Consider the following 72089-nt stretch of genomic DNA (forward strand, 5'->3'; position numbering starts at 1 on the left):
CCACCCTTAAGGGTTAATAAACCTTGTCTTTGTACTTTGCAGTTTCCGTGCCAACTTCCTTATAGATTCCATTGCAGGAGAGCGAACCCTTGTGTCCTGCGGGCCTAGCTGGGGCCTGTATTCATCAATTGGCGCCCGTCACGTGGGGCTCATCGGCGACTCGGATGCTCGAAGGATTGGTCACGACGAAGGTGAGGAATTTGGCCGGGGATGTGATCACTGCCAGAGGCATTTTAGTCCTGGCATCCCGAGGTTTTTCTTCCTTCCCTTCCGAGCTGAGCATCTGGGTGGCGCCGGTCCTCGACTGAGACCTCTTCTGTCGGTCCTGCCGTGACAGCCGTTTGGGCGAATTTTGGAGCTTGGCAGTTGGAATCTGGACTCTTGATTGGTAAGAACCGTTGTACGGTACTTGCTCCGAGTTTTTGAAGCCTGGTTTGGCTATTTGAGTTTGATTTGTGATGACCGGTCATATCTTGTATTGATTATTGTGAGAATATATGCGTTGCAACACATATAGGCAGGTAATGTGGAGATATTTCTCCGGAACTGTGTAACTTTGAACGGCACAACGTTTAAGTGCCATTTTTTGATAATACTGCATATTCTGCATTATTTTTGAGCATGCCTGCTTTTAGCGCACTCCGTAAGTGGTGCTGCTGCTTTGGAAACCGGTTAAACCTCGAGGAATCTGCTCCAGCTCCCCCAGAGGGGACTCCTAATAGGGATATGTATGTGAAGCATGGTCTTTCTTCCATAATGTACAGCACAGTATGGAGGAAATATACCAGAAAGGATCCTGCGTTACGGTGGCCGTTGTATGGGTCGTTTGATATGCGTAAGATTGAGTATGTGGAACAGTGTATGTGTAAATGGCGTGCTCGTCAAGACATGTTTGAATGTGTGCGATTATGGGTGAAGGAAGTGCGTGAGCGAGAGAAACGTGAGAAAGCGCTGTTTGATAAAGAGCAACGGAAGAATGATCATGCGAGAGCACAGGAAGCAAAGCGTCGGGAGGAAAAAGAACAGACGGAGAGGCAAGAGAAAGAGCGTAGGTTGCAAGTCTCGGGTCAATATGCTGTTCGTCAGTCACTTTATCCTGTCCTTGATAATCATGACGATGATTTTTATTTATTAGATCGTTCTCCGCCTCCTTATGTCGGCGCGTCTGCCCCGAGGCCACAAGATTCTGGATCGGGCTCGGGTAAGGTAGACACGCGGTCCATGTTATCGGCTGAGCGAATGGGTGAGCTTCGGCAAGTTTCCTATCGTGCACTTAAGGGCAAGTTATCCCTTGCTGAGTTGTTGGATTCTTGGGAGTTGTGGCAGGATAGAGAAAGGTTGTATTTTTTAGGACACTTTTCTGATGAAGTGATTGCTGCTTTTCGGAAATATTCCAGTGTCTTTGAACCTGACGATGTGGTATTAGATGCTAAAGCATTGCGTAATGGTGCTTTCTCTCCCTCTAAGGCGCCTGATGCGGTTCGGCGACTGTTTGCGTTGCGGGATGCGGCGAAAGACCTTAAAGAGAAAGCACGCCAACAACTCGAGGAGGTGAAGCGGTCGGCTTCGCGTACCGGAGATGGCCATTCATCCACCTCTCAATCAGATAAGAGCGATCTAGTGCATGCTAAACCAATGCGAGAGGCGGCGCCTTTGTATGTTCCTCCTAAAGGAACGGGGACTAGCTCGGATATTACCTCCGCCGATGCTAAGGGATATTTTGTGTATAATTGGGTTTATCCTCCCTGGCACAGGGCTGACGTCATGGCGTTAAAGAATGCGTTGCCTGATCCCCGCAAGAATCCAGCGGCCTTTTACGAAGAAGTCGAGGGGGCCTTGAATTCTTGTACTATGACCTTAGCAGATATAGATTTGTTTTTTGGGCTTATTCTACCACCAGATATGTGGCGATCTGTGCGGAAGGTGGACGATGTTGCCGCTTTTAAGGCTCGATGGTCTGAGCTTGAGGATGAGGATAGGGAGAGGAAGCCCGCGCAGAAACCACCTCAGATTATCTTAGATCTCCCTGCTGCTATTCTGGCTAAGTTGAAGACAATCATCCCCCCTAAAAAGATTGACTGGAATATGCTAGCCTCGTGCAAGCAGAAAGTCGATGAATCAGTTGCAGATTTCTTTACGCGCTTTGAGGAGACGTTTCATGATTTTAGTGGTCAGTCACTTACGGATGATACGGGTCGACACCTCTTTGCTGATAAATATGTGGCAAATTTATTACCGGCGATCGCAGCCCGCCTAAAAGCGAGTGAAAGTTCTTGGTCTACTGCGACCCCGACAGCCCTCCTGACTATAGCTCAGTACTATGAGCGCCAGGAGCAAGAAGCGAAGGGGCAGGAGGAGAAGAAATCGAAGGATTTAAAAACGAAGGTGATGTTAGCACAAGTATATGGTCCGCCCCGACGGGGTGTAAATAGAGGTAGGGGAGGATTTTATGGTCCTCCCTCGGGCCGATCTGATTTGAACAGGAATCAATGTGCGTATTGTAAGCAATCGGGACACTGGGCCAGAGATTGCCCAGCGTTGCATGCTTCGCGTCAGGGACACAATCAGGGCGGCCCGAGAGGTAGAGGGGGTTTCTCGAATTTTAGAGGGAATTCTAATGATCACGCTCGTTTTGACCCTGCCGGGCAGCAACGAGATAGGCCTAATGTTTTCGATCGACAAAACCAGTATCAAGTGTCGGGGATTGACCGTTCTGGGTACCATGATTCTCAGCATGCATAGGAATGCGTTGGATGGGGGTTAGAATCAGTTGAGGTGCCGGTTGATCAGAAGGGTCCTTACGTATCAGCTGAGGTTTTGGGTTCTACTGATCAGTTCCTAGTGGATACAGGAGCGACTCGTAGTGCGCTGTCTAAACAATTGGTTCCGAGGGCTCCCCCATCTGGCTTAATGGTTACATCGGTAGGGTTTGATGGTACACTCTCCCGAAGCCCTCTTTCGCGGCCCCTCACATTTCAGGTTGATTCTTTTTCTGCACCCTGTCCGTTTCTGCTTGCCCCGAACACGCCAGACAATATTATGTGCCTTGATATGTTGAAGCACTTCAGAGCTACGATCCGCTGCTCCCCTGCTGGAGTGCGGGTGATATTAAACGACAATTACCCCCTGTCTGGACGGATGTGTGTGGTTGCAGAAGATGCTGTGTTAGCTACCCTCCCTTGCGCTTTGTGGGCCACCTCGGATACTGATGTGGGACAGATGGTGATTCCGCCTGTGCACATTAGTGTCCAGGAGGGGGCGGTGTTACCACGCCTTCCACAGTATCGTATTTCGCAGGAGGGGGAAGAGGCTCTTATACAGATTGTGCAGGATTTGATTAAGGTGGGAGTAGTGGAAGAAGTTCCCTATAACGTCTGTAATAGCCCGATTCTACCCATTTTGAAAAAGGATACGGATGCCAAAGTCTATCGGTTTATCATTGATTTGAGAGAAGTAAACAAGGTCGTGATACCTCAGTACCCAGTGGTTTCTGATATCACGACGTTGCTTACTTTGGTCCCGCCTACGGCGACCACGTTTTCAGTTATTGATTTGAAAAATGCCTTCTTTTCAATTCCCATTCATCCCGATAGTCGATACCTCTTTGGTTTCACTCTAAATAATAGGTCTTACCGATTTTGTAGAATCCCTCAGGGCTACACAGAAAGCCCTAGCATTTACAGTCAAGCTTTGAAAAGACAATTGGACTCCTTTGTTCTGCCTGAGGGTGTCGCCCTCATTCAATATGTCGATGACATCTTGTTGGCGGCCGACACTCCGGAGTTGTGTGAAACGAGTACGTTGTCTTTGCTTTCCTTTTTGGCATCTCACAATCACAAAGTATCTCGGAAAAGTTGCAATTCTGTAGACCAAAGGTGACTTATCTGGGTCACCTTTTGTCTAAGGAGGGGCGTGCACTCACACCAGATCGTGTCCAAGTAATTCTGGACACGCCGACGCCGTCCACGCAGAAGGACGTGCGTGCATTTTTGGGTCTCGTGTCGTTTTGTAGGCAATGGATACTAGGGTTTTCACACATAGCTAAGCCATTGTTAGCCCTTTTGACAAAAGACACACCTATCCCGCTTCCTTGGACGAATGAGTGTGACACTGCCTTTCAGAAATTGCGACAGGCCCTCTGTTCAGCACCAGTGTTAGGGACTCCTGATTATACCAAACCTTTTTCGCTGTATGTGCATGAGAAAGATGGATGTGCATTATCAGTTTTAGTGCAGATGCACGGCGACAAGCAGCGCCCTTGTGCATATTTTTCGGCTGTACTTGATCCTGTTGCCCGAGCATTGCCTGGTTGTTTTCGCTCGGTTGCGGCAACAGCTGTGTCAATACGCCAAAGCGAGGGAATTGTGTTATCTCATAAGCTGTTGGTATTAGTCCCCCATGCTGTTGATGCCCTGCTTAATCAGACAAAGACGCAGCATTTGACCAGTGCCCGTTTAACGGGATATGAGCTGACGCTTTTGGCTCCTCATATTACGTTAAAGAGGTGCGTGACGTTAAATCCGGCCACATTGTTGCCATACCCCGAGACTCAGTCTGAGGCACGGAAAGCACATGATTGTATCCTTGTGACTGAGGAACAAACAAAGGGTCGTATTGATCTCCAGGATACGCCCTTTTCAGATGTAGATGGAGAACTGTGGGTGGACGGGTCATGCCTGAAGCTACCAGATGGTACGACTTCAGCAGCGTATGCAATTACCATATTGCAAACAATAGTGGAGACAGCACGCATACCACAGAAATCAGCTCAAGCAGCGGAACTGATAGCATTAACACGAGCATGTGAGCTCAGTACAGGATTGTGTGTGAATGTTTATACAGATAGCCGCTATGCCTTCGGAGTAGCGCACGATTTCGGCCTGCTCTGGAAGGAGAGAGGGTTTTTAACGTCACATGGAGTACAAATAATGCATGGGGAGTTAGTTCATAATCTTTTAACTGCATTGACATATCCGAAGAAAATTGCCATCATTAAATGTAGCGCCCATAGGAAGGTAGTCGATAAAGTTGGAGAAGGGAATGCGTTAGCAGACCGGGTGGCACGGGAGACTGCGATGCAGCCCGGTGCTACTGCCATGTATGTAGTGAAGTCGCAAGTAGAAAGATGGCACGATGCGAAGGAAGAAGTGCGAGAAATACAGAGGACCGCTTCTGATAAAGAACGGGAGCAATGGTCCAGTGAGGGAGAATTGGATGATGAGGGTTGCTGGAGAAATAAGCAGATGGATAGATGGAAATTACCCACAGCTTTTGTACAACCTATGGTTCAGATGGCACATGGGCTAGCACATGTTGGAGCTTCCGCAATTGTAAAATTGCTTACCCAAGTCTGGGAGCATCCAGAGATTGCTAGCACGGCAAAGAGGGTGGTGCAGACCTGTATGATCTGCCTGAGGTACAACCCAGGAAAGGGTACTCGAACCCCAGCAGGAGGATTTGTAACACCTACTGCACCCTTTGAGGTTCTGCAGATGGATTACATCCAGCTTGAGCGCTGTAACAATTTGAAGTATGTTCTAGTAGTGGTTTGTGCCTTTAGCAAATGGGTTGAGGCATACCCTACGAAAGACAATACTGCAATGACTACCGCCAAGATGCTGTTGAAGGAGTTCTTCCCTCGATATGGCGTTTGTAGACTTCTGTGGAGTGATAACGGACCCCATTTTATAGCGGATGTTATAAAGTATGTTTTGAAGGGTCTGGGCATCACCCAGAAGTTCCATGCAGTATTCCACCCTCAATCTGCAGGACTAGTCGAGAAGTATAATGGTACACTGAAGCTCAAGATCGCTAAAATCCAAGCTTCGACGTCTTTGACTTGGCCAGATGCTTTACCGCTGGCGTTGTTGTCAATTAGGTCGGTACCGCACTCTCGAATCGGTCTTACACCGTACGAGATTGTCTTTGGACGTCCAATGAATATTTGGGGTCCACCAAAACCTAAGACTGTGTATGATGTACCTTGTGTAATGATGAATGATTATCTGGCACAGTTAACGGATAACTTGGTTTCTATTCATCAACAGGTCCGGGAGGCGCTCCCTGATCGGTCCACCGGTGAAGGACATGGTCTCCGGCCTGGCGACCATGTCATGATAAAAATCTTTGACAGGACGAACAGCCTGGAGCCGAGATGGGTTGGTCCTGAGCAAGTCCTACTGGCAACGAGGACGGCTGTGCGAGTTTCCAACAGAAAGAATTGGATTCATTCCCTGCACTGCCGCAAAGTACCGCCCGGATTGGTGGAGCCTGCTGTATTGACCGATCAACGAGAGATTCTGACCACAGAAAAAGGCCGTGCTGTGGAATCGAACGACGCTGAGGAGCTCTTTCCGGATCACGCGACTCCTGGAGGAAAGCGATATCATCTGAGGCCAAGAAAGTGAATTCTTCAGTATCGGGACATGTTGTCAGAACGGCCCTTGGGTTAGTGAAACGGAGAGCCAATGAGGCAAGGGGGGGGGATCAGCCCTGCATTAGTGTAGTGACACCCGTCTTGGCCCGTTGGTGAAGAAATCGACCGCTGCCCAAGGGGAAGAGTTCTGACAAGCCTTTAGTTTCAGGAAGATATTGATTCTTTATTCTGACATGGAGAAAAAGAAAATTCTTTGTGCAACAGGCTTTATGCTCACAGTAGCTATTGTTGGGATAACCACATGGTTTGTGGAGGATGTGACTCCTGCTCGAGAGTTACTTGTGTTGACCACTCCAGTGCCTGAGGAGCACTACTTCTATACCCTTCCGTATCAAGAATTGAAGCATCGTCAGTCTTATTTGAATAACACTTTCATCTAGATGTTGCATCATACCCACGTTGCCACGAATGCTACGAACTGTTGGATATGTGGTATGATGCCAGCTCATCAGAAGAAAGGAGGAACGCCATTCATACCTCTTCCTTTCTCTCATAATGGCTCTTGTAGAGCATGGTACACTTTGCTTTTTGCCACTCGGAAACCCACAGTGGGACGATTACTCTTCAGACTCAATAAAGAATGTCATCAGGATAAAGATGGATATCCGCAAGCGAATGGGACAATTTGGGAATGGGAAGAGTATCGACCAGACAATGAATCGATTCCTTATGTTTTCACGAACACCAGAGACACTGTGGGAAAAGACACATTTGTGATTCAAGTGGCACAAGCTCAAGCGGACCTGTGTGTCCAAAGTGTGGGTTATATTCCTGTTGGTGTTAGCGATTGTATTACCATATTAAACATCGACGGGTTGAATAACAGTACCTTCTTAGCATCCCATAATACATACTTCGTATGCGGAAATAAAGGTTATTACCGTTTGCCAGCCGGTTGGTCCGGAGTATGTTATGTAGCATTTCTATTGCCTCCTGTATTTTTGGCACCTGCATCCTATCATAAGGATTTGAAGTTGTTAAATAATGTGACTGTAAATAGGTATAAACGTACTCTATCAATTGATGACGTGGATCAGACTGACACCAGTCTGCAGCAGTACATTGATTTTAATTTAGGATTGTTTTTCTTCGTTGGAGCTGCCCTAAATAGTAGGAAAGTTCGAAGATTAACAAGAGTGGTAGAGGCTGTGACAAACCAAACCGCTGCTGCTCTTGGGAATCTTACGGAAGAATTGCAGATTACCAGAATTGTTGCATTGCAGAATCGTATGGTGTTAGATGTTATGTTAGCTGATCGAGGTGGAGCTTGTAAAATTATCGGAAGTAGTTGCTGTGTGGTTATCCCTGACCACACACCGTCAGTCTATAATGCAATCAACAGGTTGCATAAAATTGCAGCTGAAATCCATACAGAAAACGGCACTTGGTCCTTTTCTGGATGGTTTTGGGCATTGATCACTGCTTGGGGTTGGAAGGTTTTAACTGGTCTCTGTATAATTATAGCAGTTCTGTTTTCTTGCTGCATCTGTGTCCAATGTGGTCCCTTGCTCTGTTCCTTATGTGTATCATTCTGTATCCCCGATAAGAAAGCTATTTCCAATGTCACTTATCAGAAACGTTTAGCCAAAGAAGTGGAAGAAATGATGACAATTGACATATACGATGATTATCCTAACAAACCGGATGTCTTCAGTAAATGCTGAAAGGGTCGTCTGTTGTAAATTGAAACTACGATGTGATTAAGCATTTACTAAAGACATGAATTCTCCTCGCATAGAACATGTCTCTTTCCGTGATGTTGACTAAAGTCTGGACTCCATTTTGTATTGTCATGTCTCCACGTGCTCAACACGAGAAGAGTCCTATCTTCGTGTTAGTTGCTCTTGTAATCTGCCTAGTAACAGTCTATAAATAGTTCCTTTGTCCGCCTGGCGCATGCCCAGGCTTGACCACATCTGTCATCAGTTAGCCCTTGCTTGACCATGTTTTCGCGGGCTCAAGGAGTATGTCAGCTCCGCCCACATATTGATCTTGTATCGAAAATGTCCATAAAAGGTAACATTCCTTGCCTCATGCTGTATCCACCCACTTATGAGCACCTCTGTTGTGTATAAAAGGGGACTGTATACGCAAGTTCTTTGTGCTACTCTATGCAATACTGAAGGGTATTGTATGGATTGTAGGACCACCCTTAAGGGTTAATAAACCTTGTCTTTGTACTTTGCAGTTTCCGTGCCAACTTCCTTATAGATTCCATTGCAGGAGAGCGAACCCTTGTGTCCTGCGGGCCTAGCTGGGGCCTGTATTCATCACAGTTATTGTAAATATGCCCCATAATACGAGGCATCGTTCAAAGCGAATCTTGTCTGGGTTTTTATAAGCCACTTCAGGGTGGCAAGAGGGGAACTGGAGAGAGTATACTGAACGAGATAAAGCAAAATGTTTTCAGGAGACTAGTATGCAGACAGCTGGAGCCCAAAATCAGAAAGGCTCCTTTAGTTTCGGCTCTGTTGGAAATAATGTATGAAGCATGTGGACTTGAAAGTTTGCATTCTAGGAGAAGATGTAATGAAAAAGACCACCATGTTGCTCACGTTGCTACCTCTTGAATTAATCAACTGAAGATTTTCGGGTTGTTTCTGGACCTTTTAGCTCGTCGAGTAATAAACTATGTGCATACATTTGCGGGTATAATTTATTTTGCCAAGTTATACAGGCATGTAAATATTAAATAGCTATGAGGAAAGTGTTGAACGCTGGTGGCATTTCGGTGTCAAGCATTTCGGGATTTGATGGAAAAAGTCCTTGCAATTTGTGTTTAGAATAGCCTTGCAAGGAGGACACAATACATAGTAATGGTGTGCATGAGAGCCCCATGTGGATCTGTAACCATCAGAGTCAAATGCCGCCATTCACATTTTCATGTAATAGCCTATGGTGTAATCCTGACATGAAAACTGACAAAATGATGCCTCGGCATAATTCAAATTAGGAAGGCGGGCTTGCAATGTGGTTCACTGAGTGGGCACTCCCACACTGTTCAATTATCTGGATCAGCCTTGAGAATGAAACAGAATTGATGACGTTTTTTCCAACACAAAACAAGCTAACGGGTGTGCATCTTGAAATCTGGCAAACCCTTGCAGGTGGGGTGCCACTCTGCCCTGGGCAGAATTAGAGGCTCTACCTGCTACTGGTCTGCAGGGACTGTGCCTTTTACGAGCGATTGCGGGAGCTTTTCAGCCCGAAGGAGCCCCAGACTCCACCCTGGTCTGATGCCATCCGGCCCTGGGTTGGAAGTCACCAACTGTCTCCAGGAGACTGGCTCATGCTCGTTCTGCCCATGAAGGGATAGGGTCACAATCCCTTGTGGGTCTGAAGGAAGACCTGTGAGGGATTGTGTCCTCATGCCTGCACCCGGTGGCTCAGGATGAGAGGGGAAAGCCCCCTTGCAGCATTGCACATGGTGGAGGAAGCCTCCCACTGGCCCACACCTCCATTTTCCCACCAGCCTGGTGTCAGAGGGACTAGAGGGGAGGCACAGCTACCCATGGATAGAGACAGAAGCGTGGCTCAGAGGATGACTTTTAATAGATCACAGATCACAAAGAGGTAGCTGCCAGGCTATTTAGCACCAGATGCACCACAAATATGCAGTGCAGTAAGAGCAATGGAGGCGGTCTCCTTCTGTCTGCACTCCAGTCCCAGAGCAAGCAACTCTACACACTGGCTCAGAGGCTGGCTATCCCAGACCCAACCGAGGCACCATGGAACTGCAGTGTTCTTATGGTTTAAGGGGGTTTCTGACTTAGAAACGTTTAGTTATAGCCCCACAGATGGTAGCTTCACCACATCGATTCCTCAACCAAGCACATACACAAAATGTCTGTACCTTTGGTTGCTCTCATACTCTCGTACCATTCTACCCTTCGGCTTCTTAAGTGTAGACACATCTGCAATATTTTGTCTGTCTGTTCTTACTCGTAACTCACTATTTTACCTCTTGGTCTGTAATGGCCCATTAAACTACTGAATATATCTTTCGAATAATATATCATTATTGTTTATTTCAAACTTGCGTTCAAATTATATTTAACAAAACTGAATGATAATTGGGGTTACAGCGTCTCCAAGAAAACTAGTATTTAATTTTTAGGAACGAGATTTTGTATCTCAGATTGATTAGCCAACCTTCCCATTTTCGTCAACTAAAATCCAAATCAATGAGTTGGAACATAGTAGCATTTGTTATACATATATATTTTTTATCATAAACCTGGAAACCCCTGCAAAAAAGCAAGAGAGGAAGTGTCGAAAGATAGCTGTGAAAAGGTTGATTCAGATCTTCTCAAATTAAAAGAGTGAAAGGCCTACACCTTACATCACAATTACAGGGCTTGGAGGTCGGGGGATTCTTTATCGATGTTTGATGTGCTCCTTGAAATGATGAAACTTCATTGGGTTTCTATAGAGATAGTGAAATTAATGAACGTATTAAAGTTAGATGTAAAAAACCCTTTTTTAAATAAAAACCTCTGATTCACAAAATTGACTTACAAATTCAATTCACATTTGAGAATCATAACGGGCAGCGCCAGAGCAAACGGACAGTATTCCAGGTGCACCGCATGCTCCCATGAATATCTTCCTAAATGGAAAACATTTTATTCTAAAAACCAGAACATGTCCCTTTAAGGGATATAGGTTGCTTATAAAAATAAGTTCCTCTTTAGAAATCAGAATGCAGGGTTAGAGGTCTGCTGTCCCTTGTCGACCACCATCTCTCTGTTTGCAGCCAATTCCATGGGGCCTCAAGTTGTGATCTGCCTAATAACTATTCATTTGACAGGTCAAAGTGAGACCCTTACCTAATGGACATGTTGAGATGAGACATTAAATACATATGTGGCATCATTAAATGACAGGTCTGTCACTAAAAGATGGTGAACAGTTTGCACCCACTATTTACACCTTGACTGTGGGTACATTAGGCAACAATGATTTATTCTAACAATGACTGTGATGATTTTCTAATAATCTGACTGGTACAATCATATCCAAAACACCAATGGGGTCATCCAGTGACCTAGGAGACATAGAGTGAGGATTTTAAAGTCGTTTGTGTGGGGTGGGTGGGCAGAGACACTCCCTGCAACCCATCCACAAAGGAGAGAAATATTCATACGGACTTCTTGTGGGGTATAGGGTCATCTAGCTGGCAAGAGGTGAATAGCTGATGAGCGTGTCTCCAGCTGTTTATGCGCGAGACTTACACTGCACATCTCTTTTGCTTTTCCTTTTTTTTTAACTTGTTATATAGTGGGTACCCTGATCCCACCTCAGACATTCACAGCTGAGTATGATGTTGGAGAAGTGCGGGGATTCCCCTGCTGCCCCGTCAGCTCCCCACCCGGCGGACACTGTGCAGTGCTGGGAGCTGGCATTCTCTTACACTCACCCGCAGTACATGCGAGCAAGTAGAAGACTGCATGTCAGTGCACTCAGCTCTCCTCCCCAAGAGACAGGGGGCGAAACAGTGCTTGGACCTTTCCTGGTTCTGAGTCCCAGGTGTGGTGTCCTGGGATCTGCGATGGCGCACAAGCCTAGACAGGGCTTTTTCTTTTTGCATTGGGCCCTGTAGGACGGGCTCTCCAGGGGCAAACTGTGTACAGGGAGGGGAGTTCCAGGCATACCCATCTCCCCCATAAAGATTTAAAACATTGTTGTGCTGACCCCTGGGCTCTGGCCCACTGCGCAGTAATTAAAGGAATTTATGTCGGAGCCACACGTGCAATCTTGCTTGTAGACATGTGTAAATAGGCAAATCTTCAAGGGACCATAACTCCAACCTCACTGGGTCGATTTTCTCATTCTTAGTCGCTTTTTGCTCCTGGTGAATCTAGCCACCTGCAGCGTTTCCAATGGGCCTTCTGGCCTCCAAAGACACACAAGTTACAGGGAGCCAGCTTTGCTAGCTCGCTGTGCCAATCTTCTCCCCTCCTGGCTTCTGGTGCAACTCTCATGCTGGTGTGAACATCTTGCACAGCCCCTCTGCTACCATCCAACAGATCACCCTGGGCACCTGGGGGGACAGTGGATTCCAGATCTTCCTCAACTGGTCCTCACTGGACCTGGAGAGACCCATCTACTCCTGAGGGTCAGCTGCAGGCAAAGTACTTAATCCATTAGGGGTATCAGGGGGCTTCTCCTTCCAGCTGTCCTTGATGCTGCTATTGCCTTCCAGGTCTAGGGTCTTCTTAACTGTCTCTACCTGGTGCAGGTGTTTATATGCGTGGGTGGAAAGTTCTAGGTGACAGGCAGACCAGGCCAGTCTTAGAATGCCACATAATTCCTCCACACCTGTCCAGACCATCCTGCACATCATTCTGGGACAATCCAAAATGATCCTGTCAAGTTTTCTCTGTGGGCCTCTGAGGGCTTCAGCTCCTCCTCTAGCTGAACATCACTGCCAGATTCCTTCCCAACAAACCTTCAAAGTGGAGCCCCTTCTGTGTGGCTCCAAAAATCTCAGCGTCCACCTTTGTCAAGTGGGCATGAGCTTTCACAACCAAGATGCAGTATGACAAGCTAATTATCTCATGCACATTTTCCTCCCTACCCCTTCCTCTCAAGGATTGGGTGAATCACTGATAATTGTTCCCTTTGTGTAGGGAGACATTTGTTCCCTCTCCTTGTGAGCAGACTAATTAACTTGGACTAGCAGGTGGACAATAGACCTGGAATGTGATTCTGAGCTGAGCCAGAGAAATATGCCAGTGATTGATGATCCATAAGATGCACATGTATTTTATTGAGACCTGCATATTCAACATTGGCCTGCATGTTTCACACTAGTTTGACACCTTGCTGGACTCCATAGGCCTAAAGGGAGTGAGATTGCACTTTAAACCAGAATTCACCTATGTGTAAAATACAGTAAAGCGCTACAGATTTTTCATCAAAACCCACTGACCTACCTATGAAAGGCCGCTAATACTATAAGGCCTACCCTAGGTTAGCACCTACCCTGTAAGAGTCCCGTCTGCCCAGGATACCTATGCAAAATAACCAGGGTGTACACAGCAGTAGTCTCACACATGCAGCCCACACATGTGCATACCTGATCACATGTCACTAGTCCAGTGTCCCTTACCAGAAATGTGCTGTAGAGGCCTTGACTCTAAAGGTGGACACAAGTGGTACACACACTCAGTTGAATAACAGGGAAATTAACACTTGTGAGACCCAGGTTGGGAGACTCACCCACAGGATATGTCCAAAGGTCCAAAATCTAGGTGATCAAAAGTGAAAAATGTGGATGGACCAAACGGGGGAACTCATTTTGCTGTAATTCCATTGCGAACAACATTTCTGAATGGGTGTTGAGTCTATATAAAATGGTGAGTTTGAACAGAAACATTTTAGCACCCACTTGACTATATTATTTCTGTGTTATTTACATTTTACATTGGCATTTCCACACAGCTAAAACATTTTCCCTTATGCCAGAACAAAACAGAAGCAAGCATAAGGTGAGCTACATTGTGTTAATTGATGGTGTAAAAGGTGTGAAAATACCACTTTCATTGGTTTTAACACGTGTGTGTGACTTAGTCTTAATTGCTTCCCCATTCCTGCCGTCTTATGAATGTTGTAGTAATTATCTCGCTCATTTGTACTTTTGTGCATATGTAGCAAATCCTTTAAAGGGCATTCTAAAAAATAATACAAATGTAAAACATTTGAATCCATTGTACTATTAAGTATTTGACATTGTGTGCTACTTCTTATGTACACTAATGCATTAACCAGACAGACAATCTGAGCCTTAAGCCAAAAAAGCAAAACTATATTTCAGCAAATACTGATGGGTTGGATAAATATCAACATTAAGAATTTTTATGTTTAAGACAAGCAGCACATTTCCTGGTGTGGGTCACAGGTTACTTGGACTATCATACTTTGCAATGAATCGTGCAGATGTTCTGCAGATTCAGTATAAGGTAATGTGTTGCCAGAACCATTATGAATTCTAAGCACCCAGGTGTTCATCTTGTTTTCTACCAGGGATATTAAGGAAATTTGCGGATGCAAATGTCATTATCTGGAAGCTGTTTTGGCGTTAACCTCTTTCTTTTGTTGTATGGATAACGGATTCCCTGATTCCTGTCATTCATGAAATGATTGTTCCATTCAATGTTGACCTCTGAAGCATTCAATCAGAAAACATAGTATTTACAGCCATCATCACAAACTAATAATTTAATATCTTTTGGTAAGCCTACCATCCCCCCTAAAAACACCCCCCTCCATTGGCCGTTTGTACAGATCAAATGATACCTCATCACAGGGCCAGCTTTAGGGCGGGGCAACTGGTACAACCACAACTTGTGCTGATCTCAGGGGGAGAGAGGGTGGTGTGTTAAACAAACAATTATAGGCTCAAATGCACCTGCTGCAGAGTTCCTGGTGTGCCCTGCAGTTTTCAGGCAACAATAAAAATGTCAATATACCTCCGGTGATTAATGTTCCAGCCTGAGAGAGATCAGAGTTTTATCTAGTGGCAGTTTTGGCGCCTCATAAAGTAGCACAGAGGGTTAATATGACTGCTGCAAAGAACATGCAGTTCACAGAACTGTATTTTAAGAGTATAGCTCAGAGTGTTATGGCTTTTGTCACAGAGATCCTTTTGTTATTTGCAACTCATAAGTTACAATGCTAATATGGCACAGTGATCTATAAACCGTCATTAAAGAGCTGCATTATATGAGTTGAGTTATGTTTTTTTCTCAAGTCTTTCATTATCTATTCCTAGTGTTACTAAAAGGGTTCGTTTTGGGTAGAAATTCATTCAGCAATGATGGTAACTTTGTCCTTAACCCCTCTTTATCCATCTGAGCTCATTGCACAAATATGGTCCTCGACATGCCCTTATGCAGTAATGGGTACATTTGTACTTCAGGTGGCTTTTCGGGTTTCTCCTTTGCATAGCGGTCCAAACTTTTTAGGCATTCCTGCATGTAGGGGAAGTTCCACTTGGGGTCTCTTTCTCCATGCCAGATGCATTCATCAGCTATAGCCATGTGTTCTGGCTCAAATGATTCTTCCTCTGGCCAAGGTCTTCCATATTGGTCCCTTTCTTCAGTTCAGCAGGTAGTAGATGGCAGAACAGGGGCACAATGGATCTAATCTTCCTCTCTTGCTACTATCTCCGTTAGAGTTAACTCTCCCTAGCGGTGCGCTTGTGCAGAGCAGCATGCATCCTTATTGCTGCTACCTTAGTGTGTATGCTTATTTTTCCTGTGACTTAGTTGAGTTAGCACCAGGCTGCCTTGCTATCTAACTTTCTGGTCAGCCCCTTTCCTATGTTGATTGAGTGGTGAGGCTCTGATCCATGGTAAAAGCCACTCATTTAATTCTTCCCCGATCTGTGACCTGTACCTACTTGACTTCCCTTATGTGAGGAGCGCACTTCCCTGTTTTCTCGCTGTGTTTCCTGAGTGAGTGCTCTTTTTCTTTTTAGCCTTAGCTCACATCTTTCTTACTTGTCCCGTCTAGTTTGCCTCCTTCATTCTGAGCTATGGCTGCTCTTTTTGTCCAAACTTCGCCCTCAAACTCACTCTTGGTAATTTCATTGGCTACCTGGACAAATCCTGTAGCCTCATCCTTGTCATCAGTTCCCGGGGAACTGGGGCTACCTTTCTCACCACAAATCTCCCTGTTACTCGTGTATATGCAACGAACCAGTGTGAGTGCATGTTCTCCATACTGCTGAGGTTCTATATGTTGGATGTTGTAGACGAGAGGTCAAGCTTTTGGGGACTTTTGCAAGGGACTTGGGTTGCATTGGAATCATCTGGGCATTGTGGCCTGTTGTTGTCTCATGCTTGGGCCTAACTGTCTGTCTTTCTGAGGGGAGCCCACCAGCTCCTACTATTGGTGGATTGAAATAGCCTAATGCAGGTGGGAGCTGGTGTGATTACCTCCATTCCTGAATATGGTGGAGGAGGCGCTGGAGCCTGGCTTGCTATCGGTGGTGTAGGGTTATTGATCTGGGCCAATAACTCTAGTCTAGCCCTGTCTTGTATTTGGCTACAAAACATGAAACCTTAGGACAATAGCTGCATGATATCAATTATATACAATTTGCAATAAATAGGAACACCATAACATCATATGTAGATTACCAATTTAAAAAAAATGGACAGAAAAAGATTATTGCTTCGTCAAAAATCTCTTAGCCCACTCCTAGCACATGCTATCCTGTGCCCAGGGGAATCTCTGTGCAGAAAACTATACTAAGTGAGCCTGATAGTCTGCCAAAAGTGGCTATGGGACAAAGGTAAAGGTAATAGGTATGGAAAAAGGAATAACTCGAGAACCAAAGGCACCCTCTAGGCCAGACACAGATTACACCTAAACATTTTCCCTAATTGTCCGAATCACACCCTGTATCACACCCAGGGACCAAGCCTACCATCTGTGTCACGCTCTAGCAGTCCAAGCGACCAAAACCTCTCACTCCTTCCAGATACCACTGGTGTTAAAAAAACAGTAGCACTGACAAACCCTTTAAGAATATGAGATTGAGGTGCCAACTCTGCCCAAAAAGGCTAGTTTTAACACAAAAATAGCATCCTAGAGCCGAAAAAGGGCTATACAATAAATATTCACCTTTACTAGCGTGCTGACTATGAAAAAAAAGGTGACTTCCATGACATCCAGTGACAGCTGCTTCAGGATAAACATCCACCTGTGGATTCAGTGAAACTTTCAATCAATTGCAGTGTCTGCTCACCTGACTTGATGCGCAAATGTGAATCAGTTCGGGCAGGGTCTCCTTCCTTTGGCAGCAGTGGGGTTCGAGGTACCAATCAGCTCCTGTGGTGGCTTGTCGAAATATTGCTTGAACATGAAATACCTTGTAAAAAATAAGAAACAGGAGGCATTTGGCAAAACAGGAACAGTTTGTTGAATTAAACAGAGAGGCCAGGAGAAGAGTTACAGCAGCTGGGTCTGAGGACTGTCTCAATTTACAATCAATCTAAGAATTTCTGATATACAGTTCATTACATATTCACAATAAAGGTGTCTGGCACTCCTTGTATGGCAACAAATGTGATTTGCTGGCTTTGGATCCATGAGTTAATTGTAATGTAATGTAATGTAAGTGCCCATTTGTATCGCGCGGCAATCGCTCCAAGGAGCATCTAGGTGCCCAGAAAGGACCACCAGATGTTAGGTAGTCCCTATGCTTACTTGACCGAGAACCCGAATTACACTAGGCTTCTGGCAGTTATATCTTGGAGATTAAAGATCCAGGTTTTTAGATGTTTACGGAAGTCTATTTCTTTATCCAGTAATCTCAACTGGGGGGGAAGAGTATTCCATGCTTTTGCTCCCAATTGTATAATGGATAATACAGGTTGGCCTCAACCTTGTGTGGACACAATGCGGCTAATGGGTAACGGTTCTGGAGTCCAGCATGGGGGGGACATGATCACTGTGTGTGCTGGCTATATGTTACTAACTAATGTGGCATCTGACTTTATAGTGTTTTAGGAGTGCATGTACTCCTTCCGGCTATGTGTGCTTTATTGGGGCCAATCTCCCTGAACCATTGTGGTGCTGCTGCACCTATCCATGGGATTGATCTAGGATTTCCTGTTAGTACATTTGTCTGCCGGCTATGTGGCACCCCACCTGTAACCTATCAATCAGTGACCTCAGGCCTAGGTCTCAGAGGTTGCCTGACCACGTATTTGCGAGTCAGGGTTGATGTGGAGTTCACAATGGGCAAATTTGTTAATGTTTTTACATTAACAAATGCAGAAAACTGCATTCCTTATTTTTCTATCCACTTTCAACAGCTAAAAAATGAAGAAATTATCAGGTGAGCAACGTGCAACATTATTGTGGGAATTATTGTGGGAATTGTATATGGTATTTCCAATATCTATGGCTGTTCCCCATTGTTTAAGAGCCCTTCGGAGCAAAGCCAGAATTCCAATTTATTTCTGACTCCAGAAAGTTCTAGAATCTGTTGTACTGTGAATTTTGGAAGTGGAAATATTACCCCTGCCATATCTTAAACAGGGATCGAGTTATTTATAGAAGAAAAAGTGCAAGATTGGTAGAGCATTACCACCCAAGCTAATTTTCCCCTACTGTGGCTATTTCTGTTGCCTGCCTCACACAAAGCCTCACTGTCTGTCCATTTGAGAGTGTAACTAACTGATATCCACCTTCTCCTCTATTAGTAATAAATTCAAAGTGGGCTGAATCTGATGGGTTTGTGGTCAACTTATGGTTGGCTTCCTCATCACAGATGTACTTGAATTCCTCAAGCACCACATGCTGCATAAATGAAGAATGTGTGATTAGTGTAAGGTTGAGGAATATAATGTAGCGGTCAGTTTTAATATTCACGTGCCTTTGTGAATCAGCCCAGAAAGGTCTAACTCCCTGTGAAGAGAAGAGCAAAAATGATATAGTCCTTTCTGTTTGTACTAATTGTATGTGAATATTTCCAGAATATTCCCATTTTCTTCCCATTTCAGATGCTTTAGAGACATGGCTATGGCGGAGGATTGCATCCAGCATGAATAAGGATATGTAATAGTTCTGGGAAAATATAATCATATATTCCTATGTACTTCCGTGTTATTGTTGTTAATATCCACATATCACTGAGTGTACCTATGTATCTTATATCAAAAATCGATGTTGTTGCTTTTTGATCTGCAGTGACCTTACGGCTCAGTACTAACGTTTGCACTTTTCTGCAAAGCATAACCTCTTTTTCAGAGTTGGCAAATAAAAGCAGGATTTTAGGGGAATAATGAACTCAGTATTTCATTTATGAACTCTATCTTCTTCTCAAAGATGTCTCATGCTTTCTCCAGGAGAAGATCATGCTCCCTACTCGTTAGATGTGTTTTTGCTGAAAATAACACGTTTCTGTCACATGATTAGGTTCCATAGACTCGTGCTAAGAGAAAACATATATATATATCTATCAATGAAAAAAAACAAAGGTTTCGGCTAAGTTATAGTTAGGAAAACGTTAATCACTCTTTCTATACAACTTAGCCTATACAAACATTAGAAATTCTAAAGTTATTGTTATAACTTAAATTCATAATTTACCACCACATTCAAATTAACATAAGTTGCGCTCCTCCATACACAGTCTTATCGCCTCAGTCGTCACACTGCATTAACAGTAAGTCTTGTCTTCTCCATGCACTGGTTACACCCTTGCATATTATATGACTTGCAGCATGTGAAATCATATAATTCATGCTAACACTTATTACATCTGAAATAACATCATTCGATGGTAGAGTAGTGAGTAGAGTAGAGCGGTATAGAGTGTCCTACAATGGTGTAGAGTGGGGTAAGGTGCTGTACAATGGAGTCAAGTGGGAGTGGTACAGGGTAGAGTGGAGTAAAGTGTCATAGAGTGGAGTGGCATGTCATAAAGTGGAGGGGTTTGGTGCATTGTAGAGTGAGGTAAACTTTTGTAGAGTGGAGTACAGTGTTGTAGAGTCAAGTAAAGAAGAGTGCAGTAGAGTCTGGTATAGTGTGGTACAGTGGAGTGGCATATAGAGTTGTCGAGTCGAGTGTCATAGAGTGCTGTTGAGTGGAGTGGCATAGAGTAGAGCAGTGAAGTAGAGTTGAGTAATGTGTTGTAGGGTACAGTGGATTAAATTGAAGTGGCATGGTGAGAGTTGAATAGAGAGTCATAGAGTGAATTAGAGTATGGTAGAGTAGCATAGAGTGGAGGGCGTGGTTTAGATTACGGCAGACGGCTTACTCCGTCACAACATTAATGGCTATCCTGTCTGACTAAATATAAATCCCAAAGGATATTATGGGATTTATTTTCAGCCAACAGCACCATTGTGACGGAGTAACCCATCTGCAGGCATCTAAATCAGGCCCATAAAGTGGGGCAAGGTGTTGTACATTGGAGTCGAGTGGGAGTGGTACAGCATAGAGTGGAGTAAAGTGTCATAGAGTGGAATGGCTTGTCATACAGTGGAGTAGTATGGCTCATTGTAGAGTGAGGGAAACTGTTGTAGAGTGAAGTAGTGTGGAGTATAGTGTTGTAGAGTCAAGTAAGGAAGAGTACAGTAGAGTTTGGTATAGTGTGGTTCAGTGGAGCTGCATACAGTGTTGTAGAGTCGAGTGGCATAGAGTGCCATTGAGTGGAGTGGCAGAGAGTAGAGCAGTGGATTAGAGTTGACTAATGTGTTGTAGTGTATAGTGGGATAAATTGTCTTGGAGTGGCATAGAGGGAGTTGTGTAGAGAGTAATAGAGTGGAGTACAGTGTGATAGAGTGGCATAGAGTGGAGGGCGTGGCTTAGATTATGGCAGATGGGTTACTCTGTCACAACGGTTACCGATATCCCGTCCACCTAAATATAAATCCCATAGGATACTATGGAATTTATATTTCGGCCAACAGCATATCCATCACCATTGTGATGGAGTAACCCATCTGCGTTAATCTAAATCAGGCCCATGTACGCCCGACAATCATTAATAATCAGAAGTGGTAGGGCGTCCCTAAACACCAAATGGAACTTGGAACATTGGCAAAACATAAGCAGACGCAAAGGGGCTCCAGAAACTGAGGAAGCCCATATTATGCAGTAGCAACAGGAACATTCATGGCCGCACTCAATATGGAGGTTTTCGGCACTTAATGGAGCCAGGACTAACACCCCAGAACCCTAACTGGTCAAGAGAGACCCAGCTGGGAGAACGAGTGGGAACCAGAACTGGTCTGAGAAATGAGACAGGCTCCCCGTGGGAGTGTATGCCACAGCGGAAGGGAGAAAGGAACACCCTGAGAGCGGAGGGCGTTGACCCACTGGAGCAGTCTACTAGGCACACAACCCCAGGTACTGTTGGCCTGCTGCGGCTAGCGCAGGCACTAAGCACCGCACAGCCCAGGCCATGAAATGCTACTGGGTGACAACTATGAGAAGCCCAGCCGGGGAGATACACCACGACTGCCTGGGGGGATGTGGACACACAGGCACGAGGGTAGGCCTGCAGGGCAGCCCACTGGAGGGGTGGGACGAAAACCGGCCGAAGGCACATCTGGCTCCCACTGATCCGGTGGCTCTGCGCTCAAATTTGGGGGGTCTCAACCAGCATATAGAGCCCATGTTTCAGTGGAAAGAAGAGAAGGCCATACCTTATAATACACTTGCGTTCCAGAGGGAGGAAGCCCCGAGTGGGTTGGAGAAATAGCTACGGAGGAAGAAAACTGGCGGGGCTTGTGAGATAGCCTAGCAGGAAGAAACGGGTGGCAACAGCAGGCTCCTGGCCCAGGATGGAGTAAACCTATTAAACAGCCCCCTTCACCCACAGTTGATACAATCGGCCAACGGCGGAGAGAGGTGGAGGCAGTTGTGACCCACATTGTTCACCTGGAGGCTCGATCCCAGCCACCGCACTAGGGACTCACCCAAGAAGGTGCAGAAAGAAGTCCCACGATGAGAGACCTTGGGTAGAGGCTGGCAGAGCTCCCCACGAACTGCGGTTTTGGCACTGGGCCTCGACGTGCGAAGAGAGGGACAGGAGGACCCAGACCCCCTCCCAGCAGATGACAACTGAGGAGAGAAAGGAGACAGTGCCCTTAAACGGACAGAATTGCAGACCCCGCTGAAGCCCAGAGAGTGGAGGGCCAGACCTTAAGGGCTAGTCCGCTCCCCCCCTATCTTGACACTGCAGCCATACAGACAGGATAATTTCTTCTTGAGGGGGGTTAGACAGCGGAAGGCTCAAAACTAGCTCAGGGGATCAATCGACAAGCAGCCACACTGAAGAGAAGGTCCACCCACAAGGGAAGAGCCAGCCTGGCCAGCAACTGGTCTCGACCCACAACCTAGAAGAGGGCGCATGCCGCACCCATCTGTATCAAACTATGGGGAGGCTGCCTCCACACAAGACCCCGCCCCAGCAAAGGAGAACCGTCAGGAAGACATGGAAACCATGACTGCACAGTCAGTGTCTGACAAATTTGACAAGGTCCTGGCCGTCATCGAACATTCAAGAGTGACAATGGAGGAGCGATTTGGAACCCTCACAGCAGACCTCAGCATCTTGTGAGACGATCAGCAGAAACTCACTGATAAAGTCACTGACGGGAGAAAGCCATCTCGAAACTGCAGCCACTAGTCAAAGCACAACAGGAAACCCTGCAATACCTCCAGTCCCATGTCTCACAATAAGAAGAAAGAACAGATGACTTAGAGGGACGCTTCCGTAGAAGTAATAGCCAAGTATTTAACCTACCAGAGGGGGCAGAAGGAACAAACCCCATCAGTTTTGTGGATGCATGGCTCAGATCATTTACGCCTGCCTCAGAACTCATGCCCTTCTTTTCAGTGGAAAAGACACACCGGGTTCTGGTGAGCCGGCCACCCCCAGCCCCCCCAGACTGCTCCTAGCCAAGCTCCTCCACTTTTGGGATAGAGACTCAGTACTACGAGTAGCAAGAGAAAACTGACCCATAAATGTGGACGACAAACATATTGTGCTGTTCCCGGATTACTCTTGTGCGGTACAGCATCAGCACTCAACCTTCCTAGAGATAAAGCACATTCTTCGCCAAAAAGGAATACAATACTCACTATTATTCCCAGCACGCCTCAGATAATCGCGGTTATCCTTAAAACTAAGTTTCCTTGTACTTTTATCAAACAGACCGTTGCTGATTGTGAAGGTGCCTCTTTTAAAATAACTTTAAATTTTTACTACACGATGTCAGGACTATTGATTTACCGTCCTCCGGGTCCGTCCACAGAGTTCCGAGCTGCCCTGCCCGAGATTTTTAGCACTTTAGCGGTCAATGCCTCTAATTTTTCCATTATAGGCGATCTCAATTTGCATTTAGAAAATGATTCTGATCCTGCTATGCTATCTTTCTTGGCTGACCTTGTGGCATGTCAGCTCGTGCAACTGGTCCCCGGCCCTACTCATGTGGCTGGGCACCTACTCGATCCTGTCTTCACTAACATACCGTCCCTTGAGGTCCTTGTTCCGAATCCCATGGATTGGTCTGACCACTATTTAGTTACCATGGTGATTCACGACATTTTGCCAGCACACAAATTAGTCAGCACCTCGTCTTTCAAGCGCTCTTGTCACAAATTAAGCTGGGAACATCTCCAGAGTCATCTTGCGGCTACCTCCCCAGTCATTCCGGCTGACCCTAACGAGGCCTACTCTATCTTTTCCGATTGGATTATTCGGCCGTTGGATGTTTTTATTCCTGTTAGGCTGTCTAGGAATCGGCTTAACAAACCTAACCCTTTGTATAACGCAAAATTAGCTGACTTGCGCAAGCTCTGTAAGAAGTTGGAGAGAGCCTGGTGACAGGACTTTGACCCTTCTTCCAAGGCTCTCTATCGTGCTGCTATCAAGCGTTATCACAGGGCACTTCATGTAGAGTGTGCCGTATTCTATTTCGAGCAGATCAGGGGTAGTTCTAACCCGGCTAAGACTATCTTTTCTATAGTGTCGGGGCTTAAAACTCAGAAGGACGCTGTAAGTTCAGGGATTACTTCCGATTCGCAGTGCGAAGAACTGGCCAATTTCTTTATTAAGAAGGTTGAGGATATTCATAAAAGTTTTCCTATGGTCTCCACAGGCCTTCCTGAGACCTCCCGCAAACCTATTGACAGGGTCCTTGAAACTTTTCCCTCTAGTACACAAGAGTTTTTACTGACACTTTGCTCCAAGGTAAAGTCAGGCTCTCCTGCTGACCCTTTGAAGCCTGACCAATTTAAAAAAATATTATCTACCATTATCCACCCTTTGGAAACAGTGATCAACGGGTCTCTGAGCGCAGTGGTTGTGCCCGCGGCCTGGAAACAGGCCAGGGTCCTTCCGTTGCTTAAGAAACCTTCCTTAGACCCCCATAAACCAGAAAGCTTTCGTCCTATTTCCCTGCTACCTTGGGTTGCGAAAATTACTGAGGCCTATATTACCTCCCTTCTTACGGATTTCTTCACTGTACATCGGAGATTTGATCCATCTCAAAATGGCTTCCGGCCCGGTCACAGTACTGAGTCAGCAATTTTGGCCATTACTGAACATCTGTGAAGGGCCTTAGACGCGGGGCAGACGTCGGCACTGATCCATCTGGATCTCAGTGCTGCGTTTGACACTGTGTCCCACGTCATCCTGCTGAATCGCTTATCTGAGGCTGGAGTCTCTGGGTTAGCTCTTAGGTGGCTGTCCTCCTTCTTAGCCGACAGGACGTTTCAGGTAGTCGCGCCCCTTTTTGCTTCTGGCACCTTCCCTATTGGTCAGGGGGTTCCACAGGGTTTGTCCTTGAGCCCCCTGCTCTTCAATCTTTATGTTCAACCTTTGGTGGAGGTTGCCAGGAGCAGAGGGTTGACCATGGTCTCTTATGCCGACGACACCCAGTTGGTGGTGGCTCTCTCGAGTGTCCCTGAGCAGGACGCAAGGAAATTTCAGGGTGACCTCTCGGCAGTCGCCGAGTGGATGACCGCCAACTGTCTACACCTGGATTCTAACAAGTCCGAGGTGTTGCTGGTGAGAGGGAACCATGGCCGCTGGAGTAATCTGTGGTGGTCTGTGAGTCTAGGTAGGGCACCCACCCCCAAGCCTGTAGTGAAGAACTTAGGGGTTTGGATGGACAGCTCACTTAATTTTCACATCCAGACAAAAAAGGTGGCAGGCACTTGCTTTGGTCTGTTGCGCGGGCTCAAATCTATTCTGGCCTTTTTCGATGCTACAACCAGGCAGACCATTATTCAGGCCCTGATTTTATTAAGGCTTGATTATGCTTGCTCGCTATATTCAGGAGCTAATAAGTCCAAAATTAAGAGGCTATAGAGAGTCCAGAATGCGGCCGCAAGATCTCTCCTGGGCTTGCGCAGAACTTGTCCAGTGACTAGTGCCATCCGTCGCCTTCACTGGCTATCTGTAGCCAGGCGAATTAAGTTTAAGGCACTTTGTACTGCCTTTTAAATTCTGAAACTGGCATCCCCCCAAATTTTGTCTGATCTTCTTCTACCTTATGCTCCCACACGATCATTACGATCTATGGGACAATGTTTGGTAGTGTTCCCCTGGGTGAGAAAAGTCTGTGCAGGTGGGCGCTCCTTCCGGAACAGAGCTGCCATTCTGTGGCACTCTCTTCCGGTCCACATTCGAGGGCTTACCAATTATTTCCATTTTAGGAAAATGATCAAGACATTCTTATTTCCGTCCTTGTAGGCCTTTAACGTTCTTTGTGTACTGCTCTTCTGTTGCTTAGCGCCGGGACGCCTCTTAGCTGAGGCAGCTTTTGCGCTTTATAAAACATTCTAACATAACATAACATAATACACAAGGAAAAGACAACCTTCTTCGCTGACCTGAAGGAGTCATATGACTGGATGGAACTCCACCTGCAGAATATTCAGTGCCCAGCACCTTTCCGGAAAAAGCAGCCACAAGAGACCCGAAACAAAAGACGCAGTGGGGAAGAAAATTACAACAGCGATACAAATCCCAATTTTGTAACATGCAAGCGAGACACCCCAACCTTGAGCAAATTATAGCAGAGCGCCGGAAGGCCCTAAAGGCAGCCGCGGATCTGAGTCCAGCCTCAACTAACTCAGACGAAGAAAGGGGTCCACATATCTTCACGTCTGAAGAGGATCCTAGTGACTCAAGTACCTCCCGAGCAGAGTTTGTGACACCTCTGTTGGTGACTCCTCAAACAGCGGACACCCTCATATGATGGACTCTGAATGGACGCTGGTCTACACCGCAATTTCATTGATCCTCATACAGGCCACCAGAACCCCGGTAGTACACACATACATCGAAATACACAGCAGATGCACAACTTAAGCACAGCTACAATGCACATAGTTCAATAGGCTACACGCACTGCGAACATCGAGGTCACACGATCGTAGCCCGCTTTGAACCCTGGAGTTCTCACACTATGCCTCGTTTGGATGTACTGCCTGTTGCAGTAGGTCCTTAGCATTAGGATTACATCCCGATTCGGTTGCCTTTCCATCCCTTCAGTTTTTTCCCAAATTCCCCATACCACACACATACAATGGGTGGGCAGATGCACTAGCTTCCTCGCACCAGCTACAGGGCAAGGACAGGCACACGTGAAATCACATGTAGTACTTCCCCTTACACTGTGCTCAAGTCCTCAACATGGTCCGTACAGCAGACACTAATTTCCTCACGCTGAACATCCGGGGAATGCACACGGTGCGAAAGAGATGCACAGTTTATTGCTACATATAGCGGCAACAGGAACACATAGCACTGCTGCAAGAAACACACCTTACCACCGGAGAGTTAGATAATTTGCAGAAACGCTGACAGGGTACATTTTGCGCTACCACAGATTCGGCATACGCAAGCAGAACACTGATCTGGCTCAGACCCAGAGTCCACTTCCAAGAAACTCATAGGGTGATAGACACCGAGGGGTGCTCCACACTACTAGAGGGGCTGCTAGATGGACAGCAGGTACTAATAGGCAGCATTTATGCACTGAATATGGAGCAGGGAAAATTCTGGGTCTCCCTGTCTGGGGTTTTAGTCCAGTTCACAACGTCACGGTGGGTCCTGGGAAGAGATAATAACTGTGTATTCGACCTCTCCCTGGACAGATCCCACCCCCCTTCCCAGATGGAGAGATACCGGACTTGGGTGGCTCACTGGTCCCCCATAGATGCTTGGAGAAGTCTACACCCAACAACAAAGCTTTACTCTTTTCACTCTATCCCACCTAACCTACAGGTGCACTTAGACTGCTATCTTTGCTCACCGACGGTCATACCCCTGATCCAACACTTGGACTATGTAGGGCTGGTCCTTTCGGACCATGACGTGCTCGTATTGGCGATCGGATGGTCCCTGCACCTACCACCCATTCCCACATTGAGATTGCTCCTAGACTGCCTCGAGGACCTAGTTTTATGCCATGAACAAAAACACTTAAACAACTCCACTCATGCCAATACTGATACCAATTTACCATCACACATCATGATCACACATAACACTTGATGCAACCAATAAATTTTATTTTTCTTGATTGAGTCGTATCATTTTATCGAAAATTATCAATATGAATTTTTTATCTGTTAAAAACATCAATTTGTCACAAACCAATAAAACAACTCAGAGACACAAAAAAAATTATTAAATTAAAAGACATGCATTACAACAATACAAAAAATCGAACAAAACATTAGACAATACATCGATATGAATCACATAATACAGAAATCTTAATTGCGCCGGTTCTGTAATTCTAAAGACAATTTGTAATTTTTGTAACAGAAAACAAACAGCGTCCTTGTAAGCTGGTTTTACAACACGCTGCTTGTATAGTCCTTTCACAAGGGCAATTTCAAACATTGTACAATTTGGGCTCATTATAAACCATCCCAATTGTAATTTAAATTAATTCACACCATTAGCCTCAATGGTAGATACTTTCGTAGAACACTTGTTTGGTAAAACAACAGTTGACGCGTTTCAAACCCTATTATATATGTATTTCAGGGTTCTCCTCAGGACTCAGAACAAACAATGAGCTGCAAAAATAACAAGAAAATACACTCATATTAGAAAACGTCCTCATTCTTATTCAAATAACACCTATCATGCACCATCCACACCGTATACACCTCTTTTATCCAAACTAGTCTCTCCTGATTGATTGTCCTTTTCAACATAGGTTTAGCCTCAACTTCGAGATGTATTAAGACACTAAAATAGAAAAAGAAAGGCTATCTAATGACCAGTTCCTGCTCCTATTGTTAAAAACGTATACTCAAGTGAACACACAAACACTCACTTCTTCCCATCCATAGGATCCAAAAAAGGCTTCCTGGTCACATATATAAATTCACTGCAATTCAACACAAAAAGAAAAAGAAATGATCACTCAGCGGTTTGCCAACTAGCTCAGGTACAAAACTGTATCACAAATCGCAGTCGACATGAAGCGTGGTTTACACATAAACCTTGAAGTCCGATCTTCACATACCTTTTTCTAGAGAGGACACCGCACAGGGCTTTAATCTACGAACCGTGGGTTCCTTGCAGTGTGTTGTATGCGGGTATTTGGCCGGTTGTTTTCAAGTAATTACTTCTGTGTCTGCACAAATGATTCATTCCGGGTCTTGCGTCCTCCACTGCGATAGTGAAGTGTTTCTGTTTCTTAGAAAACACTTACACACTTTGATAAATATCAAACATTAAAAAAAAATGAATGAAGTACAGAAAAAGAGTGACATGGAAACCCACTCTGACACAATATGAAAGGTTACATATGTGCACCCTGGAGGTCAATTGATGCTTAGAATCCCGGCAGTTGTAGTGCATATTTGTGAGCTGTTCTTCAGTGGGCTCGAAAGCCCTCAAAATTGCTGTGAAGGTGAAAGAAAGAAAATGTAGCACTGATGCATATTTCCCCTAACTTTAGGCCTGAAGTTTAAGGCCCTCTGGGAACTATTTAGAATTGTAAGATTAAAGAATAATTGTGCTGTTTATGTGAGCCCTAGAACAGAGCATTTCTTTGAATACTCTGAAGAGCACTCCATTCCTTGGTCAAGAAGAACATGGAGCAGAAGCAAGTGGAAAGTAATGGCTCTACCAGAAGGTAGTGACTAATCTGGCTTCAAGTAGGACTATCAAAACTATAAGCACAAGGGAGTGTGAAGACTCAGCACTTGACTGTCATCAGCCTTCCTGGAGTAGCAGGGAAAGACCAAAAGGGGCAGGATCTTCTTGGGAACTTCCCTAACTCTAACAACAGAATCTGATACTCAACCCACCCAACATCAACACAATGGCATTACTCAGAGAGGAGTCATTAACTATTTGCTACTAAAAGGTCCTCATAGAACGGGTACTCATAGTACGGCCCGCGGGCCGTCAGCGGCCCGGCAAGCCTTCCTTGGCGGCCCGCGGACCTTGCAGACATAGTGCCTGTGCCCTGTGCTTGTCAGCAACACCGCCGGTTACAGCAGCGCGGAGCTGTGAGGCCGGGCGATTCTTTTAAAGGCCATTTACTTGTTAATGAGGCTTTGTTGTATTTCACATCTTCTTAGCGCCCCTGCATCTCCCCTCTGATTGAGTGGAGATTCAGGGGCGCTAAGAAGAGGTGAAATACAACAAAGTCTCATTAACAAGTGAATGGTCTTTAAAAGACCTGTGAAGTACTTGGGTGCGGCGGCCGTGTGCGTTCCCTGGAAGCCGTCTCAGCGCGGGGTGAGGTGACAGAGGACAGCAGGGTGAGGTGATGGAGGGCAGCAGGGAGTGAGAGCAGGGGGTGAGGTGACAGCGGGAGGAAGACAGAGTGCGACAGAGGGAGGAAGAGGGAGGGAGAGAGAGGGAGAGGAGGAAGACAGGGAGAGGAGGAAGACAGGGAGAGGGGGGAAGACAGGGAGAGGGGGGGAAGACAGGGAGAGAGAGGGAGACAGAGGGAGGGGGAGGGAGGGAGAGGGAGGTAGAACGGAGGGAGAACGGAGGAGGGAGGGAGGGAGACAGAGTGAGGGAGACAGAGGGAAAGAGAGAGCAATAGAGAGAGGGAGGGAGACGGAGAGAGGGAGGGAGAGAGAGGGAGGGGGACAGAAAGAAAGGGAGACAAACAGTGAGTGAGACAGAGGAAGGGAGAGAGAGGGAGGGAGACGGAGAGGAAGGGAGGGAGAGAGGGAGACAGAGAGAGGGAGGGAGGGAGAGGCAGGGAGACAGAGGGAGGAAGGGAGGACAAAGGGAGGGAGGGAGGGAGACAGAGGGAGGGAGACGGAGACAGAGGGAGGGAGACGGAGACAGAGGGAGGGACACGGAGACAGAGGGAGGGATAGGGAGGGAGGGAGACAGAGGGAGAGGGAGGGAGACAGAGGGAGAGAGGGAGAGGGAGGGAGACAGAGGGAGAGAGTGATAGATAGATAGATAGAGAGGGAGGGAGACAGAGGGAGAGAGTGATAGATAGATAGATAGAGAGGGAGGGAGACAGAGGGAGAGAGTGATAGATAGATAGATAGAGAGGGCGGGAGACAGAGGGAGAGAGTGATAGATAGATAGATAGATAGATAGATAGATAGATAGATAGATAGATAGATAGATAGATAGATAGATAGATAGATAGATAGATAGATAGATAGATAGATAGATAGATAGATAGATAGATAGATAGATAGATAGATAGATAGATAGATAGATAGATAGATAGATAGAGAGGGCGGGAGACAGAGGGAGAGAGTGATAGATAGATAGATAGATAGAGAGGGCGGGAGACAGAGTGAGAGAGTGATAGATAGATAGATAGATAGATAGAGAGGGCGGGAGACAGAGTGAGAGATAGATAGATAGATAGATAGATAGATAGATAGATAGATAGATAGATAGATAGATAGATAGATAGATAGATAGATAGATAGATAGATAGATAGATAGATAGATAGATAGATAGATAGATAGATAGATAGATAGATAGATAGATAGATAGATAGATAGATAGGGCGGGAGACAGAGTGAGAGATAGATAGATAGATAGATAGATAGATAGATAGATAGATAGATAGATAGATAGATAGATAGATAGATAGATAGATAGATAGATAGATAGATAGATAGATAGATAGATAGATAGATAGATAGATAGATAGATAGATAGATAGATAGATAGATAGATAGATAGGGCGGGAGACAGAGTGAAAGATAGATAGATAGATAGATAGATAGATAGATAGATAGATAGATAGATAGATAGATAGATAGATAGATAGATAGATAGATAGATAGATAGATAGATAGATAGATAGATAGATAGATAGATAGATAGATAGATAGATAGATAGATAGATAGATAGATAGATAGAGCGGGAGACAGAGTGAGAGATAGATAGATAGATAGATAGATAGATAGATAGATAGATAGATAGATAGATAGATAGATAGATAGATAGATAGATAGATAGATAGATAGATAGATAGATAGATAGATAGATAGATAGATAGATAGATAGATAGATAGATAGATAGATAGATAGATAGATAGATAGATAGATAGATAGATAGATAGATAGATAGATAGATAGATATGTGTGCATACCGGGTCTGGTGGCTCAGTGGATGAAGGCGTCCGCTGCAGTGGCCTGTGTTCAACCTCATGGTCATAGTTTTTTTTTGCTCTAGCCCCGCCCCCTCCCCCACTGGCCCCGCCCCCACCGGTGCGGCCCTCAGCCAGAAACCACACTGTAAATTTGGCCCCCGAGAGAAAGTTTGTGAGTACCCATGTCATAGAATTTCCAAGGCTACCAACGTCTCCATTGTCCCACTCATTAATGTCCAAGGTTTTTCCCTTCAGCGCTATGAATAAAGGCAATACATGTGCACTGTCTAGGAAAACAGTACTCCAACCTCCATTGTGTGTCATTTCAAACCAGGAGTACCCCAAAATGAAGACTACTGATCCCAGAAACCATAATCACACCACAACATAGCGTCTTACAACCAACTATGCCTCAAATACACACACTTGACATGCCCAAGGGGTAGCAGCATAAGGGTCTGGGTGCCACATAGTGAAACTTTACACGAGTGGGCGGAAAAGGCACTACACTCCACCCAAACCACGAAAAGATCTGTTCAGTGATAGAATCCACAATAACTAGCATGCTGCCACCAGCACTTTATCTCAACAATCCATGACAAAGACAGCCTAAAGAGCATTCTAGGTGCAACCCTCCACTGGTGAGACCACCTGGCTTTGCCAATGCTTGGTTTTTCCTGGTTGAAGGGGACGGGAAAAGCAACAACATGAGAGGGGGTGGGAAAGCAACAATGTGGAGAGTGGGATGGGGCAGGGATTGCAGTGGCAGTGCAAGCAACAGTGAGAAGTTTGGGGATTATGGCGCAAGCAACAACGTGTGAGAAGGGAAGTCAGGTAAAGCAACAATAACAAGGAAAAGAAGAACAGGGACACAATGATGGGGAGAGCAACAACAACGAAGCAAGCAACAAAATTGAGGCAAACTATAAAAGAGCAAGCAACAATAATGATGGGACCAGCAATGATGCAGAGCGAGTAGGGACCAGCAAACACATATACTCCTACAGAATGTTGCTACAAAAATATTTTAAAAGTATCTACGAAATTGTGTGAGCAGTTGAAGGACACTGGATGCTGACAGGAAGCAGTACTTAGTCCATGCTCCTTGGGAGGGACAAACACACACAGAGGAAGTCAAGCCGGCATGTACTTACCAAATAGAAGCAAGGAAATGAGATTGACAAACCAACCAGAGGTAAGCAATGAGTGAGCTCTAAGCCCCATGTATGCTCCCTTTATGCACTGTCTTGTAAAAGATAGTGCATGCGCAGTCTCAGACGTGATATAAAAATGAGCATGTAGGTTGGAGGCAGAGGTCTGAGAAATAAGGGAATTGAACTCTTATCTTTGAAAACGTATTTGTTACTGTCATGTATATCACTGCCGTTGTACATTACTGTTAATGTAACATTGCAGAAGATCTTGTTTTTTGAAATCTCCACTGTATCTGTTCTACAATCAAGAAAAATGCCAATAAAATGTTTTTTTGTTTTTTTAATGAGCATGTAGTGGTCCTTTGCTGTTATGGTGCGCTACTTCCCCTTAATACAGGTCATGTAAACGTTGTGTTACACCAACTTCCAACAACAGCCAAGAGGTCTCTTCACTGTCTACAATATAAAAGTCATGCCTAACATATGGAATTTCTACTCTAATTGAATTCCAGAAACATACAACTATTCATTATCAAACTTCTAGAAGTGCTATGCTAAAACATGGTGAGTGTACATTTATGTTTTCTTGTCCTTAACCTTTGGAAGACATTACAGTCATCAATATTTGCCTGCTTCGTTCTATTCAATGGATCGGGAGTGCTATTTGAATGAACAAACCCTTTCACTCTTGAGCATAGATAGTTTGCATGACGTATTCGATTTCGAGACAGCTATTAATGTTCATTTTACCTCCGTTGTTATGTGATCACGTTTGTCGGAGTCGTGCTTGGCCGGATTTAGGGCCTCATTTATGAAAAGTGACGCATCACTGCATGAAAACTGTGATGCGCCACTTTTCACTGCGCCCTCCCTGCGACTCCAGTGATGCGTCATATTTACAGTATGATGCATCATGTCGCAAGGAGTCACAGATACGTCAATATTTCTGACGTATCTGTAGGCGCAAAAGTGACGCATCGCTGGAGTGTGTCACAAAAGTGACGCAACTCCAGCAATGTGTCCTTTCACATGGGGCAAGCCCCATGTGAAAGTGCCTGCGTCAGTCTTACGCCTGCTGTGAGGCAGGCGCAAGAAATTGACGCATTTGCACACTAGAAGTGGCGCAGTGAAATCTCCTAGATTTCACTGCGTCACTTCTACAACCCTTTTTTGCGTCAAAACGCCCCCCTTGCATACATTATACCTGGCGCAGGTATAATGTGGCGCAGGGGTTTACAAAGTGACGCATCTACCTAGATACGTCACTTTGTAAATATGGCGCAACATGGCGCATGTTTTATGCCACTGGTGCGTCACAAAAAGTGACGCACCGGCGGCACAAAAGTGACGCAGGGGCTCATAAATGAGCCCCTTAGGGGCAGATTTATGTTAACTGGCGCATCCCTGCATATCAGCAGGGATGCGCCAGTTATTATGCGCCACAGCTGCGCCACCATGGATGCGCCGCATTTATAATGCGGCGCACCATGGGGCAAAAACGGCACAGATGCGTGACGCATCTGTGCCGTAAAAGTGGCGCATTGCTGGAGTTGGGTCGCAAGCGCGACGCAGCTCCAGCAATGTTCTGGGGGGCCCTATCTGTACAATGCTGCGTCAATCCTTACGCCTGCTTCAAGCAGGCGCAGGGTTTTGACGCAGCATGGGCCTAAAAGTGACTGAGTGAAATCTTGTAGATTTCACTCAGCCACTTTTAGGAGGCGTTCCTGCGCCGGAACGCCCCCACCTGCCCTGGAACGCCTACATGTGGCGCGGGGCTATATAACGTGACGCATCTCCCAGATGCGTCACGTTGTAAATACCCCGCACCATGGCGCAGGATTTGCGCCGCTGCTGCGTCACAAAAGTGACGCAACGGCGGTGCAAAAGTGGCGCAAGTGCAACATAAATCTGCCCCTCAGTGTTTATTCAAAGGTGCCCTGATTCCATTAATGCTTGAGACACGTATGAGATGAGAGCCCGGGTCACCAAACGAACAAATGCACAAACGCCTCACACGCCGAAGGCCTTTGCACTGGAAGTGATTGAGACGGCTGTGCAGCAGACTCCGAACTGTGCAAATGACACTTAACAAATGCTGTAGTCGTCAGACCAACAGCACAAAATGGACATATTTGTAAGTTAATACCCCTTAATGCCTGTTTCCTAAAATCTGCCTGGGATGGCGATCAGTATGCTAGGACCATATGTTTTTCTGATTGTGTAATTCATCATCCGGCAGCTTATTGCCTCTGCGTGGGTCCAGCCCCAGGTTCACTCTCGTTTGCAATAAATTAGTACAAAATGCATTTTAAGAACGATTTATGCCAGTGCAGGTTTCATTATTGAGAATGCCAATTTTGTATTCCATTCAGCAAAGCCTGCCTTCATCTGGACCTGGTGAAGCAAAGGTGGGATGCACAGAGGACTCGCGCCTCTGGGGTCCTGGTACAGTAGATATGAAGGAGCCCTTAATGCACAATATCTGTTTACACTCCACCCCACTGACCTGCAGCTAGATTTCGGGGCAAATGCAAGTCGGAAGACCATCGAATACATGGAAATAGTACTTGTGATTGCAAAGAGTTAATTACAGCGTTCATCAAGATAAATTTCTCCAGATGTGAGGCGTAATTAGGCTTTCCTCCAGCACTCTGGAAGTTGATGACCAAGCTAAAACAAGTAGTCATGCTGTTTGAGAGCAAAATGAACACACCTGGGCATTACACTGGCCATCATATATATTCTAATGATTTTCCCCTCCACAAATGTATCAAAGGCAGCTGAAAAGGGACAGATTGGGGCTAGAAGGGCTGCTTGATTTGTGCGCTCGAATGTTATGTTATGTTAGATGTGCTTGTATAGCGCATGGCTACCCTAACATCGGGGCGTCCCAGCGCTCTTGGACGGATGACCAGGGAAAGTGATGCAAGCCAGATGAAGAGACAGTCAGGTATAGTCAGTTTCTAAGAGCCACGGAACAGGAGCGCGGCATGCACATACACATGAACTAGATGGATGAAAACAGCCAGGTTTTAATCTGTTTTCGAAATGCCCAGTGATCTTGTGTGCTGCGCGCCGTGAGTGGAATAGAGTTCCATAGGGCAGGGGCCAGAGACCTAAAGGAGCGTCCTCCCACTCTGCTCCTGCGCACCCTAGGGGTACAGGCCAGATGCAGGTCTGTGGAGCGCAGTGCTCACGTTGGGACATCAAATGTACAGAGCCCCTGCAGTATCTGGGTGCCCTGGCCGTGTAAGATCTTGTGGGTGGTACAGAGAGTTTTAAACTGAATTCTCTGTTCGATGGGCAGCCAATGTAGACGGTGTAGGAGATAGGAGGTGTGACAGTGTTTACGGAGGGCAAAAAGAGTGCGGGCGGCCGCATTTTCTGCCCTTTGGAGTCTCTTCGTGACAGTTTTATTAACGCCCAGTAGCAGCCCATTGCCGTAGTCGAGACGTGACAGAACCACTGATTGAATAATCACTTGTTGGGTGGAAGCGTCAAAAAACCCCAGGATGGGTTTCAGACCACGTAGGTGGCCAAAGCAAGTGCCTGCCACTTTTTTGGCATGGAGCTCGAAAGAGAGGGAATTGTCCATCAGGACCCCCAGATTCTTAACTGCCCTTTTCGGTTGGGGAGGAGGGCCCAGTGCCACAGGCCTACCAGAAGCACTCCGTTTTTGAGGAATTAAGTTGAAGATAGTTGAATGATTTTTCGAGTCAGAGTATAAGAAGAGACATATCAACAAGTGTAGATCTTCCTAATAATTGACAAATTTTACAATCAAAGCAAAATGGCCCATGTTAGCACTGTTAAATGTTAATGAACTATTTCCGATCAGACGATAGGAAACACACTTGTACATACATATATATATATATATATATATATATATATATATATATATATATATATATATATATATATATATATATATATATATATATATATATATATATATATATATATATATCTCCAGCTTCTTACTTTTACCCATTTAGAAGAACCATCATGCAGGTAGGTAAATCTTCGTTTATTTTGCAAGGAAACAGCGCAGTGGAAAGGGAACAAAGTCCAAATTCATTCATTCACGTGTTTCATGCTGCATTAGCATTTCTTCAGAGGCTTAAAATTCAAACACTGCGTGAGGCACCGGCATCTTTTGTAATCCTTAACACCTGCCTCAGTGGGCGTTGGCTCTCCCAGAGCCTGCTGGTATTGGTGGTGCCGTTAATCTTGCTGCAGTGAGCTGCCTTCTCGCAGTATCAATGTGAAAAATATGAAAACCCAAGTGGGTCTGGAAAATGTCACACTCCATCTGGGCTGCCAATAACACCTTGCAACACGACCTTCCTGCCTTTAACGACGCTTGTCTGGTGACTGCAGCTCGGTCCACTTCCATGTGGCTGGGCTCCTCCACGACCGGGAACAGCCGTCAACAAATCCACCTTCTCACTTTTACCCATTTAGAAGAGCCATCATGCAGGTAGGTAAATCTTCATTTATTTTGCAAGGAAACAGCGCAGTGGAAAGGGAACAAAGTCCAAATTCATTCATGTGCCTGACGCGTTTCATGCTGCATTAGCATTTCTTCAGAGGCTTCAAATTCAAACACTGTGTGGGGCACCGGCATCTTTTGTAATCCTTAACACCTGCCTCAGTGGGCGTTGGCTCTCCCAGAGCCTGCTGGTATTGGTAGTGCCTTTAATCTTGCTGCAGTGAGCTGCCTTCTCGCAGTATCAATGTGAAAAATATTAAAACCCCCAGTGGGTCTGGAAAATGTCACACTCCATCTGGGCTGCCAATAACACCTTGCAACACGACCTTCCTGCCCTTCACGCCGCTTATCTGGTGACTGCAGCTCGGTCCACTTCCATGTGGCTGGGCTCCTCCACGACCGGGAACAGCCGTCAACAAATCCACCTTCTCACTTTTACCCATTTAGAAGAGCCATCATGCAGGTAGGTAAATCTTTGTTTATTTTGCAATGAAACAGCGCAGTGGAAAGGGAACAAAAGTCCAAATTCATTCATGTGCCTGACGCGTTTCATGCTGCATTAGCATTTCTTCAGAGGCTTCAAATTCAAACACTGTGTGAGGCACTGGCATCTCTTGTAATCCTTAACACCTGCCTCAGTGGGCGTTGGCTCTCCCAGAGCCTGCTGGTATTGGTAGTGCCGTTAATCTTGCTGCAGTGAGCTGCCTTCTCGCAGTATCAATGTGAAAAATATTAAAACCCAAGTGGGTCAGGAAAATGTCACACTCCATCTGGGCGGCCAATAACACCTTGCAACACGACCTTCCTGCCCTTAACGCCGCTTGTCTGGTGACTGCAGCTCGGTCCACTTCCATGTGGCTGGGCTCCTCCACGACCGGGAACAGCCGTCAACAAATCCACCTTCTCACTTTTGCCCATTTAGAAGAGCCATCATGCAGGTAGGTAAATCTTCGTTTATTTTGCAAGGAAACAGCGCAGTGGAAAGGGAACAAAGTCCAAATTCATTCATGTGCCTGACGCGTTTCATGCTGCATCAGCATTTCTTCAGAGGCTTCAAATTCAAACACTGTGAGAGGCACCGGCATCTTTTGTAATCCTTAACACCTGCCTCAGTGGGCGTTGGCTCTCCCAGAGCCTGCTGGTATTGGTAGTGCCGTTAATCTTGCTGCAGTGAGCTGCCTTCTCGCAGAATCAATGTGAAAAATATTAAAACCCAAGTGGGTCAGGAAAATGTCACACTCCATCTGGGCTGCCAATAACACCTTGCAACACGACCTTCCTGCCCTTAACGCCGCTTGTCGGGTGCCTGCAGCTCGGTCCACTTCCATGTGGCTGGGCTCCTCCACGACCGGGAACAGCCGTCAACAAATCCACCTTCTCACTTTTACCCATTTAGAAGAGCCATCATGCAGGTAGGTAAATCTTCGTTTATTTTGCAATGAAACAGCGCAGTGGAAAGGGAACAAAGTCCAAATTCATTCATGTGCCTGACGCGTTTCATACTGCATTAGCATTTCTTCAGAGGCTTCAAATTCAAACACTGTGTGAGGCACCGGCATGATGCATGATGGCTCTTCTAAATGGGTAAAAGTGAGAAGGTGGATTTGTTGACGGCTGTTCCCGGTCGTATATATATATTACCTACTGGCGATCGCCAGTAGGTAGTTATAGTTAGGACCTTGTTTCTATTCAAAAAGCGTTTTATCTTTTCCCAATAACTTTGGCCCCGGTTGACAAATCTTCGCGAAATTTTCAAAACGTTGGTCTTCGTCCGGTAAGCTCCTATCCCGAAAGTTTCAGGGTGATTCGCCAAGTAGGGGCCGAGAAAAAAGGGGGGTCCCAAAATCGTTTTCTTCATGTTATTTCCCATAGGAAATTTTAGACACGACTACAGCCCAAACTGCTGAACGGAATCACACCAAATTTGGCAAATATGGCAAAAAGGTAGCCCTTGGTTCAGAAAGAGACCCGAGGTAGAACTGAGGCACAAGAAATCAGTAAAAGAAATGCGCAAACACGAAAGGGGGCAGGGTAGAAACACCCTGACCCTCTAGGCCTGCTTAGGGGGTTCCACAAGGACCCCCCAAAAATATATATATATTTTTTTAATGGTAAAATCTGCGGCGGATCCCCGGAGGATCCCGGGGCTGGGGGGGTCCTTCTGGGCTCCCAATACATTACAAAATATTGCCCCCGCGACTTGGCCCACCCGGGGACTAAATAGTCACGGACTGGTGGGCTAGTTAGCCCCCAGGAACCCTCAGGATTGAAGAGGAATTAATTCTCCAACTTAAAACGTGCCACAGGGCATTTTTGCAGACATGTCACCTCAGGCCCCGCCCCCTTCCTTCACCATTGTGCAAACGTGCCCCCTGGCGAGTTGTAAGTTGGGGAATTAATTCCTCTTCAATACTGAGGGTCCCTGAGGACCAACTAGACCACCAGGTACCTCCAGTATGCGCCAGGGAGCTGCTTTCCAGAGAGTTGTTCAGAGGCCACACTCCTTTTTACACCTCTCTGCAACGCAGCTCTGTGGCGCTTACTTGAGGTACCTAGTGGGCTAGTTTGAGCCTAGGGACCCTCAGGATTCAAGGGGACTTAATCTCCCAACTTAAAACAGCCACAGGGCGCGTTTACACAGTGGCAAAGGGAGAGGACGGGGCCTGAGGTGACGTGTGCAAACACGCCCTGTGGCGTGTTTTAGGTTGGGGAAATAAATCCCCTTCAATCCTGAGAGCCCCTGGGGGCCAACTAGCCCACCAGGTGCTTCCAGTAAGTGGCATTGCACTGCGTTGCAGAGAGGTGGTCCAGGCCGTACCCCTTTTTACACCTCTCTGCAATGGCGCTTACTGGAGGTACCTAGTGGGCTATTTTGACCCTAGGGACCTTCAGGATTTAAGGGGACTTAATCTCCCAACTTAAAATGGCCACAGGGCGTGTTTACACAGTGGGGAAGGGAGAGGACGGGGCCTGAGGTGACGTGTGCAAACACGCCCTGTGATGCGTTTTAAGTTGGGGAAATAATTCCCATTCAATCCTGAGGGCCCCTGGGAGCTAACTAGCCCACCAGGTGCTTCCAATAAGCGCCACTGTGCTGCGTTACAGAGAGGTGGTCCAGGCCGTCCTGCTTTTTACACCCCTCTTCCACGCAGCTCCTTGGGGCTAACTGGAGATACCTGGTGGGCTAGTTGGACCCAAGGGACACTCAGGATTCAAGGGGACTTTATCCCCGAAATTAAAATGGCCACAGTGAGTGTTTGCACACATGTCACCTCAGGCCCCCCCTCCCTTCACCAATGTTCAAACGCGCCCTGTGGAGCGTTTTAAGAGGTAGTTTTAATCCCCCTACCCTATTATGTACTAGGGGTTTACTGAGGAGGCCATGGTAATCCCAGGGGTACCCCAACGCATAGTGTTCCCTAGTGTATGTAGGTGTTTTCACTGTTTTCTAATTGTCTTTTAGAATAGCACTGGCTCTAGGACTGGTTAGTCAGAGTCAGTTACCACCAGTACCCGTCTGAAAAAGTTGAGGGTACAGGATGATTTTGCAACACGGCCTCTTTCTGCTCCTCTTTTTGTTTTTTCTTCACGTCTTCCTTCTTCCTGCACTTTTCTTCGTCTTTGAGGACTTCTGTTGCTTCTTTTTTCATCTCTTTTGCTTCTTTCTGTGCGTTTTTTCTTCTTTCTTCACATGTCCTACCTCTGTAGGCATAGTTAGAAACTAGCATTTAAGAAACGTTTGAAATTCACTGAAGAAACCATACGTTTCAGGCACGTTATAGTTAGAACTTAGCATTTAAAAAACCTTTGAAATTCACTGAAAAAACCTTAGGTTTCAGGCATATTATAGTAAGAAATTAGCATTAAAAAAAACTTAGAAATTCACTGAAAAAAACATAGGTTTCAGGGGCGTTATAGTTACCTGGACATGGTCAGTGACATCACTCATGACATCACTGATGACATCTCAAATGACATCACTGAAGCTGAACTAACTATAACAGGGGAATTTCAATGGTTTTGTACGAGTGAAATGTCCAGCTAACTATAACGCCCCTGAAACCTATTTTTTTTCAGTGAAATATATATATATATATATATATATATATATATATATATATATTCAAATGCTTTATTCAGATAACAAAATTTCCATAAAAGAACTTTCCGCGCTGCAGCATATAAAGATACACAAGTTCATAGTAATCATAAAACCATGTATAAAATCAGTACAATAAAATATGATTCATACAGTGCACATCATGTGCCGACCATGAACAGCTGTTTTTAGGAAAGCACCCACACAAAATACCAATTCATCATCTTCCAAATTAAGGATAATCCTATAAGCCATTTGGTGTACTGTATATAGAACTTGCAAAATAATAAAAAATGTAGCGTGGTTTGCCCAGTCTGGCCGTCACACAGACATGGTGTAGAATAGTCCCCGCTCCCAATGGCCCATAGATTTAGTAAGATAACTGACCAACTGATAACTAGTGTTCTTAAAAGACAAAAAAAAGGTTACAGTTGGTTTCCTGGTCTCCCTATCAAGTCTATCCTTGCTATAATGCATATTAAGGGCCGACCGAAGATTTTTTTTACTTACCGTATCTGTCTCCTGTGGGCTTTCAAAGATGTGTTCATAATCAACCCTGCTTAAGTTCGATCTTACCTCAGCCAGCCATGGGATGCCCATTCCCTTTTCACACTTGAGGCAATCTCTTATAATGGCTCTTGTGAGTGACGCCGCTAGGTTTTTCTAAATGGCTAGCCAAAATAAAGCAGGGCGAGCCTTTATATAGTCTTCAATATAGTATAGATTTAATTCACTATGAAAAATATATTGAGATGTAGAGATAGGGGCTCCATGGAGTTTCCGACAAAACCTATCCTCCTCATATTGGCTGCTACAACTCTTTGAGAAGCCCCATACCTCAGCACCATAGGTTGCCGTTGGTGTACACTGAGATAAAAAAAAAATTTGGGAGCAACTGGGATAGCCGCCAACCTCCTGGGTTGGGGGAGAAAAGGAACTGAATTAATGGCTTTGGAAAATGTATTCCTACAGTATACCATAGGATCCGACCATAACCGTTAGCAACAAAAATCAGCCCCGGGTAGGGAAAAGTGCTCGTTCATAGCAAACTTTGATTACCCACTGAAATGATGCTTAGGGAGCGCCTCATTTGCCCACAAGCCATTATAAAATATTTTTTTTAATTTGTGCCTAAAGAGGCCACAAAACCCCGCCCTAAAAGGCGCAGGGCATTAGGTGTGCAACCATTAATACTGCATCATCAGATTACAATAGGGATGGGAGTATATGACCGTTAACTCCAGGGACGTCATTAGTGAGTGCTGTCAGGGATGTGTGTAAGCTGTTAATATATAAGATAAAAAGTAATGAGGCCAAAATACATCCCTGCCTGACCCCTCTACGAACTCTGATGTCATTAGAGACCTCCCCACCTGTGTTGATCCTGACCTGAGCATTCAAAGCCCTATGCAGATATGCTAAAAAGTGCACTAAAACTTCATCCAGCCCATATTCCAATAAAATGGTCCATAGTCATGACCGGTTAATGGGAAACAACCTTTACAACGCAGTCATTACAAAGCAACATCCTTTATATCGCATGCCATTACAACACAGCCATTACATCGCATGTCACTATAACACGTCATTACAATGCATGTCACTACAGTGCATGTCATTACAATGCATTATAAGTCAAGTAATGGGAAATAGTAATTCTTACCCCTACACTATCCAACACTTACTCTACTTTTGCACCCACTAGAGTGGGAATAGTAATTTTTACCCCAACACTATCCAACACTTACCCTACTGTGGTCCTAAAAGTAATATGCATTGTAATGGTATGCGTTGTAATGGTATGCGTTGTACTGGAATGTGTTGTAGATGTAGTTTATAAAAATGCGCTGTGATGGCATGCGTTGTAAAAACATGCGTTGTAAACGATGTTGTGATGTAAAAACTGTGTTGTAAAGACATGTGTTGTAAATGTTTGTGTTGTTACGTCATACATTCCCGGTTAACATTATCGAGGGCTGAGGTCAAGTCCATGAAGGCCAAATATATTGGTAACCGCTGCGCAATAGTACATTTCCTGATTATTAGGTTACGGTTTAAGCATTGTTCAATAGTTCCTATCTTACTCCTAAAACCAAGTTGACAGGGTTGTAGGATAGAGTTTCCTCAGTCCAGATTTCAATCTTATTGTATAGAACTCTCCCTAAACTTTTCAGGCTGGTATCAATCAGGAAAATAGGTCTGTAGCAACATGGTCGGGAGCGCTCACCTTTTTAAAAATAGGAACAATTATACTGGTTGACCAGGTTCCTGGTACCAGGGCATTGGTTAGAATATTAAAAACATTTAGCAAAAGCGGGGCCCAAACATCTGGTTTATGCTTGTTGAGGTCAATAGGTAGCCCATTGGGGCCTGGAGCTTTATTACCCAGGCTCTGGTGTATAACATCTTCAACTTCGGAAAGGTGTATTGATATCCCTGTAGAGGCTGGGAAATCACACAAATCTTTGTCATGTGTGACGGCTGTATATATCATAGAAAAGTGAGCTTCCCAAGTCTCGCTGGTTATATTACAGCTGATCTGTGTTCATGTTTGTCCCATTGCTCTCATATTCTTAAGAGCAGCCCAGAAGATTTTCCCATTCTTTAAACTAGTGGCACGAGCAAGGGCATCCTATCGTTCATGTAGTAGTTCTTCCATCCTCTGGGAGTCAGTTACTTTATGCTTCTTTCTAACTGAATTGTAAGGTGACACCTTGGTTTAGTGGATAGAGCCTTGCGTAACTGACTATTTATCACTGAAAACTCGTTGTTAAACCATCTAGGCCCATTAGGTGTAGCGACAGCGGGTTTCGATAACGCAAATTTTATAGCTTTGCAAAGTTTATTAAATGCGCTAATTACCTAGGGATCAGGTTCCTGCATTATCAGGCTGGAGTCTATCAATCTCAGATTTTCCCTGACAACACTAAGGAACAAATCAGTGCTATTAACCCCCCGCCATACCAATCTTAGTTTATCTGTTGAAAGATTAAAATTCCTAGGACCACATTCTACTTTATGCATGGGCCTCGGGGACAGTCTCAACATCGCTTTAATCAGATTATGGTCGCCGTGGTGTGTAGGAACAACCTCAGCTTTCAATAAAAAGTTCTCAAGACAGGGGGAGATAAAAATATAATCAATAGTAGTAGTAGTACTGCCCCTGACTCTAAATGTTGGTTCAAATAGATTATTATCATTAGTAAGGCCAGCAATATCCATAACGTTACTCAAACCATGGGTTCCCAAATGCTCCATCAACTCCACTCTCTTATGACAAGTTTGACCTTTGCTGCTGTTCCTGGGGGATGGCAGTATCATCGTTGGGCAGCTTAGCATTAACATCACCACCCAGACAGATGCCAGCTGTTTTATCAGAACCATTCAAATCCTTTAGGCTGGTGACAAAGTCAAACAAATAAGTAAAAGTTGCGTTAGGGGAACTATGAAAATTGTTGTTATAAAAATCAAACAAATAAAAAGATACCCCCCTTTTGAATTGTAGAGCTTGGATTTCTCTCCTTTCGGGTGTGTAGAACCTTAACACTACTCCCTGCAGCAATGATCACTCTAATTGAAAGGCCACCGGACAGACAACCGGATTTGGAAGATGTTGCTAGAACATTAAAACATTCAACCCCTTCCAGATATATGTCTTTAGTGGCCAAGGTTTCTTGGAACATGAGGATGTCCTGCTGCCCGACTAGCTCTAGCCAATCTGCCAGATCTATTTTAGAATGCAGGCCAGCAACGTTCCAACTGAGTATGTTCAGATCTTCATTCTCATGAGCCTTCGGTCGTGGCTCCTAGTGGGAGTGCTGTGGGGTGGTGGGGGGCAGTGTGGGGGTAGCAAACTCCGGCATACAGCCGACCGGAGTTAAGTACAAAAATAAATAAATAAACAAATTACATTGCGCGTGCTGCAACGCAAATAGCATCACAGCACGCGCAATGTAATTCATTTTATTTATTTATTTATGTGTGCCGGAGTTTACTACCCCCCACCCTGCCCCTCCCCGCCCCCGCTCCCACTAGGAGCCGCAACTGCGAGCCTAAGGGGCAGTTATAGCAACTTGATTGTGTATCTTGCTTACATGTGATGAGCATATAGGTGTTTGATCAACCAAAGCGGTCTGAGGGAGCAGCAGTAGTAGATCCTGAGTATCAAGGTCAGAAAGTGCTGTGAATTTATGCTGAATGGCTAGGAGGGCAGGGTTATTAAAAGGACATCTGTGGGTTGGATTGTAGAAGTAGCCCAATGGTAGAGATTAAGGGGCATATGTATCAAATACCGTTATTGCGATTCTCAAATAGCGATTTTTAGAGAATCGCTATCTGAAAATCACAAAACGGGATGTGATGAAAAATTCGCATATATTTTGCGATTCCTTGCCATTCCTTAATTGCGATTGCCAAATTGTGAATCGCAATTAAGGAATACCTTCCCATTCATTCCTATGGACTAGGAGGCCCATAGAAATGAATGGGAAGACATTCTCAATTTGCGAATCGCAATTAGAGAATTACAAGGGTGCCATGGTGTCAAAAGGACACCCTGTTGCACCCCTGAAATATGTATGTGTGCACATGTGGCACACATACATGCCCTAGGGGCATGTATGTGCGCCACATGGCACTTTGAAGAATGCAAAAAAGTGAATTTTTCAAAGAAATCGCAAAGTAACACCAACTTGAAGTTGGTGATAATTTGCGATTCCTTAAGGCCAAATCGCACTTTTTCTGTGCTTCATACATTGCATTTAAGGAATCGCAATTTGCGATTCCTTAAATGCAATCGCAAAATAGAGAATCACAAATTTTGGGATTCTCTAATTTGCGATTCCCTTTTGGGATGATACATCCCAAAAGGCCTTTTCCTGTTCGCAAACAAGCTGATTCTGAGAATCGGCCCGTTTGCAAACGGGAAAAGGGCTTGATACATATGCCCCCAAGTTTTAGATGGATTGAAGGTGGGGATTTCCTATTTTCTCAACAATGCAACAATGTCCTAACCATTGACAGTTTTCAAAAATTTATGACAATGCAATCCCCTTCTATGTTCTTAGGTGTGTCGCCTATGACCCCACCCTTCATACCATGATAATCTCTTTCACATTTGAAGCATAAAACCTCTTGTTCTTAGACAACCAGTCCACACATGCGTAGTTAATCCCAGGTTTCCCTCTGCTCCTTTTTGAGGGTAGGTACCCCTTTCCTTTCTTTTAGTACAAGCTGGCTTCCCTGCCATCCTTTTGCGTTTGGTGGCCAATGCTGATGCGGTTATCGGCGCACCCTCAATTGGCTGTGTCTCAGGCAGGTCATGCCTTGGAGCAGCAGGAGAATTCCCAATAGGGATCAACACATATTAGAGCCAACCACCAGATGCAAGTGGTCACAAGGTGTGATAGTAGGTGCAGCGTCAGCTAGTACCCCTCTAGATACAGATTACCTCACTTCCTAAAGACAGTCTACGCTCTGTCAACTTGATCTCATTGGACACGATGTTAACCACCCTCTCCAACATGCTGTCAAGAGTAACAGAGGGTCGCTTGGGTGGTGAGCCAGTACATTTCCCCACGATAGCTTACTTAGCCAAACTGAAATCAATTCAGTTGTTATGGGCAAACACTCCACTCGGACCTCAAAAGCCAGCACTGCTGTGTCACTGGAAAGAGAATAGGCCCAGCCCAGCATCTGTCGGTCGCTCTTGGCCCGGTATTGGCCTGGGCACACGCCTGGACATGCTCCCAGGCGCATCCCATGCGTGTCCCGCTCAGCGGGGGCCCAGCCGACAGAAGTAGGTACCTCCGAATGCAAGGAGCCGGCGTGCTGAGGCCGCGACGGCCTCTAGGCAGGCTGAGGATTGTGGTCCTTGTCTCCCCTCTGCAAGAACGTGCTCCCGGCAGCGGGGGCCCAGTCGACAGAAGGATGCGACTCCAGGCACAAGGAGCGGGCATGCTGAGGCCGCGACGGCCGCTAGTCAGGCTGGGGCTTGTGGTCCTGGTCTCCCCTCTGCAAGGACGGACTCCCGCGCAGTGGGGGCCTGCCGACAGATATATGCGACTCCGGGCGCAAGGTGCAGGCGTGATGAGGCCGCGACGGCCGCTAGTCAGGCTAGGGCTTGTGGTCCTGGTCTCCCCTCTGCAAGGAAGGGCTCCTGTGCAGTGGGGGCCCTGCCGACAGAAGTATGCGACTCAGGGCGTAAGGAGCGGGCGTGCTGAGGCCGCGACGGCCACTAGTCAGGCTGGGGCTTGTGGTCTTGGACTCCCCTCTGCAATAACGGGCTATATAACCAACTAGATGTAGTAAATAGACAAGTTAAAAAATTATGAATATATATATGAACACACAATTGTTTTAACACATCTATGCATCTATGCACTACATCTGTGCACAAATATGGTTGGTTATTCATTTTATCTCCGTATCATGTTAAGTTATTTAATTTCTCCTCTACAGCATACTTGTGGGATGCTGCAAAGAAGTTCTGGCCATTTAATTACATACAATTATAATTTCTTGGGGTATGGCCAGGCAGGATACCTCCCATACTAATTTTCAGATGGCTCCCAATATATCTGTCTGGGTCCCCTTGTCACCTTGCCCACCCAATAGAGGTAAACGATGAGGACAAGAGAGTAGTTGTCTGAGAAGGTTGCCAGGAAGATCGTGTACCCAACAATGTAGGCCTGAAAGGGTGGTGACAATTGAGTGGCGACTGAGGTTTTGGGGTGGAGGGCAGGGCAGGACCTGAATCAGAAATAGTATTCCTGTACCTGGCACATTGGCAACGTTACTGATTGGGGAGGGCCTACGTGACCACATCCTACAAAAGAGCTGTGGGTCACCAATGAACTTAGTACGTGACCATATCTATCCTCCACCAGCATCCATGCCATCTTAAAGGCATTGTGGGAAACATGACATGCTGACAAACTAGATGGCTTTGATCTGCAGCAGAAGTTACAGACCACACGCAACACATTTTCTCATGTGATGTACTGGCATGATGCCACACGCAGAGCTTCCACGCATATAGCATGCTGGTGACAGCTCCTAGAGAAGCTTTGCTTCTCTGATGCCCCTGGCCAGTCTAATCTTCCTCCATGCGGTACCAGCTGCACAGCCTGCTGCTGCTGGAGCTGGTGTTCTCATGAACCTCCCAATCTGCACAATTTCAGACAAGGTCCTGAATCACCTCTGTTAATCTCCTGTTTCCAGTCATGTCTTTGAGCGGTGACTGATTGAGAATTACATAGCAGAGAATGGGACACACCCAATAAACAACCATATGCTTTCCACACAGCAACTCATCAGTTTGAAAATGATGGCATTGCCCCTCCTGTGAGGTTTCTTGTTTTATAGTTCTTATGACACCTTAATGACGTGCTGTCACTCCACTAGTCAGTTCTTTGTAATATTAGGTTATGTATGTAGCCACCAAATACAATTTAGCTACTCTTGCATTCTTTCCCAGGTTCCTCATGTGAAAGAATTTGTTTTCTGGGCCTCGCAGGTTTTGTAACAGTGAGAAATATACAATGTATCCGTCTATGGAACTTGTTTAAAGTTGATTTTCCCACTGAACCATTTCACAGTGAACTTCGAATGAATGTACTTTGTATTTAAAAAGATGCATGCACAGAACAAATAATGAAACCTTTGCAGAAACACCAATGCACTACTAAGTTTGCTAAGGGAAAATTACAGCTCAAGACAGACCATGTTTAAAGCTTTAAATACATAAGCTTTAAATGAACTAACTTTAATTGGAATCAAATATAATGCATCAAATCCTTATTTCACAAACAAAAGGAAAACTAGATGTTTCATCAATGTATTATTACATGAAATTGATTAGCTTAAGCTATTGTCTACTGCCACAATTTGTCAACATCCATACATGTAATTTGTTCTCAAACACCATTTTACCAAAATCGTTTCTACATTTTTAAAATCATTAAGTTCTCTACTATCGTTTCTGTAAACTTCAACTTCCTAGCTAATTTTATCGCAAAGTTGCACCACAATCTAATTATAATGTATTAGCAATGAAAGGCAATCGAACTGTTAGGCCTCATCAGTAAATAATGTTGTTTTAATCACCACGTAAACATAAAAAAATAATTTCATGAGTAATCTTGTTAAGAAAATCTATTAATAAGCATCATAACTATTTAGCAATGTATTTTCTCCTTTTCTAACTTTTTCAAGCACACTTTTAAGGTGCTGTTACTTCACTTGTCCCTATGGTTGTATCACTTTGTCTATTTTGTGTAATACACATACATGTTTTTTTGTCTAAATCAGTTAAATGCCATGTAATGTGGTTTTTGAAATATTTGCTCTATCAGTAGCGTTGGGGGTGGACTTTCAATGCTTGTGGCGCTGGACCTCCCTCCCATCCTGGTGAATACACAGCCTGAGTAGTGAAGCACCTGTGACCCTGTGACACTAGAGGTGGCATGGTGAGGCATGCCACTGTAATGGGTTGTGAGGAAGTGATTTGCAACATTTGAACTGTGAAGTCTGGATGCTGCCACCTCAGGAAATCTTGCACATCAATCAAGTATGTGCTGTCCCACAAAAAGCCGCTATGTTCAAGTCGATACAGGTGAAACCCCAGGTTTCTCAACACAATCAACACAACAAATGATAGATGATGGCATGCTCATGAGTGTGACTGCATGCTAGACTAGGAGAAGGAACTCCTGCAAAAGGACAAGTTAGGTGCCGTCCTTAGAATGATCATAGGCCCTTTTATCAAAAATAGACACTATGCCAACCTTCCTCATCCTCCTTAGTGTGACCCTCTTAAAGATATCTCACAGGGTCGCAGACAGTGATTCAGCATTGTCATCACTTCAGCATGGGGGGGGGGAGGATCCGCAAGGAGACATCGAGAACCTAAGAGAACATGTGAGCTAAGTAGAGTATACAGCAGAAGATGCAGAAAGAACATGTGAGAGTAGCTAGACTACCTAAAAAAAGATCGAAGGCAGCACTTGAATTTGCTTTTGAGGCGCAGTTCAGCACATACCTTGTACAGGGAAAAAAACGTTTAAATATTATTTATATTTGGTACCAGTGATGCCTCTCAAGCCTTGTTGGTTGCTGCCTGTCTACTTAACTATAGAGACAGAGACTACCTAGTACAAATATTGCAGCAAAATGGCAATACGATTTGCAGACCAGTAAGGTGTTCCTCTACCTTGATTTCATCGTAGCAGTTCATCAACACCAAAACATATTCTTGAAAGTAAAATGCATTCTTCGCTATTTAAAGCTGATGTACATGCTTCTGATCCCAGTAACTTTGAAGGTGCAGGTCTTGGAGGAATCCTACTCCTTCATTAGCCCAGTTACAGTCAGAGAATGTCCTGAGACATGGGCAATAAACTATCAAGAGACAATGCTGCCTATTCAGGGGGCACAGAAGGCTGATATGAAACAAGCAGCACAGGCTGACACTGGAGCAGGTATAGGCAGAACAATTGAGTAACGATTGTGCAAATATTGGCGTGGTGGGCAAAGGTGTGAAAAGACAACAATGGTACATCTGGTGCAGAGGCATCAGATCAGGGATTTCTCCCCCAGGTGACACCGATATCTGCTGATAGCCTCATAGAAACAGAGACCTGCATGCCTAATATGACCCTAGACACTTTTGATAAAATATAGAGTTCTGCACCTGTCACGCGCCATAGAGGGCTGGGTCTGTGGACATCCCCAGAATGACATTGAGCTACTGAAACACAAAGGCTCACCGTCACAAAGACTCACAATGTACCCAAAATGCAACCAGACAGGTATAGGTGGGAGACGATGGGTAGACGAAACACTTCCCCGATGCCATTTCGTAGCTATAAGTGATTCGCTCAGGCTCAACAAAATAAGGCATATGCTTGGGGTTAGGCATGGTTAGTTCCACACTTTCTCCTTAAAAGTGTCTGAGAAACGTGATCAAACGATATAAGATATACAATTAACTATGCAGGCACAACATATACATCACATGCCTTGAGGGAACTACCATGGCAAAATTAAGGTGTGAAGATTCACAAGAGATGCAAAGGCCATTTATATCGCATGGCATTCTCTGCTAATGCAAGAAGTGCACTGCTGTGGATCAAAATGGAAAACTCCTTGACGGGGACACACCACATCACTGTTCTGAGGGCAGATACATGATATCTGAATGTATATTGGATGGCAAGCTCATTGTCCTGGCTATTTAATACAAATCTACTACCTCTCAAGCAGACTACCTAGAAACACTGATATCACTGATGACCAAACTAGTACAGGAGCCATTCACATGGAGGGAGGACTATAATTGTATAATTGTGTTCAAACATTGCAAGGGACAGCTCACAATCACCCATGTACATCGCACTGGTGGTGAAAACTGACAAAGGCTTGAAGGACTGGATGAGACACTGGAACTTGACTGATGTTTAGCTTTCTTTAAACTGAGGGAGGGTGGAATACATGTTTTAATCTTCTATACACAATCTTCACTCCAGGTTGTACACATTAATGCACTTCGAACACGTATGAGGGCTGCTAGACCATGTTGAACCATTGAGACAAATGATATCTGATCACAACCTACATGCATTTCGACATTAAAGTTTGAATCCTTGTCCCTTAAAAATGCCATCTACAGGAGCAGTGCCTGTCAATCAAGACTACACCATCAATGAGAGATTGGTGGGTAACACACTGACTGAGTGGGAAGCATTTAAAGTTTAACCGAAGTGGTATGTGCATAGAAACAGCAAATGGAGTTAAAACACCCCTTGACATATACTCCACCCAATAGGAAGGGGATATATGCCAATTGGAGAACGCAGTGGTAAAGAATATTCAGGCCAGTTTTGAACTAGCAAAGATGAGGCAATCATGTAATAACTGCATCGATTGGACTGAAATAATGTGCTACTGGCCTGTTACTGAGCGCAGCATGCTGAAAGTGACATGTGAAAGATGAAGACTTCCACAGTCCTACTAGTGACACACAGCTGAAGAAACTAATTCTGACACCAACTGGGGACTTGGAGGCATTATGGCAGCAGACAAGCTCAGCCAGAAATAAAGGGCCTAGCTGCAGGAATTGCTCCTGGTAGTGACAGGTTCCCGTCTGACTGCTTCATGATCTATGAATCATTGTTGGCCCGCAGACTGCATGCTCTGCATCATAAGGAGTAAGACATTGGTTCATCGCCACCAACAAGCAGAGGCACTATACTTCTAGTGCTACCCAAACCACATCAATATCCACTGGAGTCACTTTGTTCGACCCACTCTTGTTTTTAATTTAGACTGTAAGATACTGCGTAAGGTACTCAAGAACAGGATTTGCCCACTTCTCCCTAAAATAGCCAGGTTTTATATCTCAGAGAACTGTTGCAGCGAATATTAGAAGGCGGTTCTATAACATGTCTGATTGCAGCTAGGAGGTGTGGTTCCATGTCATTGTTTCCTTAGAGATGGAAAAAGCCTTCAACCCCTTGAGCTGGAGGTTCCTGTTTGCCACCTTGAAATAGTACCATTGATACATTTGCTGTAAAGAGATCCAGCACCCAGGGTTTAATCTTGTGGGAGTAATTTTGAAATCTTTCAATTGACTGAGGCATGCATCAGTGGTAATCTTTATCCTTTTTTGTACTGGCAGTGGAGGGAATGGCCAACATGTTCAGCAGGGAGGGCACTCAAAGAGGCATAGTGGTGGGTGAATACACACATCGACTGCTTATATGTGGTCAGCAGATCTTCTTGGGTTGTCAGAAATGCTTTCCTTACAGTAGAGTGGAAACTTAGGGCCTAGTTATGATGTAGGGTGGAAAGCCTCTGACCAGCTGTTGGAGGCTTTCCACCCGACATCGTAGGTTTCTGTCCTACCACCGTAATAGGATGATGGTGGTCGGAGTGAAAGCTGCAGGGGTTCCGATGCACTTCCGATGGGCTCAAGGAGCCTGTTGGTCTGTCAGAAGGCACCATTATCCCTTATTGAAGACGGAGCCAGGCTTGGCTCTGCCGTCTGGATTATGATGGCACTTTTCAACTGCCCTTCATGACAGTCCGCCTGCCATGAAAAGGCAGGAGGAACGTGACTTTGGGGGTCCCTAACAGGGCCCCTCTCTCCACCTGTGAGTCCGCTATGGGGCCTGGGGGGCACCTAGAGTGCCCCCTAATTCTCATGGTGCCTACCACATGGTGCAGGGATGTTTCCAAACATCCATTTTGCTATGGCAGCTTGTGCTGCAAGCCGTTTTCTGCCCACCACACTCGCTGCCATAGCAATATGGATGTTTCTGACCGCACTATGGGCGGTCGCATCCAAATTGTTGGGTTGGAACTGCCGACCTGTGGTCGGGCGGTTCCACACTGCTCTGCCCAACATTGTAATGATGCCCATAATGGTTTCAGGTACCTTGGGGTCCATGAGTAACATGCTGATGTTGACCTGATGGATGGAACACATTAAAACCCTGTCTGCTCCTCACAGCTTTTTAGCAGTACATGTCAAACTGCAGCTCACACTAATGGAGGCCCAATGTGGTGTGCCTAACCTAGAACACTATTACTTACCAGGAAAGCCTCAGTGGGTGGCAGATCTGACACACCCTGAAACCCAACTATGGACAGATTTGGGGGGGGGGGGGGGGGAGATCAATATATTCCCAAGTTCAAACACAGCACTCATCAAAATCATCAAAATGCCAAAGGTAAGTCCTGCTTACTACGACCAGTTACTTCTGTGGCAGAACATTGTGAACAACTGTCACCAGGTCACAATTTGCACCCATTATGATGTGATGTAGCATACCTGCTCTTCTAAGTTGCTTCTAACTCCTGACATGGATTGCTTGCAGTGGGAGACCTGTAGGAAAATAACACACAGCACTGCTTTTCAACTCTCCAGCAGACATACCGATTCCCTCAGGACAGTTCTTGACTTTCAAAACGTTGGTCAGGATGAAAAAGTGAAACTGAAAACAAAGGAAAGTTAAAATCACCTACTGAGGTTCCGTGCGAGACGGAATGACACTTTTCGGGTGTTGTCGAATATGGATGAGTTTGGTGTCTACGAACTGCAAATGACGAGTTTAGTGGGTGTACGCGTTTTTGCTATGCAACCACGTATGGTTCGTCTCATTTTTGGGTTTGACCATCTGAACCCTCGGGTTCCATTTTAGATGCGGCATCCATTTTGTTTCTTGCCCTCAAGTAGCCAGCGAACGGACCTTGTCCGCTCTGTGACCCTGGGATTCCCAAGCCCACACGAAGGACACGTGTCTCTTTGAGGGTGACTTTTATGATAGGGGAAATGACACGGTGAAGGCAGATGGCCCCGCTCGAGGTTCATCTTACCATGCTGGTCTATTGTTTCAGTCGTGCATGCATTGGACACGAGGTCTTTGATCCTGTAATCAAGTTTCCGTTATTACTCCCAACACTCTTTTCCAATCTGTCGTGCATCCTTGTTCTTTCTTTGCATCTGTTTCTGTCCCTTCTCTTAATGTGTTTACAGTCAGAATGGAATGTGTTTAACTGTGGGGATGATATGTTTTTACAGTTGGGAACCGGCAATGCTGCTGTAATTATGTTCCGGCCTCCTGAAACATGAACGCGACTCTTTTGAAGTTTATTGTGGGAACGGAGTTGTAACCTTTGTTTGCCATGTTGTGCAATGGTAAAAACGTGTATAAAAGGAGCGCTCCACTTTTGCAATTCGAAGCAGTCTCCGAGAACCTACACGTTGTGTACTTCTTGTGATTTCTGTATCCCTGCAGTAAATAAACGCTGATCTTTGACGTCGCTGGAAGTGTCCTGTGTCTCTGTGTTTCGTACGCCAGAACAGGTAACCCACGAAGGTTTCAGGTGTTGTCCCCTGGCACCGCTGGGTCTTAGAATAACCCAGTCCTTCAGTTGGCGCCCAACGTAGGGCGACATCAGCGGTACCGGTCCAAAGCCCGACGATCGTGAGGAACTTCGTGTGAAATCTCCGAGGGAATGTGCACCCCGCTTCATCGATCCAGTTGTCGAAATAAGTGGCCCAAAGTCTTTTCCCACGAAGATCCCCGCCTCCTGACGGCTGCGATGGACTGATGCCCTGACTGTCGACCTGTTTTGGCGCCTGGCGTAGTCCTTTGTACGGCGAGACAATAGACGGGCCTTCCTGGTGACGCCATTGCTCTTTCAGTTAAGTATTTGTGGGTCGCTCCCAGAGTTACTTTGTTGTTTGCATGGTTCCATTGCATTTGTGGTTCTTAGTTGTTGGTACTTAGTTGTTGGGTTTTATTTGACGATTGCAATTGCCAAAAACCGAGGGTCTTGCATTTTTGTGCGAGGACATCCTAACTCGATAGCCCTTGAAGTTTGTAAACTCGGTTAGTGTGCACGATGCCTGGCCGTAGTACTTTGTTTGGTTTCCTTAAATGTTGCAGGACGGATTCCCGGCTGGAGGATTCAAGCCCGATACCTCCGGTTGGAACTCCAATTTATGAGCTCTATAGTCGCCATGGCGTAGGTCCTATCGTATATAATGAATATTGGGTTTGTTACACTAAAAATGATGGCGTTCTTAGTTGGCCATCACATGGTAGTTTCGAAACTGCCGTCTTAGATAACCTTGAAGCTAAACTGTTTAAAAAAAAGGCTAGGTCAGCCATGTTTGATTCCTTCCGGTTATGGCGCAAAGAGGCCAAGCAGAAAGAAATCAAACAGATTAAGAAAAATAAGAGAGAAGGTGTTATTACGGTGATGCGAAATGCAGAACAGTACCAGCGAGACAAAGATGAGAAGGAGCAGGAAGTCAGTGCTCGACTTCATCATATGGCGGTGGACAAATGTTATCCGGTGTTACCGCCTCATTCTGATAAGACGGGAGAGGAAGTGATAGAAGATTCGCTATTGTCTTATCTATTGAAATCACCACCTCCCTATGCTCCAGATACCGTGGGTCCTATGATTCTTCCTATTCCTCAACCTGCTGTTCTGGCGGCTGCTGGTCAGCCCGTCGTTCCTCCTGCTCTCCCGAATCCTCTTGTGCCGCAAATTGTTCAGCCTCCTTTACCGGCTCTTCTTCCTACAGCTCCTTTGCCAGTCCCTCCTCAGCCTGTCGTTACCGCTACTCCTGCTACCCCGTCAACTTCTACTGTCTCTACTCCTATTGTTGTTGCTCCAGTACCTCCTGGGTCTTCTCCTTCTGTTCGTAGCCGTCTCTTTAATGCTGTCGCTACTCTTTATTCTCCGCTTTTTGGGCCAATACTCGGATCGACTCTTCCTGATATTGCTCAGAGGCGCAGTCAGATTCCTGATGGTAGGGAACGTGAGTCGTTGGTAGAAATGGCGCGCAAATGGATTCGCCATCCTGTGAAGTACACTTCGCGTATAGTGTTTGAAACATTTTCCCAGTTTAATGCGCCCACACAACGATTCGTGTTTGAGGAAATGTGTAAATCTTTGAAGGAAGAGTGGGATCATGATGCGGTTGATAATGTACCGTCTGAGGTTTCTGAGCTCCAGAATCAATTTACGACTGGTGTGATTGTAGGTGATAATGTTCGATGTGCTCTAGAACGCCTGTTATCTTTTCGATGTACAGTGCAACCTCGAGCATTGTTTAAGGACGAGACTGAAGAGTGGATGGCAAAACCTGGTCAGTACCCTATGCGGGAAGTTCCCCCAGTATGGATGCCAGGTGATCCTAATGCTAATCCTGCTGTCCCAGGACGTTTTCAGAGAGTTTGGATACACCTCCCTTGGAATCGATCGGAAGTTTTGCAGGTGAAGCAAACTTTGCCCGATCCCCGTAAAAATCCTGCAGGTTATTATAAGGAGTTGTCCCAACTAGTGGATGCTACTGTTATGAATCTTGCCGATATTGACATGCTGTTTGGTAATGTAGTGCCTCAGCCGATTTGGGCGAAAATCCGTCATGAGAATCACGCGGCTGAGTTAGGCGGTGACTGGGCTGCCCTTGCGGCGGCAGACGCCCAGCAAGTTGGTGGGGCTAAACCCGAACAGCTTATTGTGGATTTGCCCCAGAGGATAATTACCCTTATGAAAACACTTATGCCAGCAATACACGTTAATTGGGACAAGTTGTCCGCGTGCAAACAAAAGAGGGATGAGAGTGTCTCCGATTTCTTTACGAGATTTGAGGAAGCGTTTGTTGATCATAGTGGTCAGGGCATGAGCTCGGAGGGTGGTCAGCGGTTGTTCGTTGATAAATTCGTATCGAACTTGTTGCCTGAACTCAGCAACAAGCTGTAGAATTCTGAGAGTTCGTGGGCTGTTTCTACCACTGCTCAGATATTGGCCACGGCCCAATACTACGAAAACAGAGAGAAGGAAGAAAGCGAACGCGCGGATAAGAAAACGAAGGATCTTAAAACTAAGGTCTTATTGCAGCAAGCGTATCCTCCGCGCTCGAATTACAATGACTCGCAACAGCCGAATCGCCCACAATCGCAGTTTTCTAGATCACAGGTGCGTACTGACTCTTCCGCACCTCGCTTTGTGTTGGGGTATAATCAATGTGCATATTGTCGAGGAGAGGGCCATTTGAAGTTTAATTGTCCAGTTCTACGTGACAGGAACAATGGTGTGTCGGCTCGAGGAGGTCGTAGTGGTCCTCAACAAGCTTCACGTGGTAGAGGTCATGGCGTTACTCAGAATCAGGCCGAGCGTCTTGCCACGTCGTCAGACTCGCAGAATTGTTTCGACCGACGCGATCTCTCGTCTGGTAGATCTGCACAGTATCATGTGGATGACTATTATGTCGAGCATGATGTTGATGCGGACGGTATCTACTAGGACAGCCGTAGACAGAGGAAGGGAGAAGTATCAGTTCCGGTTGATCAGAGAGGGCCTTATGTCGCAGTTGCCACATTGGGCGTAGTTGAGCCTTTTCTGTTGGACACTGGTGCAGCGAAAAGTTCCATCATGCATTCGAAACTCCCTGGCGCGCCTTTGTCTGGCTTAACGAATGTTTCCGTTGGATTCTCTGGCGCCCCCGTTAGCAATCCAGTTTCTAGCCCCTTGCCCCTTACGATTGGGGCTCATGAGTTAGAAGCTCCTTTGATTTTGACTACTGGTTGTGGTGAGAATCTTTTGGGCTTGGATTTGTTGAAACGGTTACATGCGACTTTGTACTGCTCTCCTACGGGAGTGGAGCTTACATTGGGTCAGAGAGTGATCTCTCCTATGTATTTGTCGATCGATAAGCTCCCACCGGAATTGAGTTTTCTTCCGGCTTCTTTGTGGGCGACAGGTCCCAATGATGTGGGCCTGCTGGATATACCATCTTATGTTGTTCAATTGAAAGTCAACGCGCGATTGTCGCGCATACCCCAGTATCGTATCTCCCTTGATGGTGAACGAGCACTGTTAGCGATCATTTATGATTTGATCGATAAAGATGTCATTGAGGAAACACGAGGTAACGTGTGTAATAGTCCTGTGTTGCCTATTTTGAAGCGAACTGATCCCTCCAAGCCTCCTGTGTACCGTCTAGTTATTGACTTGAGGGAGGTAAATAAAATTGTTGTCCCACAGTTTCCCGTGGTACCCGACATTACAGCTTTGCTGACTCTGATTCCAGCCTCTGCATCATGGTTCTCGGTAATCGATCTGAAGAATGCGTTCTTTAGCATTCCGATTGCTGAGGAAAGCAGAGATTTGTTTGGTTTCTCATTAGGTGGTCGTAGCTTCCGGTTCAAACGCGCACCTCAGGGCTACTGTGAGAGTCCATCGATCTACAGCCAAGCTCTCAAGAGCCAACTTGATGCGTTTGTGCTGCCAACTGGTGCGGCCTTGATTCAGTACGTTGACGATCTGTTGGTAGCTGCAGACACTGAGCAGATTTGCAAGACTGCTACAGTGTCACTGTTACAGCATCTATGTGACTTACATCACAAAGTGTCACCTTCTAAACTACAATATTGTTGTCAAGAAGTAACCTATCTAGGTCACTTATTGTCAAAGGTGGGAAGAAGGTTGACCCCAGAAAGAATTGCAGCGATCGCTCGAATGACTGTGCCAACAACTCAGAGAGATGTGCGTGCCTTTCTAGGTATCACGTCATACTGCAGACAGTGGATTCCAAATTTTTCACTGTTAGCGAAGCCATTGATAGCTCTCACGTGCAAGGACGTTTCGACTCCTTTGCCATGGACGGAAGAATGTCAGAAAAGTTTTTCTGAACTTCGTGATGCCTTGTGTTCGGCTCCTGTGTTAGGTACTCCTGATTACAGCAAGCCATTTACACTATACGTCCACGAGAGGGAAGGTTGTGCGTTGAGTGTGTTAACGCAACAATTTGGTGGCAAGCAGCATCCGTGTGCATATTTTTCCTCGACCTTAGACACGGTAGCTAGAGCGTTGCCAAGTTGCTTGAGGGCGACGGCGGCAGCTGCGGCGTCTATTCGACAATCCACAGATTTGGTCATGGATAATATGCTCATAGTGATGGTTCCGCATGCAGTTGACACTCTCCTGAATCGGACAAAAACTCAACATCTGGCGAGTGCAAGGTTGTCTGGGTATGAGCTGACCCTTTTGGCAAGTCATATACAGATCAAGCGTTGTAATGTACTGAATCCGGCGACATTGTTGCCGACTAATATGGAATCAGATGATGTACCACCACATGATTGTTATTTACGAACTGAGGAAGAAACAAAGGGTCGTGTGGACCTGAAAAACACTCCATTGACAGATCCCGATGGTACTTTGTATGTTGATGGTTCCTGCTTCAAATTGCCGAATGGCGATGTGACGACTGCGTACGCTGTAGTGAAGTTGAGCACGGTTGTGGAAACTGCGAGATTGAATCAGAATTCAGCGCAAGCAGCAGAGTTGATTGCATTGACAAGAGCATGTGTTTTGTCTAAAGGGAAGCGAGTGAATGTGTTTACCGACAGCCAGTATGCATTCGGCGTTGCGCACAGTTTTGGACGACTGTGGAGAGAAAGAGGATTTATGACATCGCATGGTACGAAGATCCAACACGGGCAGCTCGTGAATGATCTTTTGGATGCACTTACATTGCCTAAACAGGTGGCGATCGTTAAATGTAGTGCACATCGGAAAGTGACGGATGATGTTGGTCGTGGTAATGCATTTGCGGATGAGATTGCTAAGGAAACGGCTAAGAATCTTGCAACTCGAATGTATGTGACAAGTTCAACGAGATGGTCGACGGAAACTGGTATGTGTGAAGACACTGTTGAGAGTGTGAAAGCAATTCAGAACGAGGCCACTGAAGCTGAAAAGACCAAGTGGAAAGAAAGTACGGGAAAGTTGGATATGCATGGATGTTGGGTTGACTTGCCGGAACGTCAGAGCTGGATGTTACCGGATGCGTACGTATTAGCTGTCGTGACAATGGCTCATGGGTTGTCACATATTAGTGCGAAAGGGATATGCAAGTTCTTGTCCCCTGTATGGAAGAATGATGGTATCACTAAATGTGCTGAGAGAGTGGTTAAGAATTGCATGATGTGTTTGATGCATAATCCTGGCAAGGGCACCCCCACTCCACCTGGTCATTTTGCTCCCCCTGTTTGTCCCTTTGAGGTTATCCAACTGGACTTTATCCATATGGAGAGATGCAATAATCTGAAGTATGTTTTAGTTGTGGTTTGTGCGTTCTCCAGATGGATCGAGGCCTATCCTCTTAAGGATAACACTGCCCTGTCCACAGCGAAAATTCTGCTGAAGGAATACTTTCCTCGGTATGGAATGCCACGGATTGTGTGGTCAGATAATGGAAGTGAGTTTGTGGGAAGTGTGATGCAGAGTGTATGTAAGGGCCTTGGAATTCAGCAGAAATTCCATAGCGCTAATCATCCTCAGGCAGCGGGTTTAGTTGAAGGGTACAATGGTACCCTGAAGCTGAAACTTGCGAAGATACAAGCTACGACTGGTCTATCATGGCCTGATGCCTTGCCTCTGGCTCTCCTATCAACCAGAGCGACTGTACACTCTCGAGTAGGGCTCAGCCCATATGAGATTGTGTTCGACCGCCCTGCGAACATTTGGGGAGTCCCGAGACCTAAGGCCTTTGATAGTCTTGAGTATCCAATGCTAATTGATTATCTTCATGATTTGACCACTAAACTAAGGTTAATCCACCAACAGGTCTTTGAAGCTCTACCGGCGCAGACAGAGGGTCCTGGACATCAGCTCCGGCCAGGCGATTGGGTCGTTACCCGAAATTTTGGTCGAAAACGTAACTTGGAGCCAAGATTCGTGGGACCCTTTCAAGTCTTATTAACAACGAGGACTGCAGTTCGATTGGAAGGCAGGAAGAACTGGGTTCACGCCGGCCACACGAAAAAAGTACCGATCCCCTCACCAACAGATGGTTGGGTGAGAACTGGGATTGCGGCAACGGAAACTGAGACCCCTTTAAGCTTTGTGCCGTTTAGTGATGCTCAACCTGTAGGAGACAATTTGCTGCTGCCAGACACACCTGTGGAGTCATCAGTTGTAGAGAACTCAAGGTCTGAATCATCATCCACTCCACCGAACACTGTTACACCAGCTGAAAAATTGTTTGTAGAGCAGACTCGACCTGGAAGAAATCGATACTTTCTTCGTCCACGTAGCAAGGACTAATAAAATTTAGTTTTATATTTTTTCTTTACTGGTGCTACGGACATTATGAACAATTACATCCTTTCTTTTTGAGTTTTGTATGTGCTTTTCACTGCTAAGAGATTTGTATTAAAACTGAACGTTTTGAGAAAACCTATCATCCGGGTTACCGTAGGGCCGTGCGGGTACTCCTTTCTGTTTAGCAGGTTTCTGACACTAGGTCGGTTACTTTTGTCGATTCCTGGGAACTCCTGGGAATTGATAATCGCTACTCAGAACGAAGTGCGTCAAGTACGTCACGGACGGTTTGTAGAGGATGGCATTCTCTAAGCTGTTGGAAGTAGAAAGGATGTCGGCGCAAAGATCAAAATTGCATAAGATTGTACGGACAAAATGTTTTCTGTTTCCGGTATTCCTACTGTTTCTGACTGTGTCTATGTTATTGGTGGGCGGAGTGTATTTTGGAATACAGTTGTTATTACCTTCTGTTTCACCTACTTTTTCTCCTAAACTAAGCTCCATCACCACTGTTTCCCCACATTCTTTTCATCCCCTGCCTCAACACGAACAGGTTAGACGTGCGGAATTTATGAATAACTCCTTCGTTCAACTCCTACATCAGCATCAGTTGGTGATGAATACTACCAACTGTTGGGTGTGTGGGTTAATGCCACATACCATGGATAGGGGTATTCCGTATCTGGTCCTTCCTTATAGCTCCCAAGGGTCAGCTCGAGCATTCCAAACTATGTTCCGTAGTGCACTGGATTCCTACCCCAGTCGAGAACCACGCTCTGCAAACTTTGGTCCTGGTCCGTACCACAAGCCTTTAGCGATAGCGATTGCGGATTTAGATAGAGATGTTTTTGATGCATCGCTTATCCCAGATGAAGAGGTGCAAGCCTATAAGGATCTGAGTGAGGCTGAGTATAGTACGTCAGTGGGTGATAGACATCTCAAGAGTTCGTCCCCAATATGGATTGTACCGCACCTTCGTAATTTCTGCTTGAAAGGTATGGGTCGAAATCCGAGAGCACAACTTGGGAACAGTGCTTGTACTGACACGTATGTCCTACCGATGCTCTCTTCCCCTGTTTTTCTGACTGCTAAAGGCACTTATTTCGTATGTTATGAACGCGCATATACATGGTTGCCTCGTGATTTTTCGGGTACCTGTTATATTGCGAATCCTTTACCACCGACTTTTACGGTTGCCTCAGACTATCACAAGACTAGAATTGTGAGAGGCGTTATTAGCAAAGAGGACACTGCCGGTCAAGAAGCAGGAGACTTCTTTAAGGGTTTCTTGCCGTTTTGGGGACCTATGGTTAATAGTAGGAACCTAAGACAGTTGACCCGTGTGGTAGAATTGACTGCTAACATAACTGCGAGTGCCCTTGGTAATTTAACAGCTGAACTTCAGGCGGATAGACTCATGATGTTGCAGAACCGTATGGTTCTAGACGTTGTTCTCGCAGATAGAGGTGGTGTGTGTAAAGTTATCCATTCGAGTTGTTGCATTTTCATTCCTGACAATGCTCCAACTGTCTACCAAGCCATCTCGAAGTTGCACAAGATTTCCGAGTCCATACACGTGGACGAAGGTAATTGGACACTTCTAGGATGGTTTTGGGGCTTGATATCCACTTGGGGTTGGAAAATTCTGATGATCGTAGGGGTTGTTGTAACGGTTCTGTTCACGTGTTGTCTTTGTGTACAGTGTGGTCCTGCCTTATGTGGCCTATGTGCTACAACGTGTATAAGACGGCCATCTGTTACCAAGGAGACATTGATGGATAGAATGATGTTCCAGCAGCAGCTGAACGATCTGATGAATATTGAAATCGATTCTGATATTGACTAGTGCTTGCCTACATGAGGGCAAAAGGAGCGTCTGAGGTTCCGTGCGAGATGGAACTACACTTTTCGGGTGTTGTCGAATATGGATGAGTTTGGTGTCTACGAACCGCAAATGACGAATTTAGTGGGTGTACGCGTTTTCGCTATGCAACCACGTATGGTTCGTCTCATTTTTGGGTTTGACCATCTGAACCCTCGGGTTCCATTTTAGATGCGGCATCCATTTTGTTTCTTGCCCTCAAGTAGCCAGCGAACGGACCTTGTCCGCTCTGTGACCCTGGGTTTCCCAAGCCCACACGAAGGACACGTGTCTCTTCGAGGGTGACTTTTATGATAGGGGAAATGACACGGTGAAGGCAGATGGCCCCGCTCGAGGTTCATCTTACCGTGCTGGTCTATTGTTTCAGTCGTGCATGCATTGGACACGAGGTCTTTGATCCTGTAATCAAGTTTCCGTTATTACTCCCAACACTCTTTTCCAATCTGTCGTGCATCCTTGTTCTTTCTTTGCATCTGTTTCTGTCCCTTCTCTTAATGTGTTTACAGTCAGAATGGAATGTGTTTAACTGTGGGGATGATATGTTTTTACAGTTGGGAACCGGCAATGCTGCTGTAATTATGTTCCGGCCTCCTGAAACATGAACGCGACTCTTTTGAAGTTTATTGTGGGAACGGAGTTGTAACCTTTGTTTGCCATGTTGTGCAATGGTAAAAACGTGTATAAAAGGAGCGATCCACTTTTGCAATTCGAAGCAGTCTCCGAGAACCTACACGTTGTGTACTTCTTGTGATTTCTGTATCCCTGCAGTAAATAAACGCTGATCTTTGACGTCGCTGGAAGTGTCCCGTGTCTCTGTGTTTCGTACGCCAGAACAGGTAACCCACGAAGGTTTCAGGTGTTGTCCCCTGGCACCGCTGGGTCTTAGAATAACCCAGTCCTTCACTACACATCTGTTGTTGGAGAGAATTCTTGGTTTTGGTGCAGTCAGAAAGAAGGTAAAGTGAGGCAAATGAAAAGAAACGGCCTATGGGCACTTTGCAACACCTTTTAATAGGACCATGGTGTGCACCCGATGACCTCAGTCTGTCAGAAATGAACAGGGTACTCGAAGAAGATATCATAAAATTCAAGGTTCCAAATAATTCACTGTGCATACTTATCACTCAACAGACTGCACTTCATGTATCTATTGGTACCTGAGAAGTGCCCCAGGAGTTGCTCGGGCGGTACTGACTTAGTACATATATTTTGGAGCTGCACAGCCATTCATGGGTACGGGACAGAGGTCCTGAATCATGTATCCAACCTGACAGGCACCAGTTGACCGTGATAGAGATTAGCCCCTGGGTGTACATATGCGGACTACATAAACGCATAAAGAATAGACTTATGGAATGCAAATTTATTGTCTTCACACTGTTGGTGGCCAAGCCACACAGAATGATAGCTTTTCTGTCCCACATATACACTGTACCTTAAATTGTGGATGAGTCTCACATAGTTGTATTGATGCTCTAGTTCATTATACATTGCAAAATGATAGGCAAACAAGCAAACATAAAATTATGTAACTTGCATAATTTCCAAAATATGCTAATACATTCTTTTAAAAGATGCTTATAATTTCTTCCTTAGACACTTTGCCTTCAAGTCAAAATGCAGGTTTACTCGATGCTAATTGTAGCCCTCACCCGGTGCCATGTCTATCCACAGCTTTTTTGTTAAATGCTTTACCACTGTATGGATGAAAATTATAGTATTGCTAAGAAACCTGAGCCATCCTTTACCTATTCATCTTTGACCTGTAGATGGTTTGAAACACTCTGACGGTGCACTTGAAATGCACCATTATTTTTGCTAATGGTTGACATAAGGCCTCTACGCTCTGCAGGTCGGCTCCAAACAAAATACTCTCCAACCATATTGGTGAGTAGGCCTGGGCAGAGTTTTCAGAGTTCCAACTTCGCAAAGTAACCAAAATCAGTGCGACCGGCATCATGCGCAACGCAAGAGGGCGCGGCTTATTTCTAGAGCTTGAGTAGATGTTCGACATGAGCGGCAAGTTCCTGGCAGAGTGGGAAAAACTCCGCAAGCAGAGCAGAATTCCAGGCCCAGGCCTAGTCAAGTCAAGTCAAGTCAAAGGCTTTATTTCGATAAAAACATATCATAAAAGCTTTACAATTAAAAAAAGAGTTTAAATTCATTTAGGTTAAAATCCAAGTTTTTCAATAAAAGAAAGACATATCATAAATAGATGTTAAGAACGGATTAAACAATTTCTTTAAGCCTTTTGCTTCTGATGCGCCATGCCCAAGATAGAAATTTTGATAGGGCGCAAGCATACAGAGGGCGGGAGTCAGACATTAAAATACGTAACGCCTCAATGTAGTGCCTAGTACCTAAGGAACGGCACAATTGCTTAAGCCATCTTCTTCTTCTTCTAGTCAAGAGCTGTTATTGCACATTCATACCAGCGCTGTGGGGAAACTACAAGTGAAAGCTGACTATGCTATTAGAGCTTCCATAATTTCATAATGCTTTTGTAGACATGGCGCCTAATGCTTCGATACTGGGTGTTATCATTTACCAGAGACATGGCACTCTGTGTTTTAAAGGGGTAGAGTGACGTTATTTGATAATGTGTCCATATATGTTCACAGGAAGAATACATGACTTATTCCGTCAGGGAACGTCGTGTATTAGGAAACAACCGGGCATATTGGCTTTACCAATGCTTGTTTTGTTATGACTATTGGATCACGTTCCTATTTGGATGGCCTCAGCCGCTCATCCAATCACAAAAAGAGTACCAGGAACCTTGGGATTTCATCCGGAGTCCATAGTGATTGACAGATGGAAGGTGAATAACTTCATTGGAAGTTGGTTTTAGAGGCGTTTTACAATTATGAGGTGTTTCAAACCTTTAGTAAATGCAATAATGTCTTGCCTCTCAAGCAGCTATAAAAACTCATTCATAAGATGAAATATGTAAATGATAATGAGCATTTCTAAAATCTTTGCTTTTCAGTGTTTGAGTGTTGTCATCGTCTGAGCATCATGGTAATGAATGTTGTCCATAATGTGCTTTAAATTCCAAGCTTTCATCTCAGTTACAAATATATGAAAAGCTTAAAATGCCCGTGCAGAGCACAAGAGCACTAGCAACATGCATGATATCATTAGAAGCCTGAAGTGGCAGTGCACAGCCTTAATTGCACTAATCAATCAATCACTCGAGTGACTGCTCCTTCAGCCTCTAAGTGCTACATAATTAGAGCCAATGGAAAACTCTGAAGCCACGTTGTTAACCCCTCGGATTATTGCTAATGCTAACTACATGTGCCTTCTTTTTCTCTCTCTTATTGATGAGTGCTGCCTCGGTCGTTGCATTTGATTATTTGCAGAGATTTGATGACAGGTTATTTCTGGGCAGCTCTCGCTATTTCTCAAGCAGGCGCTCAGTCCAATTTTCCACTTCGAGGACTTTGCTCTGGCGCTAAATGGATTTGTGATGTCCAGATTGGGCTGAAACAACTGTATTTAGTGGATATAGAGTTCAGGGTTTCTTCTTCGTGCAAGAAGTCGCTTTAAAGTGTTAAGCACAAACTGCAAACAAGATTTTAGAGGTTGTCCACTGTTCCCCGTTACAATAAGAATACAACTTTTATACCTGCAATTTTTCATAAATATGCGATTTTAAATGAGTAGTAAATTCTACAAACACGTCCTGGCTACACTCAACAATGATAATAAGCAGCATCCACCCATCCATCCATCCATCCACCCATCCATCCATCCGTCTGTCTGTCTGTCTGTCTGTCTGTCTGTCTGTCTGTCTGTCTGTCTGTCTGTCTGTCTGTCTGTCTGTCTATCCATCCATCCATCCATCCATCCATCCATCCATCCATCCATCCATCCATCCATCCATCTATCTATCTATCTATCTATCTATCTATCTATCTATCTATCTATCTATCTATCTATCTATCTATCTATCTATCTATCTATCTATCTATCTATCTATCTATCTATCTATCTATCTATCTATCTATCCATCTATCTATCTGTCAATGAAAAAACAACGGTTAAAGTGACGTTAAAATAAGGATTGAAACACAAACTAACATAAAAAAATTCCAAACCCACTGGACTACACATACCATAGTTTAGTGAACAAACTATAAATTGCGCCCCCATCATGTACTGCTTATGACAGCACATATTAAATCACACATGACATCTTAAATGACATAATTTATAGGGTCCCTGATTATATTTCAAATACCAACATTGTTAAAATTACTAGTGAGGTCATCCAATGTTTCTGACAGAGTGTTTTGCGCTTTGTGACCGAGAAATATAGATTTATATATATATATATATATATATATATATATATATATATATATATATATATATATATATATATATATATATATATATATATATATTCAGTGAAAAAACAAAGGTTACAGAGACTTTAAAGTTTGATTCAGATTTCACTCATACAAACCCAGTGAAATGCAGCCGTTATAGTTAGCTGAGTGAACGATAACTTACGCCCCCTCAATGCAATGCTTATAACCTCACATATCACATTACTCATGAAATGGCCAGTGACATCACTACTGACATCTCTAATGACATCACAGTGACATCACTGATGACATTATCCAGTGAGTATGAGTGTTTTCTAAAAGATTATGCGTGTTAAACATTCACACCAAGGTACTACAAAAGTTAAAATAGTACACTTTCTGTACTACTAATGAGTGATACTGTTTCTAATATATATATTCTGAGTGGCTGTGTCACTGTGTGTACCTGTGTTTGAGTGGGTGTCTGAGTGCCTGTATTAGTGAGCAAGTAGGTGTGTCAGTGGCTGTATTGGTGAGTGAGTGGCTGTGTGAATCCCTGAATGGGTTGGTGACTGTATGAGTGAAAGAGCAGGTGTCTGAAAGGCTGCAGGAGTGAGTGACAGCCTGTGGAAATGGAGGGAGTGTGTGGCTGTTTGGCTAAGCGAGTTGGTGTGTGAGTGGTTGTATGAATGGATTTATGGGTGAGTGAGCGGATGTTTAACTGTTTGTATGGATGTGTGAATGGGTAAGTGAATGGTTGAGTGGGTGTGTATGGGTGATTAAGTGGGTGTACGAGTGGCTGTATAGATGAATAAGTGAATGTGTGAGTAGCTGTATGAGTGAGTGTTTGGCTATATGAGTTGCTGTATGGCTAAGTGACAGGTTGTATGAGTAACTCTAGGGATTAGTCAGTGGTTGTCTGAGTACTTGTATGGGTCTCTGAATGGATATCGGTATGTGAGTGGTTGTGTGGGCATATGAGGTGGGTGTATGAGAAGTTGTATAGGGGTGTGGATGGGTGTGTGAGTGCTTCTGAGGATGATGTCATCAGTGATGTCAGCGGTGATGCCATTGGTGATGTCACTGATCATGTCATGAGTGATGTAATATGTGAGGTCATAAGTAGTGCATTGAGGGGGCGTAAGTTATAGTTATGGTTTTGTACGAGTAAAATCTGAGCCTAACTATAACGTACCTGTAATCTTTTTTTTCATGAATTTCCAAGGTTTATTTTAATTCTATTTCCTATTTATAATGTCCCTAAAATCTTTGTTTTTTCAGTGAATTTCTAAGGTTTTTGTAATGGTGTTTCGTAACTATAATGTCCCAGTAAATCTTGTTTTTTTAAGTGAATTTCTATGTTGTTTTGAGTTTTATTTCCTAAATGGAACCACTAAACTTTGACAGTGAGTGTGTGAGTAAGTACATGAGTGTCCCAGTAAGTCTGTGAGTGGAAGTGTGAGATCTTGAGTAAGTCTGTGAACATACCTAAAGATAGCAAATTAATTAAAAGTGCTCTGTTGCTATTTGAGAACTCTGAAAATATGTCCTCGTTTTAGTTGTTTAGTGCACTAATCATAATTTCTATGGTAATAAGACTCTCTCATGGAGAAGGGTACAGAGGCAACAAGTTGACCACGCTGTGCAGACAGGAGGGGCAGAGGCAGCATAACGGACCATGGAGGGCATGGAAAAGTGGGACAGGGGCAACAGACCAACCATGCAGTACAGGCAAGAGAGGCTGTGGAAATATAAAAGACAATTGAGGGCAGAAGGGAGAGGCAGTGGCGGTACAGCCATGCCTGACCCGATTCAGGCAGGAAACTCCCAAAGTTTTTACGCCTAAAAGACCTTTATTTCATTTATCTGCTACCTAAAATCTCTTTTTTAATGTAAGTCAATTGGGAAAATCAATTTCCCAGTTTTGTTTTCAAAATCTCCCTCTTACCAAGTTCAAAATGTTGGCAAGTTTGGTACAGTGAATCACGGAGGACAGGAGGTGTGGGGTATGTACACAGACTCGGATAAAAGATGGGAGGAGGGAGATGGGCAGGGGCACCAAACTGACCTTACAGGGCAGACATCATGGGTTGCAGAAGCGAAATATGTCACATAGAGCAAGCGGGATGGCAGTACAGTACACAGACCATGGAAAAGGACATTATAGTTGGGAAAGAGAAATAAAAAAACCTTGGAAATTCACCCAAAAAAACAGAGATTACAGGGACATCATAGGTAGGGTCTGACTTTACTCGTATAAAATCAGTGAACTTCAGCAGTTATAGTTAGCTGAGCTAACTATAACTTGAGCCCCTCACAATACACTGCTTATGACATCACATATTATATCGCTCATGACATGGTCAGAGACATCACTTATAACATCACTGATGACATCTCAAATGACATCACTAATGACATAATCTACAAACTCATCAGTGCACCCACTCACACCCCATAGAACCTTTCATACACCTACTCTCACTCCGACAAAAACATTCACAAACCTATTCATAGACCCATACCAGTACTTACACACCCACTCACTGATTCATAGATCTACACACATATTCACATACTCATCCATATAGCCACTCATGCATCTACTCACTCACTAATACAGCCACTGACATATCCACATATACACCCATACAGCCACTCACAATCAATCAATCAATCATAGCATTTGTATAGCGTGCTACTCACCCGGAAGGGTCTCAAGGCGCTGGGGGAGAGGGGTCCGTTACTGCTCGAAGAGCCAGGTCTTGAGTTGCTTCCTGAAGGAGAGATGGCCCTGGGTCAGCCGAAGGTGGATGGGGAGGGAGTTCCAAGTCTTGGCTGCCAGGTAGGAGAAGCATCTTCCTCCAGCGGTGGCTCTGCGGATGCGTGGTACGGCGGCGAGGGCGAGGCTGGTCGATCGTAGCTGGCGGGTGGGCGTGTAGAAGGTCAGGCGGTTGTTGAGGTACATGGGGCCCAGGTCGTGGAGAGCCTTGTGTGCGTGGGTGAGGAGCCTGAACGTGATCCTCTTGCTGACGGGGAGCCAGTGCAGGTCTCTCAGATGGCCGGAGATGTGGCTGTGTCGGGGGATGTCCAGGACGAGTCGTGCGGAGGCGTTCTGGATGTGTTGGAGTCTTTTCTGAAGTTTGGCTGTGGTTTCGGCGTAGAGGGTGTTCCCGTAGTCCAGTCGGCTGGTGACGAGTGCCTGGGCGACCGTCCTCCTGGTTTCCGTGGGGATCCATCGAAAGATCTTACGGAGCATGCGCAGGGTGTTGAAGCATGATGATGAGACGGTGTTGACTTGTCTGGTCATCGAGAGGGAGGAGTCCAGGATGAAGCCCAGGTTGCGTGCGTGGTCCGTTGGCTTGGGAGTGGTGCCCAGGGCAGGGGGCCACCAGGAGTCGTCCCAGGCGGAGGGCGATGATCCCAGGATGAGGACTTCCGTCTTGTCTGAGTTCAGTTTCAGGCGGCTGTTCTTCATCCATTCGGCGACGTCTTTCATCCCTTCCTGGAGGCTGGTTCTGGCGGTGGTGCGGTCGTTGGTGAGGGAGAGGATCAGCTGGGTGTCATCAGCATAGGAGATGATGTTGAGGTTGTGTTGGCGTGCGATGGCTGCGAGGGGGCTCATGTAGATGTTGAAGAGGGTTGGGCTGAGTGATGATCCTTGTGGTACGCCGCAGATGACTTCGGTGGCGTCGGATCTGAACGGGGGGAGGCGGACTCTCTGAGTTCTTCCGGCGAGGAACGAGATGATCCACTTCAGTGCCTTCTCTTGGATCCCGATGTTGCTGAGGCGCTGTACTAGGGTGCGGTGGCAGACAGTGTTGAACGCTGCAGAGAGGTCCAGGAGGATGAGGGCCGCTGTTTCTTCGTTGTCGAGCAGGGATCTGATGTCATCGGTGGCTGCGATCAGTGCGCTCTCGGTGCTGTGGTTTGCTCGAAAACCAGACTGTGAGGGGTCGAGGGATCCGTTTGT

This window comes from Triturus cristatus, chromosome 2_1 (assembly GCF_964204655.1).
Source record: "Triturus cristatus chromosome 2_1, aTriCri1.1, whole genome shotgun sequence".
In the NCBI taxonomy this organism is placed as follows: domain Eukaryota; kingdom Metazoa; phylum Chordata; class Amphibia; order Caudata; family Salamandridae; genus Triturus; species Triturus cristatus.